Here is a 72,089-nt window from a genome sequence, read left to right on the forward strand (position 1 = left end):
CAGTTATGTGTTGTGATTTCCTGAAAGAAACACTTTTAGGGTGTGAAATCAGTTTTCAAATCTGTATTGTTGAAATGAGGAAAAGGGGAGCAGTAACAGGCCACAGGCCTACAAGCAAGGGCAGCAACCTGATGGCAGGCTCTTTCCTTGCTCTCTGTGATTTCAATGTGGCAAGAGGAGAGTCAGCAGGCGAGCTTTCAACCACTGTGTGAAAGGGATGACATTTGGGAAAGCAAACTGACAATTGCTTTTCAGATCCTTGGTGAGAAGCAGGCTGAAAGAGGATGGCTCCACATTTCCAAACACAGTCCTCTCACTTTTTTTCTTTTTATTTATTTATCTTGTTATTAATTAGTTTTGTACTCAGTGAATACAGTCAAGTTGGTACCATTGTTAGGCTTGTCCATGTCCTACCCCTCCCCCTGGCCCCTCCTTGTTGAGGCATATGGGTCGTGCATTGTGGAGTTAGCCCACAGTTATGGGTAGGATAAATGTCTCTGCATATCATGACCCAACGTGCGGTTCTGACATTCTTTCTGCCCCCTCTTCCACAAAATTTCCGAGCCATGTTGGGTTCATTTTGGGTCTGCTTCAGTGATGAGTCTTCTCACTTTTGACCTGTTCTGGGCTCTTCTGAAGATGGCTGCCCTTGACATAACAGACCAGATTAGGTTGTTGCCTTCCCTCATAGATTTTAACTTCCCATTGATTTTTCACTGCTATTTATCTTCCTCCCTCTTAGGAATGCTAGCTGTCCTTCGGTAAGATCACACGCATCCCCAACTGCAACACCTCCCCAAAATGAAACTTTTCTCATAATCCTTACTTGGTCCTACAGTATAAAAATTAATATAATATCATCCCTTAAATAACAATGGGATGTGTTTAAAATACTATTTGAAGAAATAACTGGGTCTCTTCATTCAGGTGTGAAAATATGTTCATGAAAATAGAATAAGCTAAACCATATTTGGTTTAGTAAGCAGTGGAGCTAAAAAAGTTTATCTAAACACTGTCTTAAATGCATCTCTGGGTGCTGACTGGATGTACATGGGAATCAGAATAAAAGGACAGCACTAAAATATTACATCTAAATCTAATGAGCAAACTCTGTGTGGCCTGTACTATCATGTGCTGAACCCTCTTGTGACATGCTAGGGAAATGCCCAGAACCACTAATTCTTTCCATGGCTCCCAGGTTTGCCTTGAACAGCAAAAGGCAACTGGATTTATTTTGTCCTGGCAGCAGCTCAGTGGGAACATAAACTAGCCATACTAGGGAACAGAAGTTCTACGAAGGAAGTGGAGCTCTACTCACATACAGCACTAAACACTCAAACACCAGCTGCACTAAAACCACAGGCAATCTGATTGGTAAACTAACATTTTCAAAGAATTGTCTACTTTTCATGGCAGAATCTATAAAAGGTGACTTTGAATAATTCCTTTCCAGAAAACCTGTAAAGGTTTTATAAAATATGCTGCAAAAATGACTCACAGTAGATGTAATTACTGGGCAACCTTGGAAGCTGATGTAAAAAATTCAGCTGCCAGCACGTTAGCGGCCACCTAATATATGGGTTGTTTGATTGGACTCTTTGGGCAAAACTGCAAAATTCCTAACCCATTGCTGCTATATATTTTATCAGGGCCAAATTTAGCTACTTTCATTTTTTAAAATGCCATTTTAGACACCACAGTGAATCAAGTCAGTGTTCTTAATTGCTTGCATCCATTACAATCTAATATGTTTCCCCAAACTCTCATTTAACTGGTTATTATTTACTTTTATTTTTTAGAACAATGGCAGAATTCTAATGCCTAAACAATGAAATCTGGCAAAATCATTGCTTTCTCAAAAAAAGAAAGAAAGAAAACCATGTAACTATCAGCAGTGAAATTCCTTTTATGCAGTCAGCAACTTTTTGAAGGTTTTAAATAATTATTTTCATCTTAAATTATCAGTATTGCCAGAAATCAGCTTACTGCCAATATTCTGTTTTTAATTATAGTATATTTTTGGGTAGAGAGAAAATGCAATTTTTAGAAGGGTCACATGCCACACTTTAACACTCTGCCTTTAGCCTTGGCTAGAGTGGTCAGGGATACTGTCAGTTTAGCAGCGAATGTCACCCAAATCTGTCAACTTTTGAAAGATGCCCTCTTATTATAAAATGCTTACTCTATAATCACCACCATTCTAGGCTTTGGTCTCATGGGCTGTCACCTTTGGGAAATTGAACATAAATTGAATTTTACACAATTTATTCTATGTTAATGTCACTACAGGTGTTTAGCTACTATATGACCTTAGCAATGAATCTTTGAGAAAAGACCACCTCCTGTATTTTGTAAGCAGACTAGGTAAGTTAGTAAAACCAGGAACATTAGTAAGGTTACATATATAACAATGTATTCAAGCAAGATCTATCTCAACAAGATGAGATGTAAAGAAAGGTTACATGGATGTCCTTCCAGATTGACACTTGGGATAATTAGGCTGAATACAATAGCTATACAAGGAAACTGAGCCCTTCATCTGATTCCTTTGTTGTGAGGCTCATTTTTTTTTAAACGCATATTTTTAAAAGTTTTTTACTTGAGATACAGTAGAGGGAGAGAGAGAGAGGGAATGAGCACACCAGAGCCTCTATCCACTATCCATTGCAAATGAACTCCAGACATATGCACCACTTTGTGCAGCTGGCTTACATGGGACCTGAGGAATCAAACCTGGGTCCTTAGTCTCTATGGGCAAGTGCCTTAACCGCTAAGCCATCTCTCCAGCCTGTGAGGCTCCTTTTTCTTCCATGACTCAAGTTGCAAACATGTGGGGATTTATTCTCATGCATACCCCAAAAGTTTGTCAATAGAATTTTCTGCAGTAAAAACAATGTCTCAGCTGAATACTGCTGAATACTTTTGATGAACTACAGAGAAGCAAAATTAATTTTGAAGAACAGTGATTTTAACAACTATATAAAATATGCCAAGCAGCAGGGTTAGTGGTGAAGCTTTCAAGCATATCAATAATAACAAAGTTTCTCTTAGTTTTTATAATTCTAAATTCCATAACCACAGCTATTGAAACTCCAGTTATTCTGCATAATTAATATCAGTTGTATATGTTTGAATATACTGATAGATACTATTTGAAATTGAATTTCCTAGTTCTGAGTTAAAGTAACTGAGTTAAATCATATTTTCAAAAATATTTTATTTAATTTATTTGAGAGAGGGGGCCATATGGAGAGAGAATGGGTGTTCCAGGGCCTACAGCCACTGCAAACTAACTCCAAATGCATGCACTCTCTTGTGCATCTTGACTACATGGGTCCTGGGGAATTGAACCTTAGTCCTTTGGTTTTGCAGGCAAGTGCCTTATTGTTAAGCCATCTCTCAAACCCCCTCCTGTCCTGAGTTGAATCTGTTATAAGGATTAGAACATTTTGCCTAGTATAGTGACACAGAGCAAATGCTGGAATTTAATTCAATTGTGGATACTTTTCAATCTTTTAATTAGTCTGTGTATGTTTTCTGAGGTCATTGTGATCAGTGATTAGAAGACCCAAGTCTATCAATACTGGCACATTATAGGGAATTTTATATATTGAATTTGCTAAGATAAATGCTAAAATTGATGTCAATACCAGTTTTTCTTCCCCTCTTTCCCTTCCTCTCTCTCCTCACTACTTTCTTTCTCCTTTGCTCATTCCCTCCCTCCTTCCCACCCTGTCTCTTCTTTGCAGAATGATCTATAAGTAAACTCTGTACTATTGATATATACCTCTTGATTATTTCACTTTTAAAAAGGATAGGGCTCAGGATAGAGAATTCTAAAACATGAGAACTTTTACTTGTGAAATGCCTTTCCCATATCTAGAAAAAAAGAGACTTTTCTTATAACTGGACATAGGCTGGGATTGGAGACAAATCTGAAAGGACAGACCTTACTAAGTTTAACATAGAATGACAGAGAAAAAATGTGTTTTCCTCTTATAAAATGAAGAAATAAGAATGAAGATTTTTTAAAAAATATTTTATTTATTTATTTGAGAGGACAGGGCACATAGGGAGAAAGGGCATGGAATGGCAGAAGGCCTCAGATATCCAAACATCCTCAGCAAAAAGTCCAAAACAAAACAAAAACAAAAAATCTAAAACTAAAAATTCTCTGGTGGTATCACCATACCTGATCTAATGCTATATTACAAAGCCATAGTGACAAAAACAGCATAGTACTGGAATAAAAACAGAAACATAGACCAGTGGAACATAATTGAAGACCCAGACCTTAGGTCAAGTAACTACAGCTGTTGGATCTTTGACAAAGGTGCCAATAATGTAGACTGGAGAAAAGGCAGAATCTTCAACAAGTGGTGTTGGACATCTACCCTAAAAACTCGACATCTCAGTTCAGATCATGTTTATAGCTGCTCAATTCACAATAGCTAGAAACTGGAATCAACCCAGGTGCCCATCACTGGATGAATGGATAACCAAGATGTGGTATATCTACACAATAGAATTCTACTCAGCAGTATGAAAAAATTGCACATTGAAATTTGTAGAAAAATGGTAGAACTTGGAACAAATTATTCTAAGTGAATGCAAAAAATCACAGAAACACAACCATTGCATGATCTCACTCATCTGCAGTTCCTAACCTGCATCAGCCTGAGTTGCTGACATCACTGAATAGTATCTTGAGGCTTGGACAATATGGAAGGTAGGGATTGGGGAGAGGAAAATGATGGGGGAGGCACAAAACTGAACCCACATTGAACTGGCACCATAAAATACTAAATCCTGGCAGTCAGACTAAAAGGTGGAGCCCTCAAGGGAACCTTAGGGGGAGCACCTGAATCGAAAGGCCCTGGAGAGGGTAAGATGAAACCTAACCTCAAATTTTTCCTATTTCTCTTTCTTCTCTGTCTTTTTCTTTTTCTTTTTCTTTTCCCTTGGATCTGGCTGGCTTGTCATTCCCTGTGCCAGGATGTAGTTCTACATCCACAATGAGCTGTTGCTCAGAGAGACCTACTAGATCTCCCAAAACAAACAAGGCAGACTTCTGTCAGAGGACTTGATTACCCACCAGAGGTTAATGATAGGACCCTATTGCTGAAGACACCATATGCTGTTGGCAGGGACCACGAAGAGTCCTGGTTGGAATCTGGAGGAGAGCCAGTCCCTAGACAGTTATTCCATCTAGTGCTGGAAGGCTACATGAGCTATGGGGGGGGGGGGACACATATCTGTCCAAGCAACTCAAACTCTAAGAGACTCAGAAGCAAAGAACCTGACGTGATGCTCACACAAGTGCAAAAGTGACACACAGCCATGGTGGGTAACCAACTACTCTTGGATTGGTTAACAGATCCACTTAGTGGAAAGGAAAGCGTATCTGTAACTGGGAAACAAGTTAGAATCACATCCAGATAATGATTCTGTTTTCCATTATCAAGCTCCCACTAACCTTAGACTATAAGAGGGTCTATACCCTTTTATTTCTCTCTAAAGTAATAATGGTTAATAATTAATAATGGCTACTTCTGTCTTTGCCCCACACAAAACTAGGGTGACAGTCATTTGTGGCCATGCCCAAGTTTTTATGTAGGTGCTAGTGATCAGAAATCAGATGACCTCAGGCACTCATGCTTGGGTAGCAAATTGCACTGCCTTTTGAGCCATTTCCCCAGCCCTTGGTTATATTTTCCGAACACATGCCTAAGTATTGGGACAAACTGTAATTTCAATTTATGACTCTCAAAATTTCATTCTGGTTTTATTGATATATTTGGTATTTTATTGACATTTGTAAATTAAGACTCATATTAGTATTTTTATTTGATGTGGATAATTTAATTTTGTACTTTATGAAGTCTAACTCATCATGTTCCAGATCCGTACAACAGATTTTTTATAAGATTTCTTATATGAAATTTCCTATCTCTGGCTCAAGAAAATTTTGGGGACAGTCATGCCATTGATACAGATGATCTGTGCTATAGATTACTTTCTGGTCTATAATCGCATATGATCATTCAGTTCTCTCTGCTTATCCTCATTCAGTCAAGTTTACACACCAAATCATGTGGTAGTTACTGCTGCTCTTCCTGGTCACCAAGAAGAGCCAGCTGCTTGCTCCAGGGTACCCATGCTGGCTTTGTTTGAAGTCAACTTGTCTTGGTCAATATATACCTTCTCATAAGTTTCATAGGAACGTATTGGCAGTTGGTTATTCCACAAGTGCAACTCAAGCCCCATTGATGGATAAGGTATATGCAACCCTTTGCTGTGGAAAGGGCTGACATCAGACAGACAAGCTCACCAGTCGGCATCAGATATAAACAACACACATCTGTCAAAATAGGAAGAACCAAAATTTTTCATTCCTGGTACTGGCTTAGTCTTAAAACAACACAGACTTGGGATTTTACCTAGAAGATCTCAGTGCAATTCCAAAATGTTGGCTACATTTCTAGATCCATCAGAAAGCTTTCAGAATATAACAATAGATTACCTGTGCTCCATCAAATTAGATGATTCTGATTCATGAAAATTAATCGATGAATATAAAATTAACCAACATTTCCCCAGATATTTGCAAGATTTAGCATGTTAATCACTTGGCAAAGTACCATCTCATACATTTCTTCCATCCCTTTTTCATAAAAACAGTACATGTCCCACTGGAAAGGAAAGCCCATGTGTGTATGAAAAGTAGCACACAAGTCACAGTGAAAAGATGACCAAAGGCTGCAAACACATTAACCTGATGCAAAGCAGACTTTTGTTACTAAAATAAGAACGTAACTAAACAAGAAAAACAAGAATATATTTAACACTAACATACTAAAACAAGAAAATAAGAGAATAATAAATATGTTGCTTACAGAGGGTTTATATCTTACTCTCAACTGGAATATGACAACCATCAATTTGCCAAAAAGGTATAATAACTGTATGAGGAAAATAAGACAGAAATGCAATTGGCTGCCCAGAAGACGTGTGTATCACTCTTTACAAATAAAAACTACTGCACTGTCTTTAATAATAGAAGTTCGGTTAGGAACAGGCATTTTTAATTACATCAGGAAAATATTTGAATATTGAATATAAAATACTTTATCTGTAGAGCATAAAAACACATGTACATGCTTGACAGATGTATAAAATTCCTTATTTTGTCAACTTATCCATGAACAATTTTCCATGCTTTACTATGAAACAGAGCATGCTCAGAATGTTATGCATTATGAATTATTACAAAAATTATTAACCGTTCATACATTATACTGATGTATACATGTGGGCATTTTCTTGTAATTGCATGGACAGGTTGCATTTTTGTGTACTAATAATCACCATAAGCACAGGAAAATCCTAATTGTGGTTTTCTTAAAGGAGTTTCAGTGAAATGAAACAAATTCAGTAAACTATGAAAAGAAATTATGTATTTATTTATTTGAGAGGTTAGGGCTCATAGGGAGAATGGGCATCCCAAGGGCCTTCAGCCACTGTAGATGAGTTCCAGACACATGTGCCACCTTACGTATCTGGTTTGCAAGGGCCCTGGGGAATCGAAGCTGGGTCCTTAGGCTTCAAAAAAAGCAAGTGCCTTGACTATAAAGCCATTTCTCCAGCCCAAGGATGAAGTTTTTTAGCTTATAAAACATAGCCACAGGAGTACAAGATTCTACATTAGCCTTAATTAACATTTTATAGACAGTGAAAAGATGACAATTTGCATGGGAAGATGGCTCAGCTGTTAGAGACTCTTGTTTGCATAGTCCGCCAGCCCAGGTTTAATTCCCCAGGACCCACATATCCAGACAGAAAAGTGGCACATGCATTTGGAGTTCATTTGTAGAGGGAAAAGGCTCCAGCCTGCCCATATTCTCTCTCTCTCTCTCTCTCTCTGTGCCTTTCTCTGTCTCTTTCATCTTTTTCTCTCTTTCTCAAATAAATAAGAATATTTTAAAAAGATAACAATAGGGCTAGAGAGATGGCTTAGCAGTTAAGCGCTTGCCTGTGAAGCCTAAGGACCCCGGTTCGAGGCTCGATTCCCCAGGACCCACGTTAGCCAGATGCACAAGGGGGCGCATGCGTCTGGAGTTCGTTTACAGTGGCTGGAGGCCCTGGCATGCCCATTCTCTCTCCCTCTCTCCACCTCTTTCTCTGTCTGTCGCTTTCAAATAAATAAATAAAAATAACCCCCCCCAATTTTTTTTTTAAAAAGATAACAATACTGTGACAAGTGTAAAAAGGATGATTATACAAAGAAACCATCCATTTCCTTAACACTTTTTAAAATGTGTGTGAGCTATTGTAATGGTAAGGGTTATAGCAAAAAGAATATTGAAAAATGTGAAAGTGCAGAGCTCTTTTACATTGTAACCCTGCTGCTGAAATGAAGCACTGGTCTGTGTGCAACAGTAAAAGAGGTGAGCTTCCCAACAAAACACCATCATCCTCAAGAAAGAGAAGAGCAGCTTGATGGCATACAGCATCACCTCAGAATTAATGAACATATGTCACCTTCAAAAAAGGCTCTAGGCTGGAGAGATTGCTTAGCAGTTAAGGAACTTGCCTGCAAAGCCAAAAGACCCAGGTTTGATTCCCCAGGACCCATGTAAGTCAGATGCACAAGGTGGTGGATGCACCTGGAGTTTGTTTGCAGTGCCTGGAGGCCCTGACATGCCCATTCTCTATTTGCTTCTCTCTCTCTCTCCCCCCCTCTCTCTCTCTCTCTCTCTCTGCTTCTTTTTCTTTCCTTCAAATAAATAAATAAAATTAAAATACTTTTAAAAGGGCTCTGATCAAGGAAGAAAACACTTAAAAAATTTTTTTTAGAAGTACCAAATAACCAGAAAAGTTAGGAGTGTCAATGAAAGGAATCTTTTCAACATCCTCTACTTGATATTGCTCAGCTTAGGGACATGTACTTGGAATGATCCACAATAAATCTGAACCCATTTTTAAAGAGTGCTTAAAATTGGGAGCAAACAGAAGTCTGCTTATTACAGAATGTTATTAAAATGTCAAGCAATGTTCATATCCTTTTAACAACCACTAGATGTCTTAGGAAAGCACACCAAACAGCAGCATCATGTATTGGTACAATACGTATCAGTGAAAAGAGACACTTTCACACACGTTTTCACCTGAGTACCACGACTTTCTTAAACACAGGACAGATGAAATAGCATCCACATTTTACAGAATGGACACTGAGATTTTGAAAAAAATTTTCCAGTTGTATTCACAAAGACATTCAAAACTCCTAATTTTTAAAAATTGACCAAATGTTTAAAGATCACAGATTAAAAAAAAAAAAAAGTCCACAATAACCTGTACTGTACCACCGGGTATGGTGGAGCAAGACTTTAATCCCAGCACTTGGGATGCACAGGTATGAGACTGTCTGTGAGTTTGAGGTCACCCTGAGACTACATAGTAAGTTCCAGGTCATCCTAGGCTAGAGTGAAACCCTACCTTGCAAAACAAACAAACAAACAAACAAGAAAGTTCTCCTGTTAGTACTGCCATGTTGTGCTGCAATTTTACACAATACCCTCACTAAAAGTTGTATTACACATCACTTAGTATTTCTGTCCTGTGCTATGATTTTACAGCTTTCTTTAAAACAAAAGAGAAATTTCAAATACCTAACTGTGTCCTTCAAAATCAGATGCCTGGCTCCCCTTTGTGTAGAGAATAGTCTTCACCTGGCCTTGTTCTCAATTCTGAAGACAGAACTAGCCTCAGGACTTCCATGAGGGAAAGAAGTGTCTGCTCCTCTCTGTTCCTGTAACTCTCAGAACTACATTGATGCCCAAATTGTGATGGAAGTGTGGGTAGGGGAAGGAAATGGGGATTGCCAAGTGTAATAACACTCTGGATTTTATCCCAAGGTACAAACTTTCCCATACTTTCAGAACTGACACTAAGTTTATCCCAATATGAGTGAAATTTGGCCCTGTGAGTCTAGCTCAAATTTTGTTTTGGAGATTGCACACAAAAGTAGAGTTTCTACTATGTACATCAAATGATACGGGGCTGTTTTCAATACTTCAGAGACAGAAAGGACTTAAGATTTTAGTTCAAGACTCTTTATTGATGTTTTTCACCTACGCATTGCACTGTGTTTGCTTGTTGTTTTAAATATATTTTATTTATTTATCTGAGAGGGAGACAGAGGGGGAGAGAAAGAGAGAGAGAGAAAGAAAGAGAGAGAGAAAGAGAGAATGGGTGCACCAGGGCTTCCAGCCATTGAAAATGAACTCCAGATGCATGGACCCCTTGAGCATCTGGCTTACGTGGGTCCTGGAGAGTTGAACCGAGATCATTTGGCTTTGTAGGCAAGCACCTTAACCGCTAAGCCATCTCTCCAATCCTGCTTGCTAAATGTAAGGAACTATATTAGATGAGGGAAGTGCCTGAAATAAAATTTTCATGCAGATAACTTTTAATAGCGTTTTATATAACTAAAAATCATTTTATACCTGGTATCCTTGATGGCCAGTGTTTAATAAGAAAAGGAATTGGCCTATCCTTTTTTTTTTTTTCCCTTTTCTGGTCCAAATGAAACCTTGTGAAAAGAGAACATCTTAATCAGAAACTTTTAGAAGATGGCCTGATGGCTTCTACATGAACATTCACTATATTGTGTCCAGGAATATGCATGCAGCACTATTTCAAAGCCTCTTTACTGATAATTTAATGTCTATTGCCTTTTCACCAGAAAGCAGTTTTCACTGATGATAATGATGATGGCCATTAGTGCCGGGGAGACTTTTAAAAGGATCCAAGGATGAATGGATAAATAAAAACCACAATGACTCATTCCATACCCAGTGCCATTAGTATAAGGCACAGATCAGCACTGTTCCAGGCCCTCACCGAGCTGTGTTATTTAAATGTATGTTAAGTTTCCTTTTTAAACAGAATGAGATAATTTATTCAGAGAATATTATGAGATTGCAGAATGTCAGTAATCAAGTAGGCAGTCTGCAAAAAAGGAAATATCTATTACCAAGCTGACATTTTTCTCTAAAATTAGACCTAGTGGGATGACAGTAAGGTTCTGTCAGGCTCCCTCTCATTCTTTCCTCCTCCAATAACAGAAACTGCTTCTCTGCCATATTTTCACTGGTTTCTTTATTTATGTTTTGAATGTATTAAGGAATTTCCAGTTGAATTTCCTTCTAATATTGCTTCAGGTTAAATGGGTGAAAACAGCAGAGTGGTTTAGAGCACCATCTTTTACGTTACTTCTATTAATATGGGTCGATAAATATTGCATATTCATACTCATAAATGTAAATGTACAAACCCTGCTCTTAAACACTGGCATGCAGGTATAAAGAGAAATGCCTGGAGTTATCTGTTATAAAGGCATATGTAGTATTTCCTGAGATGGAACTGTCACAAGATGGTGTGTCATAAACCATTAGGGTACATTCTGTTTCACAAAGTATTAAACTGAGGAAGATCCCAAGATGCAAAAAAGACTTAGTTATGCTCATTAGGCACTGCAGTTATTAGAGTAGTATCTGTTTCCTCCTTATGAGCTGATTTCAAAGCCAGGGCCTGGCTTCCTAATGATGTACATGGTTAGCAGCCATTTCTTTCTTTTTTTTTTTTTTCTTTTCCCAAAGGCCAATGTTCCCTTTCTTCTTGCAGCAGACATGGAGCAGTGACAAGGCCACTGAACCAGAACTCACGTAATGAAGATTTGATACTTCACATTCATGGAAGAGTCTGGTAACTGTTCTTGGAATGGTGACCAGATGCTCCTGTGACTTATTCTTGTCTCCGTAATACGAAGACAACAGCCCCACGGTACTGGCCTGGCACAGCTGCTATCATGCTGTTGAGTTTATAAAGGCATATTATCACTATTACCAAAAGACATAGATTGAGAATTAGCTATAGAAAAGTCCTTGTGTTAAACAGATTCAATGTAGTCCATCTAGGCATGGTGGCTCTTGCCTATGATCCCAGCACTCAGGAGGCTTAGGAGGAGGATGGCTGTGAGCTTAAATTACCCTGTGCTACAGAGTAAGTTCCAAGTAAGCCTGCACCAGAGTGAGACCTTGCCTCAAAAATTCAATACAAACATATATTTAAACACAAATTAGCAGGTAGTTAATTAACTGGTGGTTAAAGCTCCAATTAAGGATATCTATAGGGGTTGTAAAGATGGCTTAGTGGTTAAGGCACTTGCCAGTGAAGCCTAAGGACCCAGGTTCAATTCCCCCACACCCACGTAAGCCAGATGCACAAGATGGCACACACATCTGGAGTTCGTTTGCAGTGACTGGAAGCCCTGGCATGACCATTCTCTCTGTATCTACCTCTTCCTTTCTCTTAAATAAACAAACAAACAAGTAAATAAGATATCTCTAATAAGGGAAATAGTACATTTTAAAAACTAACTTCCATAAAATGTTCACCATACAAAACAATTAAAAATTAATCTGATAATACTTATAGAAAAATTATATATTAAAATCGCCTAAAAATCTTTTGTGAAATTTCAGATACTCTGCGACAAGAACATACATCAAATTGGACTTGATCATTCTCAACCAATGCAGTCAGTGCCACTTACAGGATGATCTCCAATGCACACCATAACTTTCTCAGGCCAAAAAGAGCTTCCCTCTGCTACTTAAATTATAAAGGAACCAATTAGATAATGTCCTGATTTTTTAGCTTGTTTTATATGAAAAAAAAATGAAATGTACCCTTTTGATCTCCCCCTCATTCTTTGTTAGCTGCACTGCAAAATAGTTCAAGGCTATGTTGGTATGCTTTCATCTGTTAGGTGGTCAGACAAATGTGTTCCATGTAAGAAAAGTTCCGTGGAAACATCATGGTATAACTGCCCTCTGAGTCAAGCAAGTTTGGCGGATGAGATTTTGCTCACATTTCTATGTGTGGAGCAGGGAGCCAGGTTTGTAGTGGGGTTGGTCTAGATCCCATAACTCACTTCTAAACTGTATTATTCATAATACAGTGTACACAAATCCTCTTACTAATAAAAGAATATGGTGTGTATACATGGTTTGGAATATAATAAGCATGGTTATATAGTAGAAAAAATTTTCCTTAAATAGTGAGATGTTTATATAAAAGGCATAAGAGAACTGAAACCAATACAGGGAATCATGAACACACATCCTCATCCTACACTCACATTAACTGAAGGATAAGGCAAAAATGTTCCACACTACTTACATCTGTCTGTCGGTCTCCCTTGCTCCTCAATGGCATGCCCCCCCATATCTCTTTCATCTTTTTGTAAATTATTTGTTTATTCATTTATTTTGGTTTTTCAAGGTAGAGTCTCACTCTGGCCCAGGCTGACCTGGAATTCACTCTGTATTCTCAGGGTGGCCTCGAACTCATGGAGATCCTCCTACCTCTGCCTCCCAAGTGCTGGGATTAAAGGCGTGCGCCACCACACCTGGATTTTTCTTTCATCATTTTGAATGTCCCCTTAGCAGCTTGCATGACTTTATATGTTATCTTTTTCAGAGTTGTCTAAAACCTAGCAGCGCAGCCTAGCTGTTCTTAGAGCATTGTCTTCTTGTACAAACACCCTTGTCAGGTCTTCCAGACTCCAGATTAAATGAGGGAAGGAAACAGAATGGAGGCAGATACACTGGAAACAACCGGGCCCGGGATGCCTCAGCTTCTCATTAGATTCGGGAACTCTCATATAACTTAAGAAAAAAATAAAAGACTTCGATGATATGTCACTCAGCTACAGTGTTTCTGGAGACACTGAACCATCAGCACCACCAGGTTGCTTAGTGCCATTGTGCCATGTGTCAACTCATGGACATGTGTGTTCTTCCTATAAATAAGAGCAAGTCATTATGCTGGTGTGAGACTGGCTGAGCTAGTATTCTGGGAAACCTTACTAAGTAAAAATTTATACAGTATCACTTGTATGAATGTTTGGTAAAGTAATAACTCTGTAATACACGCAAATAGGTAAATATACAGGTGACACGTAAGGATTTTCATTCATTAGTTCTTAATTTATAACTGTTGGCTACAATTGCCAATATATAAGCTAGAGGTCTTGTTATGTATGTTTGCGTACTGAAAACCTTTTTAATCCTTAAGTGAACATCTTTAGTAGAACCAAGCAAAATGAAAGGTAAAAATACTTTTACATACAGTCAAAGTGTATGTGAGCGTGTGCCATCAATTCAACATATTATTATCCCTGTATGTTACGTTGTATACTCTAAGTGCAAAGATAAATGTTTTACCTCAGCTGATATGCTCATCATTAATTCCTAGTAGGTTTAGCAATTCATTTACAGTGATTTTTCTATAGGGTTGTGCTTTTCATTGTATAACTATAATTAAAGATAACTTAAGATACAATAACTCAACTGTCACAAACACTTTACTCTTTGCCTATATTTGTGATTCATAAAAACTGTGATAAAAAATGATTATTTTATATTGAAAATTGCAACTTTATAGTGATTAAAAAAAAAAAAAAACATGCTCACAAGCCCTAAGATAGGTAGCAATGGATTCCTGCAAATCTGGTCTAGAATCCTAAAAAGGATGAGACAGATACAGAAACCCAGACCAAAACACAGCAATGTGATACTTCCAATAACCCAACAGGTCCAAAAATGTCCCTTCCAAACATGTCATCCTTATTTGGGAAAACATCACAAATGCACTTTGTCATTCGACACTGAAGGCCTGTGTCTCATCCTCATCTCTTGTCTCCCTTAGCTCCTTTGTCCTGCCATAAGTGTTTCGTTTCTCACTACATAAGGGCCTGTGACTATGCCTATAGTCTTCTACCACTTTACTTTTACTTAATTTAGCCCACTGTTATGTATATGTTGCTCACATTACTGTGACACTTTCTAATTAGGTCTCTCCTACACCAATCTTCTTCAATCCATTTGCCAGACTTCAAGCCACAGTGACATTTTCCTAAAATATTTCTATATTTTTCTTGTTAATCTCCTAATCTTTAAAAAAAAATCAGACAATAGATATTTTTCTAATTTCCAAACCTCTTAATATGACTTTCAAAGCCTTTTAGCATCTGTCTTCTACTTAGTTAGAATGACCCTGCATTTTCACCTATGCTTAAGGCTGGAGATATGTATAATTGGCAGCAACTTACTACTTACTGTATTCTCTCTAACCTCAGTTTTCTAATTCTTTATTCCTTTAACAAAGAAGGCCCTCTTCCAACTCTGCCAGTATTGCCAATCTGATAAGTTGGAGATATATGTACCCTTACTTAGTCTTTCTCTCCTGATCCTCTCAGTCTCCTAAACATGCACTGGGCATGCCCCAATCACATGCATTTAGCATTCAAGAAATACTGGTCAGTGATCTGTAACATAACAGATGCTGTTTGAAGTGCTTTGGATGTATACCTGAACAGAAGCAAAACCCACACTTCCGGGGAGCCTGCCTTTGACTGCTATCATTTAACTCACTGTTTCCCAACTGTCTTCATCATTGAATAAAGGTAGGGAACTCTCCTAAGTTATTCTATTTTATTTGACACATGCTTAAACAATACACATTTATTGAAAAAATGAATAAGCTAAAGCAATAGGAAGCAAGCAAATAATGATATTTTTATTTATTGCAAGTGATTACAATTACTTTGAAGCAGAAGGATCTTGTTTAGTAATAAAATAATCCAGATTTTTTCATCTCCTTTGAGAATTTGATGAAAAAAATGAATGGATATGCTTTAATATAGTATGTAACCTCTTTCCTACTTTTGATCTCAATCACTAGACTTTCTAGACTCAATTTAATTTATAGGCTTATCTGCCACTTTCTGAACACCAGAGAAAAATCCATATCAAGGATAGGATTACCACATAGCTTTCTGAATTGGAAGACAAGTTTGAACATTAGGGTTAGATGTATACTTCTGTGTATCCAAGATGGTTTGAAAGAGAGATGTTTTTCACATAAATTTAACACTTGCACACTATGATTCCTAAGCTGATCTCCAGCCTTAGCAACAAAAGTCTTGATGTCAAGGAAAGGCCTCATAATATATTGAAGCCACCTTTTCTCTAAGCAAAAGGAAGGCCACAACAAAATCATATTGGTGGAAAGAAAATATCAGATGAATATTGAAAATCAGCAGATAATTACATTCAAGATGATCTTAGAGAGAAAATGTAGTTTGAGGTTTTTAATAATATTCATTATGGTTCAACAATTTCTTTGTAAAACAAGTATGATTAGCATGTATATGCACTCTTAAACATGGTCATTAAAATGCATATTTTCCACCTACCTTCTATACACATGCAGGTTTAAACAGCTTTATACCTTTTCCCTCTTTGGAACTTTATATTTACATACCCACATAATTCAGTTTCAAAGTCTTGTTGGTTATTTTGTTTTTGTGGAGATCACGAGTCTACTGGATACCGATGACTTATATGTTCCTCTACTCTGTGAATGTGGGTAATAGCCTTTTTGTATACCAATTTGCTTACACTGCAGTCTGTATGGGTAATACTGTACATTGCCTGACCTCTGAATGGAAAAATAATAACAAGTTAAAACAGTCATTTTACCTGAAGTCGATAAGGCCATAACACTCACCCTGTTTTCAATTCACATGCTCAATTTTCATCCACTCACTCTCTACTTGCAGAGGAAGGAATAATGACAGGTTACAGGCACTTTATTTCAAAATTCACTCACAAAGTTATTGACAAGCATTTTTCACAGAAACGGCTCTTCTCTCTGACCCTTGTGAGCTGTTTACATGAAAAATGCTCTTCCTTGTAGATTAATGAGAGTGGAACCTAATTCCATAGCAAACATGTAGCGATTGCTTTAGCATCTCTGTGTTTGATATGGGAACAAAAATAGGGATAATTTGCCTCAAATTGCAGTCACTTCAGTCATAATAAAAATCTCAGGGAGTACTGTTTGCTTTCAACTTTCATTAGGTAAGCTGGGGCTGTTATTAAGGCACCAACACATAAATGTTATATTAGCACTTAACAGAAGCATAGCATTCTCCTCTAGAAGATAAATTCTACCCTTGTCAATATAATTCTGTGCTGAGTGCAGTAAGAGTTTGAAAAGATAAAATAGCAAAGCTTTGAACTTGAGGAAAAGAAATACCTTGTTCATTCAAGCTTAAAGGCCACTTTGTTGGTCCACTGTGCTAGACCTGTTGAGAAAATAAGTCCAAGAGAAACACTCTTAGGTCAAGTCAAACATCAAAGCAGACTTTCAGGCATGTTCCCTTTGTCTGAGGTTGTGAAATCTGTTGACTTTACATTTCTAAATGCCTTTCACTGGCATCACAACTGTGAAGAAGTAGTAGGTCTAGGATGGAGTTCACTTCGAGAGAGCAAATGATTATTATTCTGTATGTGCTACTGTACATATAGTTCCACATATTTTAAGTTTTTAGTATGGTGAGTACTTTTAAATATGTACAGTATTATACATAGCATCACAGAAGAGATGTTAAAATTAGATATGTGTTTGGGCTGGAGAGATGGCTTAGCAATTAAAACTGCTTGCTTGGGAAGCCTATTGGCCCAGGTTGAATTTCCCAGTACCCATGTAGGGCCAGATTCACAAAGTGCTACATGGCTATAGAGTTCATTTGCATGGTAGGAAGCCCTGGTATGCTCATTATCTCTCTCTTTTTAATAAATAATTTTTTCAAAATATTTGATGTGTTTATCCTTATTCTTATCACTTTATCTTTTACATGCATCTCTTGAAAGAACCATCTCTGATATATGTCTAAGAAAAAGCTGTCACACTTGGAGAAATGAATATTAAATCAAAAGTGTGAAGTGGGTAGGGAGGTGGGAGAAAGGGGAGGAGCATCTAAGAACTTGGCTACTGTCTATTCTGACTTTGTCATCTATCTTTTCTCCTAGTCTGTTGAAATCTTTATCATATTATCACTCAACAATCATATTGTCATTTGCATTACTTACTTATCACCATTGGTTATAAAAATGATCTGTTTTATTTACTGAACTCAGACCATAATAATGTTAGACTTAGGGGGCAATATTGTACCCTAATATTGCAACAATATCCCTCTGTGTTTCTAAGACGTGTTAGAAACAATAGTGTGCACTATACCATTCTGTCACAAGATACTGGCATGAGGGTGTCCTAGTTTAACTTTAAATTCATAGAATTGAATGTGTATGTATTTGTCACTTATGACTATTATTGCATCAACCTGAAGAGTTAGTTAGTGCCATTCAGCCTTCCCAAGTTTGCCCATTTCCAACCATCCTTCCTCACATCCTTTGTGATCTAGGCATCCTAATAATGCCCTGTCATTGATGACTATGGCCATTCTTACTTAGACAAAAAAAAAAAAAAAAAAAAAAAAAAAAGGTATGAAGGACTTTTCCACTGGAACTATGAAGAATTGGATAGTATATTTTTAAAGATCGCATTAAACTCACTTTCAATGCATAAACAAAATGGACCTTTCTATCTGCTGTCTTCAAGAAACCCCCTACACCACTAAAGACAGACCCCTCCTCAAGGATAAAGGATGGAAAATGATATTCCAAGCAAATGGAAATAAGAAACAAGCAGATGTTGCTATAGTAATATCTAATAAAATCAACTTCAAGCCAAAAGTAATCAAAAAGGACAGAGAAAGCCACTTTTTACTCATCAAGGGAATGATCCAACATGAGGATATAGCAATCATATATCTATGTTCACCAAACACACTTTTAAACAATGAATGGGTTGTAGAAGAAATTAAAAAAAGAAACTGTTAAATTTCTAGAACTGAATGATAATGAAAACACAACTGTGGTGGTTTGATTCAAGTGCCTTCATAAACTTAGGGGTTCTGAATGCTAGGTTCCCAGTTGATAGAGATTTGGGAATTAATAGTTCCTGGAGGCAGTGTATTATTGGGGGTAAGCTTATGGGTATTATAACCAGTTTCCCATTGCCAGTGTTTGGCATACTCTCCTGTTGCTATTGCCTACCTTATGTTGGCCAGGAGGTGATGTCCACCCTCTGCTCATGTCATTGTTTTCCCCTGCCATCATGGGGCTTTCTCTAGAGCCTGTAAGCCAAAATAAAACTATTTACACACAAGCTGCTCTTGGTCAGTGATTTCTGCCAGCAATGTGAGCCTGACCACAAGAACAACCTACCCAAACTTATGGGATGAAGTGAAGGGCAGTTCTAAGGGGAAAATTCATAGGAATAAATGCCTTCATAATGAAGTTAGAGAAATCCCAAATTAACAACCCAACCATCCCAAAAGAAGAAGCCAATCCTAAGAGCTCTACATGGAAAGAAATAATCAAGATCAGAGCAGAAATTGATGGATTAGAAACTTAAAAAAGCAATCAATAAATGAAGATCTGGTTCCTTGAAAAAACAAGATTGATGAACCCTTGGGCAATTTTATCAAATGAAAAAAGAAAAAGAGAAGTCTCAAATTAACAAAATCAAAAATGAAAAGGAAGAGGTCACAGCAGACAGCCATGAAATTGAAGACTCATCAGGACATACTTCCAAAACCTCTACTCCACAAAATTGAATAATTTTGAACAAATGGATGAATTCCTAGACACATATCACCTACAAAAACTAAACTCAGAACATATGAATCTCCTAAAACAAACCTATCACATTCATCAATATTAAAAATGTAATCAAAAACTCCCTAAAAGAAAAGTCCAGGACCAGTTGGTATCTCAGCCAAATTACATCAAACCTTTATTAAAGAACTGAAACCAGTCTTTATCAAACTGTTTCACATAATTGGAGAACAGGGAATGCTCCTTATCTCTGTTTATGAAGCTAGCATCACCCTAACACCAAAACCAGAGATCCAAAAAGAAAAGAAAACTATAGGCTTATATCTGTGATGAACTCAAATGCAAAGATCCTAGACAAAATCCTCACAAATTGAGTTCAACAATACATCAAAAGCATTATCCACCTTGATCATGCAGTATTCATCCCAGGGATGCTGGAATGGTTCAACATATAGAAATCGGTCAACACTGAGAGATCAGTCAACACAGTATACCACATAAACTTATCACAAAAACCACATGATCATTTCAATACATGCAGAGAAAGCCTTTGACAAAATACAATATCACCTCATGATCAAAATATTGAAGAGAATGGATATGGATGGTTTATATTGCAATAAAAGCTATATATAAAGCAACTAAAGCCAAAATAATATTTAATGGGGAAAGATTCTAGGAGTTCCCATTGAGATCAGGAACAAGAAAGGGGTGCCCACTCTCACCTCTGTTCTTCAGCATAATACTAGAAGTCCTAGGTCAAGCAATAAGATAGGAAAAAGAATTTTAAAAATATACAAATTAGAATGGAAGAAGTCAAATTAACCCTATTTGCAGATAACATGATCTTATAAATTAGTGACTCATATCAAAGCTTCTAAAGGTGATTAATTCCTTCAGCAAAGTGGTAGGAAACAAAATTAACTCATAAAAACCAGTAACCTTTCTATATGCAAAGGACAAATATACAGAGAAAGAAATCAGCCAGACTGATTTTCAATATCCACAAAAAATTCAATACCTTGGAATAACACTAACCAAGTATGTAAAAGGCCTATACATGAAAACATAAAACTACTCAAGGAATACACTGAGGAGGACTTGAGAAGATGAAATTCCTCTCATGTTCCTGGATAGATAGAATTAATATTGTAAAAAACCACAATTCTACCAAAAGCAATATACAGATTTAATGCAACACGAGTAAAAATTCCAGCATATTTATTCACAGACATAGAAAAAGTGAACTCAAAATTCATATGGAATGGCAGCAGACCTCAGATACCTAAACATATCCTCAGCAAAAGAAACACTTCTGGAGGTATCACCATACCCAATCCTAAGCTATCTAACAAAGCCACAGTAACAAAAATAGCATGGTACTGGCATAAAAACAGAAATATGGACTAATAGAATTGAAGACCCAGACTTTAGTGCAAGTAACTACAGATACTTGATCTTTGACAAAGGCTCCAATAATATAGACCGTAGAAAAGAGCATCTTCAACAAATAGTGCTGGGCAAACTGGATAAGCATATGCAGAAAAGTGAAACTAAACCCACACATCTCAGCACACACAAAAATCAAGTCCAAATGTACTTTGAAAACCTCAATATAAGACCTGAAATTCTTCTCTTACTGGAAGAAAAAAAAATAGGAGGAACTCTCCATGATGTAGAAGTTGGGAAAGACTTCCTAAACAAAACCCCACAAGAGATGAATATAGAAATACCTACAGACCCAGGCATTGCCTTTCTGTGCATTTACCCTAAATTTATCCTAAATGCTCCATGCTTTACTACAGAGATATTTGCTCAACCATGTTTATAGCTGCTCAATTCATAATAGCTATGACCTGGAATCAACGCAGGTGTCCATCATTGGATGAATGGATAACAAATTTGTGGTACATATATACAATGAAATTCTCCTCTGTAGTAAGAACAAAAAATACAACTGATTTGTAGGTAGATGGATGGACTTAGAACAGATCATGCTACATGTTCTCACTCATCTGTGATTTCTAACATAGATCAGCTTGAGTTGATGGCATACTGCATAGGCAACTTGAGTCCCAGACTGTAGGGATGGAAGGGATTGGGGTCAGGGGAATGAGCCACTGAGGGGAAATACACACAAAACTAAACCCAAAATGAACTGGTACCGCAGAATCCTTTCTCCTTGATGGTAGATTAAAAGATACAATGCTCAATAAGGGCATAGGCGGAACACACAAAAAGAAGGGCCCTGAAGAGGTTGGGATGGAGCTGAAACTTAAAAAGCTTTGGCTCTGACCTATGTTGGTGCTACCCACATTGAGTTGTTGATTGGAGAGAGCTACCAGGCCCCCAAAACAAGACAGACTTCTGTAAAAGCTCTTGATTACCTGTGAGAGCTAAAAGATAAGACCCCATTGCTGAAGACACTGTATGCTGCTTGCACAGAACACAGAGACCTGGCTGGAATCTGGAAGAGAGCCAGTCCCCAGACAGATAGGGTGTCTAGTGCTGGTAAGTACTACATGAGCTGCTGGGGGAAAGTGGCCCCCAAAAAGTGTGAGCAAGCAGGGGTCTAAGCTACTCAGAAAAGAACAAAAACCAAAAACCAAAAAAAAGCCTGACAAGCAGTACATACCAGTGCAATGGTGGCACTCAGTCTTGGTGGGTAACCAATGGCTTTCTGATTGGCTAAGAAATCTGGTCAGTGGAAAGGATCCCATATCTGGAACTGGGAACCAGGTTTGAATCCTATGGAGACAAAGATTATGCTTTCCAATGTCAAGCTCCCACTTGACTTTGGCTAAAAGAGAAGCTACACCAAAATTAACGATGCTGACTTTATTCTCTGTTGTTGAATCTGTTTTTCTTTTTCTGAAGATAATGAGACCTGAGGAGATAAACCACACCTTACATCTCAGTCAAGTCTTAGGTGAAACCACAGAGAAAGTGGGGAGACGAGCAAGAGTGCTGCTTGCATGGTGAGCCTGCCAATCAATGCCAGGGTGAAGGAGACAGATGCTGAGGATACTTAACACATACCAAACAGCAATCTAGAGTTTCCTGAGAGATCACTAGTGAAGTAGACTTAAAACACACCCAGCACAGCTCAGTAAATTTTTCAGAAGAGGGGTTGGAGAAGATTGTTAAGAGTCAAAGTTTGGAATGTCATGTCCAAGGCACTGCCTCCCTCCAATAACTGACTGCTGCTCCCACAAAGTATAATTCACAACCCCATGAGGAGTACCAGCAACCCCACTGAGGAGAGCCCTCTGCATAAGACGGCAGGGAGGAAGGAAAAGATGGTACTAATACATGATATATCCATACAAAATATGTTCTTAACAATAAAAAAAGGAAAAAAAGAAAGCAAAAGAAAAGTGAAAGCTAAAAAATTTCTTCAAAGACATATTTTGATGATACTATCAAAGCCATTTTATATACTTTCAGATAGTTTAAGATGTTGGCAAATATAGATGCTTTTGACCCTCTTTTTTTTTAAAATATTTTTTTGTTCATTATTTATTTATTTATTTGAAAGTGACAGAGAGAGAGGGAGAGAAAGAGACAGATAGAGAGGGAATGAGCAAGCCAGGGCTTCCAGCCACTGCAAACGAACTCCAGATGCATGCGCCCCCTTGTGCATCTGGGTAACATGGGTCCTGGGGAAACAATCCTCGAACCGGAGTCCTTAGGCTTCACAGGCAAGCACTTAACCGCTAAGCCATCTCTCCAGCCCTCTTTTGACCCTCTTAAGCATTACAGTTTGGTGTGGTACATGTAATTAAAAAGAAATTTACAACAAAAACAATCTGGGGTTGGAGAAGTGGCTCAGTGGTTACTGTACTTGCCTGTGAAGCCTAATGACCCATGTTCAATTCTCCAGTACACACGTACTGATGCACAAGAATGGCACATACATATGGAGTTTATTTTCAGTGGTTAGAGGCCTTGTTATTCTCATTCTCTCTATATATCTATTTCTCTCTTATATAAATAAATAAAACAATCTGGAGTCAGAGCTGGCAGTTTCTGAATCATATTATTAAAAGCATTTTTAAAAAGACTACAAAAGTAGTCTCAAAGTCTACCATTTAATTGCAACAAATGTCCAAGAATAAGCTTCTCACTAACAGAGAATAGATTTTATGTATCATTTAGTCCAATGCAGCTAGGTATGCCTGATTTCTAGTAGGTACTCAATGAATATTTCATGCGAGCATTTTTCTGGAGGGTAATTTATCTTAAATGCTCATTCAACTTGTGCCCAAAATTTCAAGCTTAAAAATCTATGCTAAAAAAGTAATTGGAAATATTCACATATGAAATAACTGGCAGCAAATGGGTTGTTTATCGTAGATATTAGTAAATATTTTTTGTGGCCAAGATATACAATAGAATATCAGTGAGATACATTATAATATTTCATATTGGTAAGGAGATGAGCTATGTAAATTTTATTTTGTAGTAGCTCATTATCAGCACATAGAAGTAAAAGTGTAACAAGAGCTACAGGACAGGGCTGGAGAGATGGCTTAGTGGTTAAGCGCTTGCCTGTGAAGCCTATGGACCCTGGTTGGAGGCTCGGTTCCCCAGGTTCCACATTAGCCAGATGCACAAGGGGGCACACACGTCTGGAGTTCGTTTGCAGAGGCTGTAAGCCCTTTCGCGCCCATTCTCTCTTTCTCTCCCTCTATCTGTCTTTCTCTCTGTGTCTGTCACTCTCAAATAAATAAATAAATAAATGAACAAAAAAAATGTAAAAGCTACAGGACAAGGTGCTAACAGCTAGGTTATAGTTTGGGGTGTACAAGTAACAATGCATGAGACAGTGGAGCCCAAATTGGACAGATAAGTGAATTTTTCTGGTTCTCAAGATAAGAAGTAGAAGAAATGCTGTACTAGGGCCCTCAGAATAGTGCTGCAGTATTTGAAGAAATGCTGTGCCAGTGGACTGGTTTTACTTTGCTGAATGTTCCCGACTATTCTTTCCAAAATAATGAGCATTTCAGCTGAAAATTTAATACATCTGGCTTCAAGAGCTGGGGTTGTGGGCTTATTATTGAGAAATGTAATGATGCTAATGGTGAGATGTTTTTGCTTATCCATAAATGATGCTCTTACTCCCCATCATAGAGTGTGCACTGGCTTATATTGTTCGATTGGGGATTTTTGCACTGTTATAATGTGACATTTCTTTGCAGCTCTTCATTTTCTGTTCCATAAAATGATAATTCTGTCAGATTATCTAGAATGATGAGGTGAGGTGTGAGGAATATGCAGAAATTAAAGTTTAAATTGAAGACTTTGCCTAGATGACCATCTTATGTTTAGGTATTTCCCAAAAAATATTTACATGTTTGGTGTTAAAAATGATGACATTTCAATAAGAATAATCTCAGGGTCTTTGTACTTGGAATGCTTCTTGGTTTTATGGAGGTGATCAGGTCTAGGTTGTATAAAGGCTAGAGAGATGACACAGCTGTTAAAGGCATGTGATTGCAAAGCCTGCTGGCCCAAGTTCAATTCCCAGTACCTACTTAAAACACAATGCAAAAAGTGGCAAATGCCATTGCAGTTTGTTTGCAGTGGCGTGGCAGGAGACCCTAGGATGCATATTCTGTCTCGCTCTTCTCCTCTATTTTCTCCTCTCTCTCTCTCTTACAAATAAACAAAGTATTTTAAAAAACAGAAAAAGAATTTGAACACAAGGTCATTGTTCTTGGGTTGTAAGATATTGTTGAAACTTGATTTCAGATCTTCCCATAATTAAAATTTTGAAGCTTCAGAGTACAAATTTTGCAAAACCTTTGAAATTATACGTGTGTTATACTTAATACATATGATATACATACATATTTATACATACTCTTTTAGGAACATATATACACTGTAGGACAAAGATGACAATTTCTACAGCTGCAGTCCAAGTCACAGAGAGAGGGAGTCGGGTAGCTTTGTTAGGAAGTTTAGGATGATTGGGCTCTGAATGTAAAAAGCAGAAATGTCATTAAGTCTGCCACTTGTAATCTCTATCAGAGTTCAGAGAAGGATCTTTCCTCTTCTTATCTCTTGACCAAAGGAATACCTTAGATCTATTTTCCCATAAACAACCTCCTGTGAGAAAGTTCTGCTTCCCTAGAATTTAAATCTGATCCTGGCATTGTGTTTGGATAAGCTTAGCCCCAAAACTTGGCTGAATTCATGGTTGGCCTCTTCTTGAGCCAGCCCCCTAGCCCAGAACAATCAGCCCTCACTTTGATTCACCTGAGCCTGTAAGATTCTAACTAGCCCCTTACCAGGTGGGCAGGGCTATTGTTGGTGGCAGTTCATCTCTCCTGCTCTTCCAGATTCCTGTTGAGGTAAGGTTCCTGTTCTAGTAAGAGTCCTGTTCTGGCTGAGATGAGGGGAGACCTCTACTCTCCCATGGACTTTCCACTCCTTCCTGCCTCCCAAGTGGTAGGAGCTCTCTCCAGGTTTTGTTTTCCTCTCTGAATCACTTTTCTTGTCCCAAGGCTGGTGTTTGTTCTCCCACATGGGCTCACCCACCACGTGGGAGTACCCATTTTCCCATCCTCTATTCATAGAGCCTTTCTATCTCTTGTGTATTTCTGATTAAAAATCTGGTGTTTCATAAGTTATTTGGTCTTGTTTTATCTAATTCATTGGTTAAAAGTAGACATGAACTTAGGTTTGGGGGTTCAAACTCTATTCCTGAACATTACAAGAGGAAGAAGGGAAACAGGAAAAACTTCAGCTTAACCACCTGAGATTGCACCCCCTGAATTGATAGTAACCACATCACTAATATCTCTTAATCTCCCTTGCTGATACCTTTTAATTTTTAAACAGCCCTATTTTACGAATCATGTCCTCATTCATATGTTTTCTCAGCTAAAGAATTAATTTTGCAAGCAAAATATCTAAACAGTAAGCATAATAAGAATGAAACAGGTTAAAGCTCATTAGCAGCAGGAAGCAGATGTAGTAAAACTCTTCCAGTTCCCCTACATTTCCTTCCCAGCAGGGATGGCCCCCAAGCTGTGAGTTCTTTCCATAGCATAAAGCTTGGCTGCTGTTTCAGCAATTGCACCTCTATTGCTCCAAGTGTAATACTAAGAATTTACTTTGATTTTTGACTTTCTTTGTAATAATAACATCTGAAAGGATCCTGCAGAGCTAAACCATGAAGTCAAGCACCAAGTGCCAGCTAATCAACAGACTAAAAATGTAATTGATAAGAAAATAATTATAGATCATAAAGTCATTTTATCTTAAAGAAATGCTTCTTGACAAATAGAGGCTCCAGAGTCTAATGAAATCAGTAATTGCTACTTGATATATCATGAACTACTTAACATTCAAAAGAGTTTTATATAATGATAAAAGAGAACTGTATAAGAATCAAAGCAATGCAGCTATTATAATAAAAACTATACAATACATTCTGTTGTAAAAAAAATGTAATTTGAAATTATCAAATAAGGATCTCCTCCTTTATGTAGAATGTAAAAATAGAACCATGCTTCTGGAAATATAATATTTTCAATTAAATCAAGGTATGTAAAGAGTTTTATTAAAACTCTTTCCTTAATACTATAATCCTTTCCTGGACTAAATATTAGTACTTTCATGTTTCACAATATTATTAGAAGATGATATCAGTATGAACTCAACTGCTAAACTAGAGATCCAGAACAGATTGTGAGGCCATAATTCATTCTCAAAAATGAACATATACCACAGAATGTACTTCACGGGTTTTCCATTAAACAGACTGCTACAGGTGTAAATGTAAGAATGAATACATTTATCCCCTGAGTCTTACAACTTGTTAGTTATTCTCTGAGCTGATGCTATATGTTTCTGTGTTTATTGAGTCAGTGTAGATTTAGCTTTTCAATAGATCCATTCTTCCAAGTCTGAGAGACAGAACATGTTTAGAAAAATGATAGTAATAGTGATCCAGGAAAACCACTGTTAACTACTCAACAAAAGAAAAATAAAATTCTTAGAAATGCACTGAGTAGGAGCAGGGGCAGTCATATTCCAGCTGTTCTGGGCTTCTTATGAAAGTCGTTCCCAGAAAGGCAACAGGATTGACCTTAAAGGCAGGCCAGAGCTAAACCTTCCAGAAGGGGTTGTGCTGTCTCATTTAATAAAAATTTCAATGGCAGGGTCAAGAGGATCATTACATTATGGATAAATTGATCTCAAACAAGTTCATCCATATATTAAGGTTGTTGTGTTTGCCTTGAAATGCTTAATCTATTTTCTATTGAAAAAGGAGAACTAGATTTTACAACATCTATAATGCAAATGCTTGTATGTACCTTGAGATGCAACAAGGGTTCAGACCTCATATCAACTAGATAGTGCCTTTGCAAACCTGGGCTAAGTCTTCACATTGCACTGAGAGCCATGACAGTGGCCAGCTAAGACTCATTTTCTCCTTGAAGTACACAGAGACAGGGTGATCAGTCAGGGCATAAACTTTAGCATTTCACTATGCAGTTTCAAGAACTCCACACACAGTGCTTTCCTCCAGCAATTTCTAGCGGAGAAGCTGTGGCCACATAGGTTTCCCAAGGCTTGTGTACAGGAAGTATAGAAGCAAAACCTTGCAGTGAGTTCTGCCTTTAAAAAAAATTATTAAGTAGAAACTTTGCATGGACGCATCATATGTTGGTACCTCTATTTCCCACCTCCCTATCCCCACTCTGGCGAGGGCCCTCCTTAATGGGATTCCTGGTGTTCACCATGGAGTTATTGGTTATGAGTTGTGAAAGTAGCATTTGGTCATTGTGTGAACAGGCAGCAATGTCTCTGGATATTTCTTTCTCCCCTGTGACTCTTACAATCTTTTTTGCCCCTCTTCCACAAAATTCCCTGAGCCTTGGTGGGTGTTCTTTAAGTCTACATTAGTGTTGAGCTCTCAGCAGCTTCTGTATTTCTGCTTTGGAGCATTTTGAGTTTCCTCAGTGTCAGTCTTCGTTACCACGGCCCAAGTTGTCCGGCTCACAGTGGAAGTAGCACCTCGCTCATCTCATCAGTTCCTCTGCGGTTTCACCTGGGCCCTCACTGTTGTGCCAGGGATGGTTCATCTCCTGCCAGGGAGTTAGATATCCTTGTATTGTTGATAGGTTTTTATTGTCTTCTGTTCTTACTGATTTCTGAAAAAGAAAACCAGATTCTCTAACAGAGAGTGAGATCAGGACAGGTTAAATGGGATAATTATTGTTAATTTTGAGGTATCACCATACCTGATCTAAAGCTATACTACAAAGCAGTACTAACAATAATGTTAGTGGTATACAAGTAGACATATAGACCAATGGAACAAAATTGAAGACCCAGCCCTTAGTTCAAATAACTACAGCCCCTTCATCTTTGACAAAGAAGCCAACAACATACAATGGAAAAAAAAAATTAAAAAAAGACAGCATCTTCAAGAAATGTTCCTGGACAAATTCTATAACCTCATGTAGAAAAGTGAAACTAGACCCACTCCTCTATCACAATGCATAAAAATCATGCCCAAATGGATTGATGACCTCAATATAAGAGCAAAAGCTCTCAAACCACTGGATGAAAAAATATGAGGAATTCCTCATTATATAGGAGTGGGGAAAGACTTCTTGAACAATACACCAATAGCCCAGGAAATCAAACAATTACTCAACCACTGGAATCTCATGAAGCTGAAAACCTTTTGTATAAATAAGCATACCATAAATATAGCCAACAGACTACCCACAGAATGTAAGCGAATCTTCTCCAGCTATGCCACTACCAGAGACCTAATATCTAGCATCTACAAATAACTCAAAAGCCTAAGTAGTAAAAACAAAACAAAACAAAACACTCAAAAATGGGGAAGAGAATTGAATAGAGAATCCCCAAAAGAAGAAATACAAATGGGCAATATCTTCCTAACAAAATGTTCAACATCCTTAACCATTAGGGGAATACAAATTAAAACAACTATGAGATTTGCTCCAGAAAGGACAGCAATCATTAAAAAAATCAAATAACAATAAATGTTGGTAAGGTTGTGGAGAAAGAGGAACCCTCATTCTCTGCTGGTGGGAGTGTAAACTTATACAGCCACCATGGAAATCAATATGGAGACTACTGAAAAGATGAAAATAGAGCTACCAATTGACTCAGCCATTCATCTACTGGGCATGTACCGTAAAGAATCTATTCTTCACTGAGATATTTACTCAAACATGGTCATAGCTGCTCAATTCACAATAACTAAGAATGAGAATCAACTCAGATGTTCATTGTTTGAGGAATGGATAGTGAATATGTGATACATATACACAATGGAATTCCACTCAGCACTAAGGAAAAATGATATAATGAAATTTGTTAGGAAAATAGATGGACCTGGAACTTGTGAACTCATACAAACACACAAAAGACAACCCCTGCATGTTCAGCCTCATCTGTGGTTCATAATCTGGAATAGTTTGAGTTGCAGGCATACCTGACAGACAACTCGAGTGACAGAAAAAAGAGGTGGAAGGGTTTGAGGGGAGGGGAATGGAAGGAAGGGGAAGATATACACAAAACTAAATCCAAAGTGAATTGGTACCGTAGAAATATTCCTCCTGGATAGCCGACTAAAAGATACAACATTCAATGGAAGCATGGAGGGATTGCATGGTAAGGAGAGCCCTGGGAAGGGTGGGATGAAGCCTAACCATAAAACATTTGGCTCTGGCTTGTAACTTCTAGTACCAGAAATTGGTTAATATCCTTGTTGAGCTGTTAATTAGAGTGACATATTAGTTTCCCCAAATAAGACAAGCTTCTGTCAAAGCACTTGATAACCCACCTGAGGTAAAAGGTAAAAAACCCTATTGCTAAAGTTACCACATGCTGCCGACACAGAACATCAAGATATCCAACTGAATCTGGAAGGAAGCTAATGCCCAGATGGTTGACCTGTATAGTGCTGAAAAGAAAAGGCCAACAGCATTGTGAGCAAGCAGGGGACACTACAATATGAAAGCAACCAGCCTGACAAAATGTACACACCTGTGCAATAGTAGTACCCAGCCTAACTGGGTAACCCATGGCTCTCTGATTGGCTATGAGATCCATTCAGTGGAAAGAAACCTATAGCTGGAAATTGGAACCAAGTCAGAACCTTATGTAGAACAATATTTTGGACTCCATTGAGAAGCATCCATTCATCTTTGTCCAAATGTGAGGATACGGCCATCAAAATTTCTCTGAATAATGCTTTTTGATTTTACTATAACTTGCCCAAGAATGATAGAACTGATTTAGAATTAAATTACATATATAGGTAATGTCAGAAAGTATAGTTACAATGTAGAAGAAAACCTCAGTCCATAACCAATAACTTAAAGGCAAGTAGTCATCAGTGTTCTATGGTTATATAAATAAATTCCAGAGGTATTTAAAACTTCTGAAGTTACATCTCTCTCTTTGTATAATTTCATTTTGGATACTGTCAGGTCAACTGAGACCATCAGGTGAAAAGAGCAGTGTAATCCCATACAGTCATTGTAAGGTGCTCAGCCACCAGGTTTGAAGGATTGTTCATTATAACACAACACTGCTGACTGATCATGTAAGAGACAGAGATAGCAGCAGAGCCTCACTGAAATGCAGTGTGACATTTTCAAGCAGGGAGGCCAGAGAGACACCTTAAATTAGTACTGTAGCAGAGACTGGCGCAATCTGGAATTAGCTATGGATGATGAGGACTTGAGGTGACAGGGCTGCCTGGTATGTACCTGCATACCAGAAACAAAACAACCATGACTATTATGATTATTGCATAGAGAGTGAAGATGAAATTTTCAGGTCTTAGCTGCTATCAAATGACAAATTTCACACATAAAAAGAATGAGTGCACAAAATACTAAAAATCCTAGGCTCATAAGAAAATGCAGGACCAGACAAAACCATAAATGTCACCATTCAATCTACTCATTTTACAAAAGAGAACTGAGTTCCAGAAAGGTATGTTCTGCTCACCAGTGAAAAGTACTTAAAATTTGAATCTGTGTTTCCAGATCCTGATACAGCCATAAAGCTCATCAGTTATGCATTTTAGAGCATCATGTTTGAAATAGGGGTGCACGCACTTAGGCTACATAAAAGGTGGTGTCAACTTTTTTACATCTTCAGAGAATATCTTGTGGAAAGACAATGCACAAAGAGTGACATCTGCACACTTAAAACCTTTGAGGGACTATTAAACATATCGTCCTGATGATTTATTTAAATTTCTATTCCAGTTACATGTTTAAATTTATGGTATGTTTCACCAGGAATGTTATGATCATTTTTTTTCCAAATTCTTAATTAAAACTTGCAGTTAAAGAACTTGTCATTTCAAAACATTTGAGCCAGGCATGGCGGTGTATGCCATTAGTCCCAGCACTTAGGAGGCAGAGGTAGGAGGATATCTGTCAGTTCAAGGCCAGCCTGAGACTACATAGTGAATTATGGATCAGCCTGGGTTTATGAGATCCTACCTTGAAAAAAAAAATAGAAAGTTTAGGGGCTGGAGAAATGGCTTGTTGGCGAAGGTGCTTGCCTCCGATGCCAAAGGATCCATGTTTGTTTCCCTAGTACCTATATAAAGCCAGACACACCAAGTGGAGCATGCATTTGGACTTCATTTACGGTGGCCAGAGGCCCTGGTATATCCATTCTCTCTCTCTCTCAGATAAATAAATAAACAAAATATTTTTGAAATTTGAGCATTTTCACCAGCTTTAGTTTAGACTGTGCTTTAATTTTTCCATCACTGTTCTGATGTTTGTATCACTGATATCTTCATTTTGCTTTGTCGTATCTTTCTCACATTACTTTTCTTCTAAGAGATTATCTAACTTAGACAAAATCAAGTTAGTAGCTTGTCAAATAATTTGCTTGTAAGCCCCTAGTCATGTAATTCATGTCTTCTAAACTTTGTCTCAATCAAGGGCTCTGTCTTTTCTCCTCCTACTTTCTTCTAACTCAGACTCCATAGCAGAGAGTCCTTCTGTGGCCGTTATCTTCTTATTGCTGGGACAAAACGCCTGAAGAGAAGCAGCTCGCCAAAGGAAAGGGTTTATTTCCAGTTTAGAGTTTCAATGGGAAGTTTAGTCATGCCAGGACAAGCAAGGTAGCGGCAGACAGCTGGCATGACATCATCAAGGAAGAAGCTGAGTCAGCTTATTTATTGTAGCAAACGGGGCTGGGCTGTGACACCCCGAGGCCTTTCCCCAGTGGCACACCTCTTGCAATGAGTTCCCACCTCCTAAAGGCTCCACAAGCTGGCAGTTAATCATGAGGCTAAAGCACAAACACATGAGACTATGGGGAACGTTTTTTCATTAAACCACCACACCTCGGCAGAAGTAATCCACTTTTATCTTTTACTTTTGATTAATAAAGAGCCATTCTATGATTTAAGACCATAGACTGTTTTATGAGTCAGGTTCTTATTATGTAGTCCAGTCTGCCCTCGAACCTAAAATCTTTTGGCTCAAGTCTCCCCAGTGCTGGAATAATAGGTGCTTACCACCACAACAGGCTTGGACTTATTTCCTAAACTTGAAATTTGGACTTATTTTCTAAATTTGAAATTATTTTTCCATCATACTTTTTCCTTTCATTTATTGTGGTCTTGATTATAATTTACAACATATATATTTGCAAATTCTTTGATGCCCATTTTGTATTCTCCCTACTAAAATAAGTTTATCTGAAGTATGGATGAATTTCAAGATGCACCATTAGTCTATGTCCAAAGAAGTAAGTAATAAGCAAAACCAAATAAAATACAATATTTCATTATGTGTGAAAGGCATTTCATAGACAACGGACCCATATCTTTGCTAGATTCCCATTCTTTATTTTTATTTTTATTTTTGTTCATTTTTATTTATTTATTTATTTGAGAGTAACAGAGAGAGAAAGAAGCAGATAGAGAGAGAGAGAATGGGTGTGTCAGGGCTTCCAGACACTGCAAATGAACTCCAGGCGTGTGTGCCCCCTTGTGCATCTGGCTAACGTGGGTCCTGGAGAACTGAGCCTCGAACCAGGGTCCTTAGACTTCACAGGCAAGCGCTTAACTGCTAAGCCATCTCTCCAACCTCTATATTCCCATTCTTATGAAATCATCCAAAGCCTGCTTAGAGACAAAATTCTGTTGTAATGTTCTTTAAGGCATGTCTCCACAGTGAATAAACATTATCTCAATAGTGATAAAAATGTAATTAGTTTTAAAAGATTATAACTTGGGTAGTCTATGACTATAATCATGTCACAATCTAATTAAAGACTAGAATGGTTGATTAACTTGCACAGAATCCCTAACTGTAGAACAGAGGTATGGAGTGATGCTCATCTCAGTCAGTCTGTACCCTTCCTCTAGGAACACTTTTCCTGATGCTCCCACCCCATGCTGCCACAAATGCCATTCTAATAAAACCGGTGGAAATAATCTGTGTAATTGACACATGCCTTGTTTTATCCTAGAAAGGACCTAAGAAGAAGATAAAACATCGTAATATTTTCAGTTGTATAAAAGGATGGGTTTTGGATTGCAAATCCCCAGTTTAAAACCTTGACTCCTACTTGATAGCTGTGGGAATCCAACCTTCTCATGCAAGGAAACAAGTAAGAAATGATGCTCTTGAACTGCTGGAGAAAACACCAGGAAGCAGCAGGCAGAGCTCCTGGTCAGTGGCTGGAGCAATGGAGCTGGCTCTCATGAACATTTGTTCCCTCTTCATTCTATCTTATCTTTAACACAGACTTTTATCTTTTCCAATTTGAAGGCAAAATATCCCTATTTCCCCAACTGACAGGTATTTTCATGTGTAATCATCATTTCTCCCATGTGAGAATATTCTAGGGGTTAGAAGAGATCTTCAGTGGTCACATCTTCCTTGCTACTAGTATGAGACCATGCAATCAGCATGATATTTGATGTACATATTGATTTCTATGGCATTTATTGCTCTTTCTTCATGAATAGTAGGATTCAGATAATTAATTGCCCCTATTTAAGACTATTAAATATGGAAATTCAAAGCAATACCACACAATTTGTGTGCTTCTCCAATGTCAGCATTTCTTATTTATTTATGCAGTGTTTATCGAGCACCAATATTTTCCAATATACCATGTTTAAAAAAAAAAAAAAACACACAAACCTATGTGATAATAAAGAAGGAGCATAGGCCTGACAGGGTTGTTTTATGGAAACTTCTCATCTTGAAGGTAAAAAGGAAGTTGATATAGAAGAGAAGAAGAGATAGATATAAACTGAAGCTTCAAACCCAGTATGTGTGCCACATTGGATGGTAGTCATTCTTGTATAAATCCAAAAGAAGGTGTTACAAAAATATTTTTTATTCATATTCATTAATATTTAATCATATATATATCTAAAATCAAACACTAATAACAACAGAAAGTATAATTTGCATTAAAATATTGTTATAATCTCTATAATGTCTGAATAGAAAAAATGTTGCCTTAAATAGTATGAGCAAAACAATGGGCTAGAGAGATGACTCAGCACTAAAGGTGTTTTCTTTCAAGGCCCATTAGCCCAGGTTCAGTTCCCCTGCACTCACCTAAAGCTGGATGGGTGTTCATTAGCAGTGGCAGAAAGAGAGTTTGGTGTACACCCACAAATAAATAAATAGAAAGATATTTGTTGAATTACGAAGAATAGTGTTTTCAGAATACTTCTACTGTAAGGACACTGCACAGACATACTGGACACTGGTTTTGCTGTTATCTCAACTTTCTAAGAAGCGGTAGGAATTTTTCCTAGACAAAGAAGATCGCATCAGCAGACAGCCATGCAAATCAAAGGTGAAGTAAGAGCACGGGCATTGTGTAACTTCCGCAATTACTATCAGACAATTCGTCATATCCAAACCCAGCTTTATATTTTCTATCCCTTCTGTTTTGTCTTCCACATATATAAATGTCCATGGTTCTTCTTCATTAACAGTAATAAAAATATTTGTAGAAAACTAACAAGAGGAACTGTTTTCAACAAGACTCCTTCAAAGAAGGACAATAAATCTATTTATATCTATACGTATATGCATGTGTGTGCATATGTGACACACACAAACACACACATATTTATACTGTATTTATGAGGCAAAGAAACTCCAGGGTTAGAGTACTAGTCTAAATTTAGCAACCACAATTAGAGAATTAGGTAAAAGTTTTCTAAATGCATCTTAGGAATTTGTTCTACCTCTCAAATGATGAAGAAACTATGAAAAATAATTAGTCCATAAACCAAGATGTAAATAGGGCAGTGATACCTAGCCTTTAGGAAGGGAGGGAGAGCACACAGAAGCCCACTGTGACTATGATCCATCACCAAGCACGGAAGAAACAAATGGATGTGGCTCACCCAAGCTCTCAGAACATGGTGCACCGCGGTGCTTTCTTCAAACTCTTATTTTGATGTTCAGTCTTCATCAGTAGTCTATTCTAAAATGTCTGCTGCTCAGACAGAGCATCTAACAGGGCAAGGTTCACATGAAGACTCTAATGCCAATGAGAAGATGACAAGAAAGCCTTGTTAAAAAATAATAATTTTCTTGTTAACTGGGTTTTTCTGTGTACTTTCTAATGCTGTCCTCTAGGATTCATTTTTATTTATTTCCTCCTAAGATTCCGTGTTGTTTTTTTTTTTATGACAGTCTTCTCATTCATGTTGCCCAGAAATGAAAAACCCTGCGGTTCCCTGACATTGGTGCTTTTAAGATATTCCCTTATTCCTCAGTTTTGAACCAAAGACAAAGCAAAGTATAATATAAGAGCATAAGGAGACCTGAAGCTCAACCAAGAGTCTCCCTTCCTCCTGAGAAAGAGAATGTCTCTTCCTCATTAAAAATAAAAGCCAGAAGCCACTAGCTGACACCAGCTGCTTAAAACCTCAGCTTTTTGAGTCATCACAACATAAAATAGGTCCACAGTATATAAAGCAAAAATCCATATTTATGCCCCACAATAAACAGTTTTGTCATGTTTTTTGTTCAAATGCAATGCACTGTATACATTTTTTTGTAGTCAAAGATACCAAACTGGCTATGTAATTGCTTATAGTATTAAGAAAAACATTATTTTCAGATTATGCTAAAAACAGGTAATGTGTAGCACAAACTTTATTTTTGGCACTGTACTAAGGTTTTCACTTGCACTACCTTATTTAAATGCCAGGGCAACAATATATTGAAACAAACATTACCATTATACAGGACATTAAACTGAAGTTATACATTTGGATAAATATATACTGACAATCTTGATGGTACTGAACCCCTCCAAGGGGAGGAGGTCAGGTTCTAGTATGAAGAACAGAGAGACTTGCAGAGAGGTTAAGATACCTATTTATGTCCAGTTAACTGCTTGGAACTCAACTTCTTAACATGGGTTATAAGCAGATCTGAGATTCAGCTGGTACTTATGGGTAAGTCCCTGCTCTTGAGATTATTTGAGATACTTAAAAAATATCCAACTAGCTTGTACAAGTGCCCATGTTATGCTGTTTGCTCACTGGACTTCTTTGGAATGGCAACTTAAGGGTTAATACCTAGTGTGGTTTTTTTTTTTTGTTTGTTTGTTTGTTTGTTTTTTGTTTTTCTCTCCTAACCTTGTTCTAACTGAGTGGTTAATACTGGGGCTGGTCAGCCTCTTGGAGTCCTGTCTCCTGGTCTACACAGGAGGCCCCACAGGCTGGCTGGCCATTGTCCCTATTTTGGTATTTGAAGAGCTTCAGCTCCTGTGGGAATCTGGCACTCACTGAGAGAGCCAGGAAGAGGCAGAAGAAGCTGAAGTGTGGGCTGGCAGGCAGCTGTTTATAGGATAATGTTAAATATTTTAGATGTGACAGCAGGAAAGAAATGCGAGGCTTGGTGAGTATTGATCAATTGTGAAAAAAACAAACTGATGTTCAGATACAAATGTGAAATTTAAAATAACACAATAAAAATAATTTTAAAAGTACTAAAAAATGGCCTGGCATGGTAGGGTATGTCTTTAATCACAGCACTTGGGAGGCAGAGGTAGGAGGATCACTGTGAGTACAAGGCCATCCTGAGACTATACATTGAATTCCTGGTCAGCCTGGGCTAGAGTGAAACATTACCTCAAAACACCCCCCCCAAAAAAAAACCCTAAAAATCTAAAAATAAAAAGTCTTTCACTATGTTTAGATCACTGAGTATAATAGTCACAAGTAAAAATAGATTATAGTGTCAGAAACTCTGCCACATCTAGTGAAGAGTCCCCCTTTTTAAGATTCTTTAAGCTTTGGCAATTTAGCATTTTTGAATCCATATTAACCATTAGTATAATTGACAAAGGAATTGTTGGTACAGATTATAAACCTAATAAGAATATATTGCCTAATCTAGCAAAATATTAGCTAAAATCATGCTGTATTCCTATGTCCTTCTTTGTAAGAGAAGGTAGATGAAAAGGAAATGACAAGGAGTTCACCTCCCAAGTTCTAGGTCATTGATATATTTTAGCATAGTCTTCTAACAATGTGTTAATTACCTGACTCTGAAATTCAATGGTAGCTTTCTGCAATGTTTGAGCATGTTTCATAAGGCACTTGACAATATATTTACAGAAGAATTTCCGGGTCTGAGGAGATGGCTTAGTGGGTAAGAGGACCTAGTGGGTAAGCATGAGGGTCTGAGACCACCTGAGTTTGATTTCCCAGAACTGGTATAAATAACTGGGGATGGTTACTGCACATGTCTGTAACACCAGTTGTGTGGGGAGTTGATATGGGAGAGTTTCTAGGGCTCAGTGTTGAGCCCGCCTGAGCAAAATAATGACTGCTCCTGGAGCAGTGAGAGACTTGTCTCAAGGAAACATACAGATGGGTGATAAAAGAGGACACCTGAGGTGCTCTGGCCTCTGCACATATCTACATGAACAACATGCATTTCACCCATGTGTGCATATAACACACATACTACACACACACACACACAGAAGAAAAGGAGTTTGCCAAATTCTTTATGTCCTTTTCATTCTTTCTATACCGCCAGTGAGTTCCTTAAGGATAGGGACAGTATTAACAGTGAAGGGATTTGGATTTATAACATTGTCTTTTAAAAAATGGTATTTTGAGGCTGGGCATGGTGGTGCACATCTTTAATACCAGCACTCAGGAGGCACAGGTAGAAGGATCGCCATGAGTTTGAGGCCATCCTGAGACTCCATAGTGAATTCCAGGTCTGCCTGGGCTAGAGTGAGACCCTACCTTGAAAAACCTCAAAAAAAAAAAAAAGGTATTTTGACTAGTGACTAGAAAGTTCTGGAATGCTACTTTCAGGTAAATTAGTGTTTACTTGCAAGGTTTACCATATTCAAATGGGTACATATCCCTTTAAATCAATTACTTCTTTGGGATTCTCAAATGACTTGTCCATTTTTTCTTTACTTACTGTAATTATAGAATGAACCTATAGCATCATTCCTAAGGCAAGTTGAAATATACTAGACTTTTTACTTCGAAGGCTCAAACAAAGTCTCACTCATAATTCTTGTGAACACAGACCTCTGAAGTACAAGGAATAATAATGCAGTAATTCACAGCAGAGCTCTGCAAGCTTCAGTGCAATAAAATGCAACCCCAAACTCCTATGACTGAAAGAATATTGCTGTCTAGTGTTGAAATGGATCATTTAAAAAATTGGAACTAAGTACTGAACAGGGAAATGCACAATAAAAATGGCTGTGGTAAAGGGAAAGGCTGATTTCATAAAGAACGTCAACATTCTCTTCATGTGGGTGCTCCTCCTAACACATGCTAATCTGATCATCTTGATTTACTGGTTTTGCTTAATATTTACAAAAGGCCAATCATGTAGACTTTTATATCTTATAGTAGACATTACATGGAATTTTAATATATCCTTTCTTCTGCAAAGGAAAAAAAAAACTGATTCATGACAATGGCCAGGTATATGAATGCTGTAAAAATGAGTCAAGATGATGACATACTCTGTTTGTAAAGTGTGACTAAAAGTTAGAAAGATAGCAATGAATCTTATTTTAGCTCAAAAATGTAGACATGCCTGATGAGGTTTATCTACTGCTTCAGAATTTCTAAGATATTTTAAAAAATCTCTAAATTAAGGGATACCATGGATAGTTGTGGTATTTCACTGCCACAAAGACTCTGTGATTACTCTTAGACATTAGTTTGAGAGAATCAAATGATACCCTGGTCTGTTTGCTGTAAAGAATGTGAAGAGTCAAGGTGGTTCCTAATTTTTTTTTCTCACATTTTAGCATCATTCATTTTATTCAATAATAGCAATTAAGTCCCTAGAAATAGCCAGGCTTCTACTAAGAAGTCAGTTTGTTTTCGTCTCATGGACAGTGCGGATTCTGTTGCTCACTACACTTCCCTTTACAACGACTGCTAAAAAGCCAAATCTGACAAGGACATCAGACCTCATATAGATGTGGATGTATGTGACAGCATACATATGACAATAACTTCAGTTGGCATCATTTCATCATTTTATTGCAAGCTTACAGACATTTGATGAATATGAAATATGAACCAGGTACCTTAGGTCTTTTTTTCTCTTTCTAGTCTCTTCATTGAATAAAGCAGAACTTGCATATGTCATATACTTTTTCTAAACTGTTGCATATAGAATGCTAGGCTCCTAATTTTTAAGGCTACAGATTGCAGACATTAAACCACATTTCTGCAAACCAGAGAATTAACTCACTACAATTTCTGGCAAGAAAGATGGTTTTCTATAAATTCCAATTGCATCATATGGTTTGGTGTAAAATGAACTATCTATATGCATGAAGCTAATTGCTTAATAGCCCTACTAACATATGCTTCCTGAAAAAATGTACACACATACACACACAACAAATATAATTGGTTGAATCCTTTGCTGAAAAGTCTTTTCAGAAAGTTGGAAGCAAATCAAGAAACTTTCATAGAAAATTATTCTTTTATTCTTCCCTTTGAGTCAAGAGTGTGGTAGCATTGTTCATCTTTGAATTTTACCCAGTGACCAGATATAAAATGAGTTGTTTCTATGAGAGAATGCAATGGTACATGAAAGACTCAGAAGTCTTTATCTGAAAAGTCATCATGGAAGACAGCTGATCTCATCAAAAATCATCCTTGGAAATTGAATATAGAATGCACAGTAAATGAACACATCCACGTTGTCATTATGCATCTCCACAAAGTAACACTCTTAAATACTTTGACTACAGAAATTATTTTAAGCAGAATTTGTTGTCTTGTTAGCTAAATGATATAATAGATTTTATAAGTTAAAAAACTAAGAAGCTCAACTAGTATCCAGATTACAAATCTCACTGTAGACCAATTATCTCCTTCACAGCCACATGAAGTAAACAAGGACTCTTCTATCACAGAAGTAAGAACATCTTACTCATTTCTGAATTCCAAATAAATACTTTACACAGTTCTGGGAACTTAATGAGATGTCAACGAATGGCATTTGGTTGAATAAATAAATGAATGAGGATATCAAAGACTGTCATGAATACAGGATAATATTTAACTATTTCTTAAGGAAAAAAATTTAGGGCACAATTGATTTAAATGCCATTCATTTCCACTTCTGACTGGGGGAAAAATAGTAAGGACTGGAGCCAAATTTCTTGATTCCAGACCAATTATTTTCTTGTCATTGTACTATTTTTTTATGTAAATCCAGGCTGACAAGTTACTAAGCTTTTATTCAAAATGTCTGTGTCATAGAAAAGAACAGGCTATTTACAACACAAAAGAAACTGACTTTGTGTAAGAGACACCTCTCCATACAGAGCAGGACAACTATCTCTGGAAGCAAGAGTAGACATAATGGAAGAGTAAACATGATCTTTTTCCAACTTGTAGGAAGGGTAATCGCCAACACTGCCCTGTCACTGCCCCTAGACTCCAGGGAATTGTTCACCATGGGATGGTTACTATGAATCAAAAGCCAGGAGCCAGGCATGATGGTGCAGGCCTTTAATCCCAGCACTTGGGAGGCAGATGTAGGAGGATTACCATGAGTTCCAGGCCACCCTGAGACTCCATAGTGAATTCCAGGTCAGCCTGGGCTAGAGTGAGACCCTACCTTGAAAAAAAAAAAAAAAAAGCCAAGTTGCTCAGTACAGGGGAACAATACTAGGGTGACTTCTGTTTTTTCATGGCAGTAGTCATGGCCTCCCCAGAAAGACAGGAGCTAGGTCCCCCAAAAGTAACACCTGTAATAAGGCCCACAGATTGAAGGATTGAAGAAAACTTTGAAAGCCAACCCTCTTTTCCTTCTCTCTGATAAAAAACATGATCACCTGCAGGCAGCCAAACCTTTCTTCTTTTCCCACATCAATATTTGGCACACATCTAGTGCTAAAAGGCACTACCTGAGCTACCAGGGGAAAATGGCCAGCATCTGTTCAAGCAACTCAAAGTCTAATTGACTCAGCAACAAACAATCTGACCTGATGCTCACACCAGTGCAATAGTGGCACATAGCCATGGTGGGTAACCAGCTGCTCTTGGATTGGCTAACAGATCTGCTCTCTGGAACTGGGAAACAAGTCAGAATCATATTCAGATAATGATTCTACTTTCCATTGTCAAGCTCCCACTACCCTTAGACTATAAAACTATTTAAACCCTTGCAATTCTATCCAAATTACTAATGGTTATCCCATTTAACTGGTGCTGACTTCACTCTATGTTGGAGAATCTGCTTCTCTTTTTCAAATGGGAACTGGACTTGAGGAAATAAACAACCCAGCACCCTCCACTCAGGCACTAGCTGAAACCACAGATCTGGGGAAATGAGCATGATGAAGGCCTTAAGGGGATGGTATTGTATATATGTAAGAAGAACATATTACAGGGAGGGGAAAAGCCTAAGTGAGGTCAGGGGAAGAGATTGTATAAATGAAAGGTGGGGAAGGGTCAATCAAAATTCAAGATATTCTGAGTAAGACATATGAAAATCTACTTTCTTAAGTAATGGCACATCCAGAAGCCTTAGAACATTATAGGGTATTGCCAAGGCTCTTGGTTTCCTGTGAGAAAGAGATGGTAAGACCCTATTGCTGAAGAATTCACATGCCTGTGCAACAAAGTCACTGAGAAATCAAGCTGGTGCTGAGAAGAAAACCTTCTCCTGGTAGGCCCACTGAAAGCTGGAAAAAGCTGCACTATATGCAGTCCTTTGGGAGACAGAAGTCATCAGCAGTGAAAACAGTGGACAATGGAAAACTCAAGTTTGGCCAGACAGGCCAAATGACTGAATGAGTGCAATACTGGCATGTCTGCTCTGGGGGAAACCAACGACTCTCTAATTGGACTGAAGGACCACTCTATGGGAGGGAATACATGCCTGGTACTGAAAACCTAATCAAAAGCCTATGGCAGGGGAGGTCATGAGCCTTAGGGGTATAAAGCCTACTCTTGTTTGGATAAATGCATATATTACTTTCACCAAATTGCCTTGAATGCACTACATTTTATGTTCATACTCATATATTAATGCTACTCTCACTTCTGGTTATAGAGGCTTCTCTTTTCAGATGGCGATGACCAAAAAGACAACATAGTGCTGAGAAGTAGGGATGGAGGAATGTTCAGCACCAAAACATCTCAGACCCTCCAAGGCTCAGGATCCATTGTGGAAGAGGTGGTGGAAAGAATGTAAGAGCCAAAGGAAGGGCATCACTCCTTACATACAACTGTCTGGACAGAATTTAGCCTCGATATCCAAGACCTCAGAGTGCCTAGCAATACCCATACAAGACCCTCATAGTAGGAGAGAAAAGATGATGACATCAAATTAAAAGAGGGACTGAGGGAGAGAGGGAGTGGATATGACGGAGAGGAGAGTTATGAAAGGGAAAGTGGGGGAGAGTAGGGGAATACTATGGTTTGTTGTCTGTAAGTATAGAAGTTGTGTGTCTACACACACACACACACACACACACACACACACACACACATAGAGAGAATGGTGCTCTCTTAGTTAAGCTTATATCAGTACAAGGGTGATGGAGAAAGATACTGAGGACACTCAGCACCTACCAACCCAGATATCTAGATGCTCCTAAGTGCCCATCAATGAAGTAAACTTAAAATGCTCCCAGAATGGCTCAGGGAATTTTTCAGAACAGGGGGCAGAAAAACTGTTAGAGCCACAAGTTGGGACATTTTGCACAGAGACATTACCTCTCTCCCATAACTGACTGCTGCCCCCATAATGCATGACCCACAATCCCCATGGAGTTAACCTGCATCCCCAATGAGGAAAAGGGCCAGAAAGGAGGGAAAGGATAGTACCAACAGGTGATATTTACATACAAAATATGTCCATATCTAATAAAAATCAATTAATTAATTAAAAAGAACATCAGAATCAAGAATATGTTAGCGATTCTAGATTAATAAATAGCAGTATGTTAAGTGTTAAAAATAATTTGGGCAAAATTGGTGTTAGTTTGTCTTTCATGTGTATGTATACATGCAAAATATACTTACCTAGGTTCAAACTAGAAAATTATTTTTGTATCTTTTTTTCCTTTTATAAGATTTTCTATGTAATTGAAAATTTTCAAAATTATATTAATTAGTCCCATCTTTCAATCTTTTTTCCCCTTCTACATTCTGGCTAACTTTCATATATCTTTCACTGAATAATATGGATCTTGTCATTGGGATCTTCTTTGGTTCTGTTAGCTCCATAAAAGTGAAATATTTTTCTCCGGGTGCTAACTTACTCTCCGTTGGAGAATCTGCTTCTCTTTTCCAGATAGATGCAGATCCTAAGAAGAGAGCTGCCCCAACATACCTCAAAAGGGGCCCAACTGAAACTAAGTACAACTGGCGAAACAAGCAAGGGTGATGTTTTCCTGTGAACCGGATACCAGCACAAAGGGGACGGAGACCAACACAGAGAAAAATCAACTCCTACCAAATCAGAGAGCCAGAGCCTCAGAGGCCCCCAACACCTCAGCACTGAAGCAGACCAAAAATGAACCCAACATGGCTCAGGGAAATTTTGTGGAAGAGGGGGGCGGAAAGAATGTCAGAGTCACATGTTGGGTCATGATTTGCAGAGACATTTATCATACCAATAACTGGGGGCTAACTCCACAATGCACGACCCATTTTCATCAACAAGGAGGGTCCAATGGGAGGGGGTAGATCACAGATGAGCCTAAACAATGGTACCAAACTGCCTGTATTTACTGAAAAGAAAACTAATAAATTAAGTTAAAAAAAAATGAAATATTTAATTTGGACGTTTACTTGTTCTGTTCTATTGATCTAAGTATGGATTCTGGCTACACTGCTGTCATAGCACTGTGAACATTGTAATGCAGAGTGTATGGTCCATGTTTAATAGATCATATTTCCTCTCTTGATATTCAAAAGATTATCCTTTACTATTCTGAACCCAACTACTTACTATCTATCTTTTCATCTATCTGTCTATTTATTTTCATGGTCCTATGGAATGAACTCCAGACCTTAATCTTGTCACTCTAACACTGAACTACCTTACTAGCCTTGATGTTCACCATTTTAAAATAGTTTTCTCATGTTCATAAAATAACCCTAATAGAATTTTGACTGATATAATAAAATTACACATGTACATTAATTGCCATCTTTATTGTCATTCAGAAGCTTATGTGTGACATACATTTGTCTTCTAATATTTTGCTCAAAAACTTTATAATTTCCTCTAAATAAGGGTTTTATGTAGTTTGCATATTACCAAATATTTTTAAATTGGGGTTATTCCCATGAATTTATTTTCCCACCCCTCATATCCAGATCCATATATTATTCATGGACTTTTCAGTTAATTAACCCTGCTTATTATGTTGGGATCTAATCATAAATAAGTATACTTTTATTTAGTGTAGAAATATGAAACTATTTAAGAAGTCCATTGTAGTGTAAACCCATTTCTATTAGTGGAATTTAGTATATTCTTCTGAAATTGGCAAGTAAGCCCTGGGAATTTTTATATTCCTTGAGTTATATATACATTTGAAGTTAATGAAGACTTACTCTCCTGTTTTTTAGTTTTAGTTTTTGAGGATAGCCAACTGACTGGCCCTTTTTTATGAGAGGGAGAAAGAGCGATAATGAGAGAGAGAGAGAGAGAAAGAATTGGCAAGACAGGGTCTTCAGCCACTATAATCAGACTCCAGATGTGTGAGCCATCTTATGCACATGTGCAACCTTGCTGCATGTGTTACCTTGTGCGTCTGTGCGTCTAGCTCATGTAAGACCTGGAAAGTTGTATACGGGTCCTCAGGCTTTGCAGGCAAGCACCTTAACTGCTAAGCCATTTCTCTAGCCCTTTCTTATTTTTTAAAAATATATCTTTTACGATTACATTGCTCTACTAAATCATCTAGAACTCCCAGAATAATCTTAAATTCTAGCACTATTGCCAGGCACTTTTGCTTTATTTAATTTTTTTTTATTAATTAGTTTTGTGCTCAGCGAATATAGTCAATTTGGTACCATTGTTAGGCTCATCCATGTCCTACGCCCTCCCCCTGACCCCTCCTTGTTGAGGTATATGGGTCATACATCCTGGAGTTAGCCCAGAGTTATGGGTAGGATAAATGTCTCTGCATATCATTACCTAAGGTGTGGCTCTGACATTCTTTCTGCCCCCTCTTCCGCAAAATTTCCCTTAGCCATGTTGGGTTCATTTTTGTTCTGCTTCAGTGATGAGGTCTTGGGAGCCTCTGTGTCTCTGGATATCTGATTTGGTAGGAGTTGATTGTTCTATTTGTAGTTCTCCTTCACCCTTGTGCTTGTACCCGGTTCCCAAGAAAACAGAACCCTTGCTTGTTGCAGCTGTGGCCCTTTTGAGGTATGATGGGGTGGCTCTTTCCTTAGGATCTATGTCTATCTGAAAAAGAGAAACAGATTCTCCAACAGAGAGTAAAGTTAGCACCAGATACATGAGATACCCCTTACTTTTTTTTTTTTTTTTTTTTTTTTGGTTTTTCGAGGTAGGGTCTCACTCTGGCTCAGGCTGACCTGGAATTCACTATGTAGTCTCAGGGTGGCCTCAAACTCTCCGCGATCCTCCTACCTCTGCCTCCCGAGTGCTGGGATTAAAGGCGTGTGCCACCATGCCCGGCTCCCCTTACTTTTTAATAGAGAATTTAATAGGTGCAGGCCCTCTAAATTTTGATGAGGACCATCTCTGCTATTTACACATAGTGGCTGTCTTTGAAGCATGTGTGACTGTCCGTAAGTTTGAACAGTGAATATAGTTACCATAGTGATACATCCCCAATGGTATTTGGAAGAGAAGCACCTCCATGTTACTATCAGGACTTTTTACCCAGAGGAAGACTAAGACTTCCCTGCCATTCATAATTCTCAGGGTTGGCAACTCTTCTTTCTCAAGTAATTGCTGGATTGATTGGAACACTGCAAACAAGCTTCCATGCTAGAATGCGCTCAACACAAATACAGTCCAGCTCAGGGCAGAAGCCCATTAGAAAATGTATTATTTTAGCCTGTTACATCCACCTAACTTATATTCTTCTGAGGCAGTGTGACCTAGCCTGGAGCAATCGCTGGGTAAGTTTTAGCTCCAAAACACCTTCTGAACATCATTTAGAACTCAAAGGATTTTATTAGCACTTACATTCTCTTCTCTTCTACAAAACGTCTCAGATCAGGTGATACTGCCCAATCTAATATAGTTTTTAGTGGATTTTGAGTAGCTGGTCATTCAGCAGTGGGCCAGTTTTCACACACACAGCCTGGTCTAGTTTACCAATTATTATTATTTTTGAAGTGTAAGAGAGGAGACACAAACAGCCAGCACACACACACACACACACACACACACACACAAAAGATTTATTTCCCCTTGGCTTTAACAAAGTCAGTGTCCTGAGAGGGAAAGTGGAGCTAATATACCTGAGCCCTTCGGGGGAGAAAGAAGGAAAAATCACTTAGAGTTCTCAAATAAAAAGACAGCTTCAGGGGAAAACAGAGTCTGGAAAAATCTGCACACATATCTCTGCTGGGCCATGCTTTCTCATGTCTAATGGGCAAAGAAATACAATTCCTCCCACTTTCCATAATGGGAATAAAAAAAAATATTAAAAGTTTTCAATAAAATATCTATTTCTGATTTTCTAGATTGTTGAAATCATCTTATGTTTCAAATATCTAATTATTTGATCCAGATGAATTCTTGCTTTCCAAATTCATTTGTGCAATTTGTGATTTCTTTTCTGCTAGAGATTTCATTACATTTACAAATAGAACAATATAATATCTTTAAGCAAGGCATGTTGATCTTTTCAATCCCACTGTGGAACAATGTATAAAAAGGCAAATTATTTCTAAGCCTTTCCAGGGCACCACTATTCTCCATTTGACCCATGTTAAATATTCTCATTACAATTACTTCAAATGAATACAAAAATCTCAATTTAATCCCAACCCTAGGGAAATGGAATACACTGCTCTGAGATGAAAGGCCCAGTGATGCCTCATCATCTGAATGCAGTGCATGTTCTTAACATGGATCATAAGTGAGCTGTATTTTAATAACTGTAATCATTGCATAGCCAAAGCAATAGATAGCTATGAAAAAATGGCATAAACCCAATCCATAAGAAGAAATAAACAGAAACCAGAATATTTCAGCTTTGATATTTATGGGGAAGTTCTACTTGGCTCATGCCATTTTTTAGCATTTTATTTATTTCTTTGCAAGCATAGAAAGGGAGGAAGAAAGGGAGGGGGGAGAGACATAGAGAGAATGTGGGTGCACCAGGGTATCTATCCACTGCAAACAAACTCCAGATACATGCACCACTTTGTACATCCATGCCATTATTTTTTAAAAGCCTTAGTTTTCTCTTAGTAATATAATTGATCACTTTAATTAATCAGTAGTAGACATTGACACTGAATCTAGGGAATAGGTTTTTGATAATATGACATCACATTTTTAATGTCAGCTATCATCACTTATTTTACTAAATATATTTTATTTATTTATTTATTTGAGAGAGAGAAATAGCAGAGAGAGAGAGAGAGAGAGAGAGAGAGAGAGAGAATGGGTGCATCAGGGCCTCCAGCCATTGCAAATGAACTCCAGATGCATGCACCCCCTTGTTCATCTGGCTTATGTGGGCCCTGGAGAATTGAACTGGGATCCTTTTGCTTTGCAGGCAAACACCTAAACTGCTAAGCCATCTCTCCAGCCCCTGCTATCGTCATTTTTACCTTTAGAATTCTACTTCTTCATTAATGTCATACTGTTGAGGAGTCTTGGTGGAAATCATGCACATGTTTTTTAAAAAGGGAGACTAACTTTAACCTTTTCCTTTCAAGGTATAATAATATTGTAAATTTAAATTTTAATTTATTTTTTTTCTTTCATTGTTGGCAATTCCTAACGTTTAAAAACACATTTTCGCCGGGTGTGGTGGCGCATGCCTTTAATCCCAGCACTCGGGAGGCAGAGGTAGGAGGATCGCCAAGAGTTCCAGGCCACCCTGAGACTACATAGTGAATTCCAGGTCAGCCTGAGCCAGAGTGAGGCCCTACCTCGAAAAACAAAAAAACAAACAAACAAAAAAAAAAACCACGTTTTCTACCCAATTGATTGAACATTTGGCAAACATCGTCATTTTCTCCTGTATTAAATCCATCACAGCTGACAAGTTTCTTTTGTTCAAAAACTTCAGCATACACACTGTTCTACAAAGTCAAAATTTCTTCCTTCACTGGAACAATCAATTACTATCATCCTGTCTATAAAAACTGGGTCCTAGGAACTTTCTTCAGTTAAATTTTGTTATATCACTTCATGGATGGAAAGAAGAAACATCTATAATAGAGCAATCTTGTTGTATTATAGCCAAAGCACAATTATTCTTTATTCACTTTTTTGAGAATTTTAATATATAAACATATTACACATATTTACAGCAGGTTATACTCTTATAACTCTATTGTTAATCACTGTTGGATCATGAATGCACCAGTAACTTTTTGTGGTGCGGGGCAATACCTCACAATGCATCATCAATGAACAGTTATTTTCACTGTATCTTGCTACAGTGAAAATGCTTTTTTCCCTCAAAGATTTTTTTACAGACTTGAAATATTACTCTGCTCCTCCCAATCTAAAAGGACCATGCAGCCCTGAAAATAAAACATAAAGGCATGTTATTTAACTTATCATTTATTTTTTTTTCCAAGGATTTTATATTATTCAGAATTTTGAAGATAAATTAGTAAAAATTAAAATTATTGATTAAATTATTAAAATTGTGTCTTAGATAATTGTGCTTTAGGATAAAATTTATGTGGTAGCAAATTTTCCTTATCCAGCTGATTTTCCTTGGAGGTTCTATATTCCTACAAAAGAAATAACATAAAGGCACTCAACAAATTTCTATAATCCCTAAGATGAGAGACTTTAATTAAGTCAAACATTGTAAAAACATATACAGTAAAAAAAAAAAAAAAACGTGAAGCCCTTTTGCCAATGAATGTTGCTTATTTCTATGAGTGTTAACACAATTTGGGAATGATGCCAGACATTTCATTAAGAATATTCAGCCAGCAGTAACCCTTTCTCAATTGACTTAATTTCAAATTGAGAAAATAAGACATAATTAGAACCTGAACCACACCATTATGTCCTTATGGTAACAGTAATATTATAACATTATTTGGGAAACCTGCTGGAATAGAAAGGAATGCAACAGGAAAATATAGAATCTGTATGACTGCCCTTTTCCCTTCTGATTCCCACAGGACAATTTGATTATGGGAGAATGTTTGCTCCTTCCCCCATGTGGGATTCTATCTTTAACACACTGCCTGCTCCAGATATTGTTTTAGCTTTAAAATCTGAAGACCATAGTAGTACCTTGGCCAGAAGTCAGATAAGTAAACATGATGCCTTTGAAGAGGAAGTACCTGTCACACAACATGTTCATGATAATACACAAGTTGAAATGATTAAATGGATAGATGGCTACTCAATACAGTATTTAACTTGCCACTTTCTTCAACTTAAGGTATAAAACCTAGCAGCCAGAGTCTCTGTGATATCATCATACAATAAATTTTGGGATATGTCCATCAATCAATATTGCCATCTGTCCAATCCAATACAAATGTACTGCCACCCATATTGCTGCATTCCCCATTGGTCACTCTGGTGAGAGAATAGAGAAAACATTTTATATGACACTGTCACTTACAAGATATGGAGAAAGATAGAGAAACACAAGATGAAACTTAATTTGAAATTGTCAACCAACATTATGATCCTAAAATGTATCAGTGTACTAAGTAATACTGTCAGTCTTCTAGTCTTTTAGCACTTTTTATAGAAAAATGAATCAAAAAATATCTGGAAAGAGAATAATAGCTTATTATGATATTTTCTGGTTACTAATTATCTCACTAAGAATGTTCTCAAATATCCTTTTAGACATAAGTAACTGAATTAAAAATGCATTTTTACTTTATAGAAGATTATAAAATGATGATTTAATTTTTAATATCAAATCATATTAAAAGCAAAATTAGATGAACTCCTTATATTTATAATACAAGTTATAAGTTACAACTTGGCAGAATGATATTTCTAAAGCAATTTTTTAGCTATAAATGCATATTCTTAAAACAAAGTAATGACCTATGATGATTTTGAGGCAAACTGCTGTAAAAAAAAAAATCCAAGTTGACATTTATGAAAAAGGAAACTAAGTACTGCTAGTCAGAATTCTCAGGTTTTCTGGTCAATGTGGCAATTTACAATACATTTAGTTATGGGATGAGTGAGCTTGGCATGCCTAGTTTCATCTTTATTTTCCAAGCTGTATTAAGATGAGTGGCATTTATTTTGCCTCCTAGTCACATTGAAAATGTTCTATAACTTGTTCCGATGGTGAAACTTGTTCTAAACTGGGATCCATTTTTGTGAATTAGTGAGAAGGCATGCATTATGAAGAGGTATGTTTACTCTGCATTAAAAGTTAAGATTATGGACTGGAGAGATGGCTTAGTGGTTAAGTGCTTGCCTGTGAAGCCTAAGGACCCATGTTCGAGGCTCGATTCCCCAGGACCCATGTTAGCCAGATACACAAGGGGACGCATGCATCTGGAGTTCATTTGCAATGGCTGGAAGCCCTGGCCTGCCCATTCTCTCTCTCTATCTGCCTCTTTCTCTCTCTGTCACTTTCAAATAAATAAATAAAAATGAATAAATTTTTTTTAAAGTTAAGATTATATTAATTTAAATTTGATAGTATTTTGCTTTCAGCCTACAATGAATACCAAATAAAGCTGCTGAGGGATGTGGATTTGTGCAATAAATCACAGCATAAGTAAATTTAAATAAAGAACAAATCCAGGAAATATTTTCTACATAGATTGAAGCATCTTTCTCATAGATATTTTTATTTATTTGTGAGCAGAGATAAGAGAGAGGGAGAGAGAGAGAGAAAGAGAGAGAGAGAGAGAGAGAGAGAGAGAGAATAAATAAGAACGGGCATGCCACAGCCTTCTGCCACTGCAATTGAACTCCAGACACATGAGCTGCTTTGTGTGTCTGACTTTATGTGGTTCTTAGAGAATTGAGCATGGGTTCTCGGGCTTTCTGTGCAAGTGCCTTTACTGCTATACTATCTCTCCAGCCCCAAATCTGTTATAACAGGCCCTAGGAGTCACTGGAGGGAAAAAGATACCGAACATTATAACATTCAGAAAACCCTCAAGAACCATAAATAAAGAAAGAGGCAGCTCAAGCAGACTGCATGCCAACTGACCCTTCGCTGCCAGGTGCAGCATGAGGAAGGCTCACTGATGGGAAACAAGGATCTCCCAGAAAGCTTGTCTCATTACACCGCAGATAGCATGACTTTGTGTTTCTGTCTGATCACAGAAATGCTAACATCTCTATGTCTATGAGTACACATAATTTCAAGGAAAACCTCAAGGATGAACTAATGACTCTTGTCTGCACTTTGCCAATTGAAAGTGGTTTTAATTCTGTCCTTAAAATACATTTTAATATTAGGCAATGTAGTATTTTATCTCTTTTTTAGTTTTTTTTTTTTTTTGCTTGTTTGTGTACATATGCCCCCCCCCATATGTATGGGTTCATATGGAGGTCAAATGTGGGTGTCTTCCTTCATTGCTGTCCGACCATATTAACTGAGGCAGAGTCTCTCACATAAACGCAGAGGTCACTGATTCAGCTGGTCTAGCTAGCCTGGTAGCCCTGGATCCCCTGTCTTTGCCTCCAGAAAGCTGGGATTACAGATGGGCTGCCATGCTTGCCTAGCGTTTACTTAGGTTCTAGGGATCCAAATTCAAAATCTCATGCCGACTTGGCACACACTTTATCCACTGAGCAATTTCCCAGCTCCAATGCAAGATTTTCCTATCCTTACTTCTCTCTTTCTACGTCCTTCTCGCGCCTCCTCTGTAAGTACCTGTCACCCTGAGAACAAATGAGTAAGGAACATCTGTGGGAAGCATCCTGAAACAGGGAGCTTCATGTAAGTCATCATCTATGCAGAGATGACACCTTGAGGTTATGGTTGGCTGGGGCCTCATTGCTCTTGTAAGTAACCCATCATCCTGCTCTGTAAGTAAACTCAATTGGTTCACCAAGACTGATTCTGATTCAATCATGTTTTCTTCTGTTGTCTATGCCCTGTCAGAGGTGGATAGACATGTGTTTGTTTCTCCCTAGGGAAAAAGTTCCAACAACAATGGCTAAGAGCAGAAATGATCTGTCTGTGGATACAAAGATAAATATTTAGAATCCAGTTTGATGACATACCCACTTGGAAATACAGCAATAAAAAGTTTTTCTTTTTTTGTTCAGGCCCATACTATCCAAGCCATGGGCTTTTGCCCTGTTTAGTTCTGAGCATTTATTTCCTGGGAGTGAGCCTCAAATCTAATCATAGAGCTTCTGGTTACCCCTGTAACCTTCATGCCACTATTGCACTGGAGGGCACATCTTGCCTAAATGGTCAATATTGTAGAGTGCAGGATTCATCATTGTATGGTATTGTTATGACTTTTCTCTGCCAGAAGCCTGTGTATCACCTTTTGGCATCATGAGAAACTAACAGAAAGGAAGCTTACACCTTAGCTCCAGCTTGATGTCTCCATGTCCTGTGCCCGTAAGGTATGGTGTCTCCAGCAATAGGATAATAACTTTCAGTTGTGTAGAATAACCTAGAGCCATGGAAATAGCCTGTTTGAAGAAATGTTAAGTAATTATTTTTATAAAAATGCAAAGGATTGAATGTGGGGCCATAAAACTAGAACCCAGCATGCATGCACGCATGCACATACGTATGTATGTATGTATGCATGTATTTGAAATTAAATTTGAAATTCACTCTGCAGCTCAGTCAGACCTTGCATTTCTTGCATTGCTGGCAGAAATCACTCGACCAAGAGCAGCTTGTGGGGAAAAACAGGTTTATTTTGGCTTAGAGACTCTAGGGAAAGCTCCACAATGGCAGGAAAAAATGATGGCATGAGCAGAGGGTGGACATCACCTCCTGGCCAACATCAGGTGGACAATAGGAATAGGAGAGTGTGCCAAACACTGGCAAAGGGAAACTGGCTATAATACCCATAAGCCTACCCCCAATAATACACTGCCTCCAGGAGGTGTTAATTCCTGAGTTTCTATGAGCTGGGAACCTAGCATTCAGAACACCTAAATTTATGGGGGATACCAGAATCAAACCACCACAAATCCTGAACTTACAATATTCCTGCCTCATATTCCCCAGTAGCTGGGATTATAGGTCTAAGCCATCAGGACCTACTTCTTGATCCAAAATGATTTAAAGATACCTGTTTCCTAAAATTCTGTTTATTGGGCTGGGGAGATGGATCAGTTGTTAAAGGTGCTTATTTATAAAGCCTGCCAGCCCAAGTTCAATACCCCCGAACCCACATAAAGCAAGATGCACAAAGTGTTGAGTGTATCTGCAGTTTATTTGCAGTGGCAGGAAGCCCTGAAAGGCCCATTGTCATATTATCTTCCCCCTTTCTCTCTCTACTTATAAATAAATAAAGGAAAACAAAATACTCTTTAAAATATAAATTGGGCTTCATGAGACTCAAACTTTAAAGGGAATGAACTTGACATAATGGGCCTGTAATAGATTTGGAAGGAATAGAGCAGGCATGAAATAGCCTAGAAATTTGCAAGTTTAGGCTTAGAGCAGGAATCAATTGAGGATAGCCATAATTATTAGTGATAAATCAAGAATTTTATCCCCATTATTAAGAGAGTTGATTGAGTTTACTTATGGACCAGCTCTGAATAATTAATGAATGCATATATATTTAAGAATAGTTGAAATTTTTGGCTCCTATGGATAGGTATAGATTGCATTTTGCTGCAGTCACTCTCTATAAGTACATATGTGAGATGTTTTTAAAAAATATTTGCTTTTTGTTCTACTGTGACATTTGCAATATCTTGCTCCTAAATAACAAGAAGGATAGTAAATACTCTTAACTACCTTCTGATTTTGACAAAAGTTCTGTGATAAAACTGTGAATATTTTTCATTATTAGAAAGCATAAAAATATGAACAATTCAGTCTGGATAGATACAAAATGCAATGATGGTCACTAAGAACATTTTCCTTTTCCCATTACCATAGTGTGTCTGGGTACATGAGCCATGGTGCATGAGTGGAGGTCAGAAGACAACCTTAAAGTGCGTCTGTGCTCTATCTTCTGTGAGAAAGTGCCTCTTTCGGCTGCAAATAAACTGCCACACGCAGAAGAAATTTTAGATTAATTGGCCTCAGAGCTTTGGATTCTCTTGGCTCCACCTAGGCACATTGTGGTCACATATGCGTGAATTAGGCTTTACATGGATGCTGGGGAATTGAACCCAGGCCATCAGTCTTTGCAAGGAAGTGCCTTCAACCTCTGAGCCATCTCCTCAGCTTGTGTGCAGATACTTTTACAGAGACTTCGCTGAACTTTTACCATAATTAAAAATTCCTTCATATTAAACCTCTCAAAAGAAATCTCAGTGCCTGGAAGACAAGGCAATCAAACCATGTGACAGTCCCATATGCAACTCCAAATCTGTCCCCATAACTGTGTGTAGAGCTCACAAAGAGTCACACATGCAGCTACTGGAAGAATATCTTGCACAATTTGGCACACGAGTTTTAAGATTAGCAGCTGAAGGAGTGGGGGAGAGAAGAAAGGAACATAATAGATCAACTGACACTCATCTTAAATTGTTTGAATGTTAAAAATATTGTTTTGATCAATCTATATATACATGCTCGATTTTAAGAGAAATTCAAAGCATGTTGTGGTTGATAGAACAAATGGTATAAAAAAAAAAAAAAAAACCACAACGAAATGTATGTCACTGAACAAGGGAGTCCAGCCAGCTCCCAAGTGGCATGTTAACACGATGAAAAGCAATTCCAGGGTGCTGAGAATCAAAGAGGCATGGCTCTATTTTTAAAGAGGCCTGTGTCTCCCCATCCTGTTTGCCAAGTATAATTTTTGTGTATGTCGGGTGGGGTGGGGGGGAGATGCTTGGCCTGTCAAAGTAGGTATGCATTTAAATGTTCTGGGAGTTACCTAACCAACACTTGACCACCTCCTCCCCTTGTAAGGCCTTCATTTTTCCAGGCAACATCCATGTTAATTACCAAACAAACAGAGGAGCTGTTCAACTAGTTCACGTCCTGATTCTTGGACAGATTGTTTGAGACATATTATGAATACTAATTAATGATAAAATATCTGAGGGTTTTGAAATATGAACAAAATAGCACTTTTAGATAAAAGCCCAACAGACCTTGGGTAGCAAGACCCACTGGTCTGAAAGTCAAGATACAGCTCAGAGACATGAGGACAAAATTCAGTCTTTGACATCAATTCAGTAGGAATCTGTGAACCACTTATTTATTTATTTATTTGTTTATTATTGAAAGGGGTTTGACTTTATTTTCAACTATTTCTGTGTGTCACATTAGAAGAATTCTCAACAAAATAAATAAATAAAATAACACTTATTATGCACATGGCAAGAAAAGGTAGTTAGAATTTCGTTAAAAGTCAGCTTGAGGTCATGGAGAAGAGAAACTCGAGCAATTTGATCCAGGACAATGTGTTTGCTCTTTGCAGCAAAAAAGCAAGAGAGGTTGAGTCTGACCCAATGCTCAGTGCCCATAGCTGATTTCCGATGTGAGATGCAGGGGAAAGGTTATTTCAAAGAACATGACCCTTGGTGGGAATTTGCCTAGCATGTACCTACCTGGCTCTGAGCTTGACACAAACACTGGGAAAAAATAAAAATAAAAATCCCTTCTATTCAGCTCCTCTTTGAAAAATATCCACTGTCATAGCAAAGTAAGTTTACAAAAGAAGATGGAGTAACATGACAATAACTCCTCACGGATGTGGACTCTTGTTGCACCACAGGTCTTTACACTTGCATGCAGTCCCTCCCATTTCTCCTATAGGCATTGGCCTCCGCCTCCCCATTAGACGTGTGTTAGTAGTTGAAGACTATAGCTAGGCTTTTCCTAAATAAAAATGAATGAATATCAGTTCAATGAAAAAACTATATATACACGTTCTTCCAGGGCGGGCCTTTATCTCCTGATTGATTGTTAGGCTTGGCCTGGCTCTGACTTCAGATGTATTTCTCACTATCAATTTCTTCCTTAATGTCCATCTCACCCAGACTTCTTCCATATATCAGGGCAATGGAAAGCATTCCCGTTCACACCTAGGTCCTGTGCTTAAGGGCCATGTCTTGACAGAACTTTGGACAGGTAGTAAAGCGTAAGCAGAGTCCTGTCTTCCAATTCTGATACATTTCCCAGGTTTCCTTGTGCTTTTATGTTGTCCGCTAAATACGAGAGCTGGTGTTGCTCCCAGAAGCGATAACTGCTGCAACGATTTACTCCTCTGAATTTATGAAGAACGTTCTGTGTTAGAATTGGGTTGGTTTGAGAATTTCTATAAGGTAGAATAGTAGTGCAATTTTATAAGCAAAATCATTAAGAGATCAAAGTATATAGGAAATGTTTTCAGTCAATGCTTTTTTTTTTTTCTGTTGCTCAGGCCACACTCTTGGAATCTTCCTCAAATCCATTCTTTCTCTTGGCCCCTATGTTTTGTTATTGTTTGCTAATTAGTCTTGAGATAGGTTCTTGCTATGTAGCCCAGGCTGGCCTCAAACTCAATCTTCCTGCCTCGGCATAATCCCTGGTGCTCTCTTACTTCTCTGACCTCATTTTCTACTATAAATCAACTTTGGCTGTTTTATAGAGTAAAATGCATGTTTTAGGTATGTTTACTTGCTACTGTGACCAGAATTCCAGACAGAAACAACTTAAGTAATTTAGACCACCATCTCAGTAGCTTGCAGTCCATCACTGCAAGGAAGACATGGTGATAGGAAGAGCTCACATCATGGCTGAGCAGAAAGCAGAAAAAGCAGGTCAAGAGCAGGGGCAGGTATAACTTCCAAAGGCTGTCACTTACTTTAACCAGACAGACCTCATCTCCTGCAAGCTGCATGGCCTCCTAAACAGTGTCATAAACTGTGACAAAGCATTCAAACATTTCATATTGAACTTATAACACCCTGTCCATGGCCCAAAGGCTTATGGCTATCTCATAATAATAATAAAAAGAAATGCATTTAACCTAATTTTAAGTTTCCCTAAACTTTTAACAGTACCAATACTTAAAAAGCCCAAAGTCTCTAATGCTACATAAGACAATCTCTTAGCTATTGGCTTCTATAGAATCAAAAGAGGTGTTAGGTTTTTCCAATATACAGTGGCTACAAGTAAACATTCTGATACCAAACTATCTCTTATTCCTGGGAAAGAAAGTCCTATTTTATAATAACCCCCTCCCACTTCCAAGACATCCCTTCCTAGAGGATTAAGATTTCTGGGAATGATACTGTCTAAGAGTGGTGGATTTGTTTTCTCTGCTGATTAAAGAAATAAACAGTAGGAAGTATAAGAATAAAATTTATTTCAGAGTATTTCGGAATAAAAGAGTAAGAAAGCATAAGGAGAATCCTCCTCTGGGAGAAGATAGTTTCCAGACTTCAAGAACTACACAGGCTCAACCTGGGACTGGGGAGATGAGTTAGCAGTATAGGTGCTTACCTGTGAAGCTTAAGCACCCATGTTTGACTCCCCAGATACCAAGTAAGCCAGGTGCACAAAATGACATATTTGCAAGGTTGCACATGCATGCAAGGTGGAACACGTGTCTGGAGTTTGATTATATTGTGTTCCAATTATCTCTCTCTCACACTCTCATTCTTGCTCTCTCTTTCTCATAAAAAAAAAAAAGTCAGTTTGTTGGGCTTGTCTAAAAAGAAAGCCAAATACCCCAACCTGGTTCTCTAGGTGGCCTTCTCATTTTCTGTGAATGCCCTCTTGCCCACGTCTTGGTCAAAGAGCTCTTAATTCTTTCCTTCTCTTAAGCTATCATTACTTAAAGCTCTCCCTCTAAGCCACAATAAAACTAATATATAATAAAATCTTTCTAAATGTTATCCTGTTTTCTGTGAATTTTATTTATAGAATTCATAAGGCAAGAACCTGGAGACCTTTGAATCTGAAATCTATGTGTAAACATTGATCGTCTGGTACCCTTGCTCCTGAGTTATTGTCCACATAAGAACCTGGATAACTTTCCAATGCTCTCAGAGACACCCCAAATTCCTGTATCAGTTTGAGCTCCAGCAGGCTTGGGTAGTGCCGCTGCTACCAAACCTGCCAAATGCAGCCTGTGTGGTCTTTGGTCACACCAACTCAATGTTTGTAACTTTCCTCAACAGACAGTCTAACCTTAGGGAGGTCTCCACTACAACTGAGGCTTCCCCTTCATGGCTTTATTTATAGCCCTTTCATAAGGTCATCGCTTCTGCATTCTGCATGCCTGCACAGCCAGTACTATGGATATGATGCCAAGTTTTGGTACCAAGTTGAGAAGTACCTGGGCTCCCTTTTACCATAACTGCAGAAGACTCTGAGGTCTTGGGCAGCTCACTGAGAATAATATTTCCCAGGTATTTCGTTTCAAGTAGGAAACTTGCTTTGTCTGCAGCTTTAACTCATTCGTGCTCTTCTTCTTGCCAAACTGCACACATTGCAAATCTTTCTCCTCCACTTTTTCCTCCCATTTCTCACAGTGACTTGGCTATGAGCAGGAAGGAATAGCCATGCCATACCTGAATGTATTCTGTTTTGAAATTTCCTCCAATAAATTCTATAATTTGGCCTCAAATTGTCAGAATACAGGGTAAATGCAGTCAGATTCTTTGCCCAGGTAACACAAGTGGTTTCTAATCAATTCCTGGTAGAATCCCTGCTCTCATCTGAACCACATTAGCATAGTCTTTTTCTAACCTCCCATCAGAGTAAACCCTTAGGCTCTGCTTACATCATCCTAGGATTTCTCTAGTCAGCATTTACAACCTCTTCCTCACCTAATTCATGAGGTCATGTTTATCACAGCAAACGAATCTGTTCCTTGAACCACTTCTCTGTATTAGTAGTATTTCTCACTCTGTGGGGGACAAATGGCAGAATCACTGGGATTCAATGACTAAAGCCAGCAGCTCCAGTTTGAGGGAGAGATTTCATCTCAAGTAAATACACTGATGAGTAATAAAGGGAGCACCTGACATTCTCCTCTGGCCTCTGCATGCATGCAGGCTGGGCATATGTATCTGCCCACACACGTGCATATACCCCGCACACATTACATCAAATACCACACCATACATACTGTAAAAAAGATAAACAAAACAAAACGAGATAGCTTTTCTAAGATTGCAAAGAGTCATATTAGTTTGAGGGTCAGATTATTGTGGTATATAGGGCTTGAGGTTTGATGCCGATACCTGGGTTTACACACTTTTGGACAACTTATCATAGCAAATCATTAACTTTTTAAATGTAGCAAACAATGGAATGGGTTTTGTCGTGATGTCATCAGTATATTCTGTTATTTGTCCTCCTTCCCCCATTTCCCTCTTTGATAGCTCTTCTCTGGTTTACTTCCTACCCTCAGAGTCTCCTCTTCTGATATCATTTCATATGTATCCCATAACCCTCTCTCTCACACTTACTTAAGATCACGTCTTCCATGGTACCCTTTCCAGTTCCATAATCTATACACACATGAGCACACACACGATTTAAATCTAGATTCTGCATATGAGATAAAGTATAGGATTTGTCTTTTATAGTTAAAGTTAGTTTTTATCTACTAAATTATTTTTATGATACTACATTATGTAGCCTTCAGGAGTATTATAAAATACATAGAATACATGGCATCAGTAGATATTGGATAAATATTAGCTAATCTCTAATGTTGAGGCATATGATTTCCATATAATTTCCAAATTAAGCAACTCGTTTGATAGTATCTATTTTCTTGATACACTTGAGAGCTTATTTAAGAATTACAATGGCAATGTTTTTCCTCCATTCTATTTTCATAGTCAGGGCTGTTGGTTTAGCTACGCAGCTGGCTGCTTGTTACAAGTCTGAGAAAGTATAAATCGACAATCTAATAGTAGTGAAAAGTTAATTCAATCAGTTCTTAAGTCATATACATTACCAATATATGAAAGCATATATTTAAAGGTAGTGGAAACCTAATTATGGTCATTAATTTATTTACTCAGTAATTTTTTTCCGAGTGCTTATATGTGCCAACCCCTGAAGTGGAGACCCTGTGTCAACAGATGGCATTCATTCAGTAGAATTAATGGATATGACTTTTGATAGGCTGAATGTTCAGTGAGGTCAGAGTGAGAAGGGAGAGATCTCAACTAACTCGTGCTTTCTAGTTTGATCTAGAGGCATATCTTGGAAAAATGATGTGCTAAACAAAACTATTTTCTCCTTAAAATCTAAAACTATGTAATCATCAGTGATATTTAATAATAAAAATGAAAAGGATCGTGATGCTAAATTTAAGTAGAAGAGGATTCCTAGAAGGAAACAAAATGCTAATAGATGCAGCAAGTTAAGTTACTACCATTTAAATTAGGGTGATGTTTTATGATGATAAAAAATCACTTGGAAAATAGGTAGAAAATTTAAGTTAGTAGTTCATGAATAAGCTTGAGTGTTTACCTCCCCTTTGTTCTGTGGAAAATATCCAATCTCCCATGCCAGTAGAATGCATTTAAAAGATAAAACAATAACCTCATTCAGGTGAAACTCCAATGTAGTCCTACCCCTCCACTTTGAGACTGGTGTCCCAGAGCCATCTCTGCACCTAGCTGCCCAATTTACTGCAGTGACAGCAGCCACACAGCAGGAGGCACAGACTACATTACAGAAGGATATAGTCACTGCATCCGCTCTTTAAAAAGCTATTTAGAGTTTCAAGAGCAAGCTACTTGCTGTACAGAAATCCTGACACAATCAACCCCGGATTTCAATTGAAGCTCAAGTATTTCACAAAGGAATGGCACATTTGTCCAAAGAGAATGAAACCTGTTTGAAGAGTGATTGAAGTCAATAAGTAATAAGCTAAATCTTTGTTATGAATGCGTTCTGGTGCCTGAATCACTGCTGCCCTTTCGGAGGGTAAAGTGCAAAAAAGATCCAGTGACCTTCTGACTTCACAGTCAAATAAAGACCATTATGTGCAGTCAGTGTAAATAAGCATATGGCTGACAATTTGCTAATTGGCAGCCTCTGGTCAGCCAAGTGTACTTTTGACCTTAACAAGAACCCAATCAATTAGTACTCAAGGCAATAAAGACTTCTTGGTAAGTTCGACAAAAATCATCCTTTTCTAACAGGATTAATGCTTCAAAGTGGCAAACTTTTAATTTAATATAGGGTAACTCTCTTTTAGAACCCTCTTATTGTGAAATAGAACTATGAAATACCACACCCATGCTTTAGCTATGTTTAAAAACAAAACAGCAACAACAACGAATAAAAACCTAAAGGGATGTAGAGATGGCTTCGTGGTTAAGGCACTTGCCGATGAAGCCTCAGGACTCAGGTTCAATTTCACAGAACCCACAAAAGCCAAATGCACATGGTGGTGCATGGGTCTGGAGTTTACTTGTAGTGGCTACAGGCCCTAGCATGCCCATTATTTCTTTCTTTCTCTCCCAACCTCATAAACAAATGAATAAATAAAAATCAACAGCATAATTCAGATGCTAAACGAGAACGTCTGGTGCTCATTTGAATTATATTATTGTCAATTGAACATGATATGATCATTGAGTTAAAATTAACATAATAGTTGTCTTTGCATTTTTTTTTTTTTTTTTTAGTTTAGGTCTCTTTCATGGCAATTACTAACATGAATTACTAAGATCATAGCTAGCAGACTGGAGGCATGAAGGTTGCTTCTTGATTAAAAAGAAAGATACTACTATTAGCAGAAATGAAGATATGAAAAATGCCTTAAAAGAAAAGGTTCATTACAAGAGAAGCTGGCAGGTGCAGTGGCAAAGCAGGCTGCTCTGCAACATGGCTGATATAAAGCAGCCCTTCTTTATGTGCCCTGTAGAGGAGGTAACAATTCTCTATGCTGACATGCAGGCATAATTTGTAGGCACTTCCAGAATTACTTTCTGTTTACAGTGTATATTATCTGACTTGGCAAAGGAACAAGTTTATCATTTTAGGCTAAAAAAAATTATCATTTGGACACAATGACTAAAAATTTTACGCTTCTCTTCCTCTGAGAGTACACTTGAAACTCCTTTGGCTTTGACTGAAAAATGTATGTTTTATATAGGAGAGGAGATATGGCATATTTAAAAATAGTGAAAAAGCAACAGCTGTGTATCTACATTAACTGTATCATGAGGCTGTTAATAGATAAATAGGCAAATATGACACACTATTTTTAATAACCCATTTTACTACACTGCAGTGACAAAAGCAGCAAATATTCTATGTACTTAGATTCATAACGAGAAAGATGCCCCATTCAACATCTAAATTATTGTCATTGTTGTAGCAAGTAATAGAAACTATGTTAGAGGTGGGTAAATAAGGCAGTGCTAAATCATATTGAGCACGCTGGCAGGGTTCACGGTCAGAGATGCTCAGATTCTACTCCCCTGCTATCAGTAGTATCATATGAAAAACCACAAAGCAGCTCACTCATGCTTCTCTGATGAGACCACACATCTATTATCTGGTGGGATTTCTCAAGCAAGCTGGAAATTTTATCTAGACTTCAGGTTGTAAAGATAGGGCCCATAAGTTTCATAATTTAAATTAGCATTTGAGATAGCATAATTGACTTACATATTCCTTTACATAATCTTAAAAGAAATCCACAACAGAAAAGAATTAAACCCCATACATTGATGTGGTAAGCTTTCTACAAATACTACCAACAATGACATTTTCCATATCTGTTAGGAAGAATGTCTAAACACAAACTAAATTAGAAAGTTTTATATTGACTTTCCATATGCAATAACCAAAAACATTTACTATATTTGCTATATCATATATCTGTCTACCACAATTTTCTTTTACATTTAAGTTCTTTAACAAAATTCTTTATTTCTGTGCATGTGTGTCAGGGAGGGAAGTATACTTTTATAGTTTTTGAAAGTAAAATGAAAAATGCAGAATTGTCATATCCTGCCTTAAACACTACACCTAATTTTGACCAGTTAATATATTAGATTAGTGTGGGGAATTTTTTTATAATAGTTAAGGAACTATCACTGAACTATTAATTACTTAAGTCTGTGGTTTCTTAGACATAACTTTGTGTTGAACAGCATATGAATTTTGATAAATGTATAATGATACACACCTATCATTAGAATACCTTGCAGAAAAAGTTTTATCACTTCAGAAACCTTCTGTGCTCTTCCTACTTATTCTTCCCTTCCTCCTTGAGAACTCCTGGCAACTACTCACATTTTTACTACCTCTCTAGTTTTGCTTTCTCTCAACTATCATATTGTTGGAATCATACAGCAGACAGTGTTTTCATATTGACTTCTGTTTACTGAGAAATATGTATTTTATGCATATCTTTACATGGCTTGATTGCTCAAGTCCATGTTGAAATATATCTCATTGGACAGATGAAGTATTTTGTTTGTCCATCATCTATTAAAGGATATTTTAATTTTTCCAGCATTGTTAGCAATTTTTAATAAAGCTGCTATGAATAAGTATTTTTTTCAATTGATGGTTTGTGGATTTTTTCAATTTATTTGTTAATTAGCAAGGAGTCTAATTTCTAGGCCAAATCGTAAGAGTATACTCAGTTTTGGAAGAGAGTGCTAAGGTGTCTTCCAAAGTGGCTGGAATACTTGGCATTGAATGACTGCCCTCTTTTTTGGCAACTTTGAAAAGCTTAGTGTTGTCAGCATTTTGGATTTGAGCTATTCCAAAAAGTATGTAATGGATCTAATTTATTTTAAATCCTTTTAAGAGATATTTTAATATAGATTTTTGGGCACAGGGGTTAAGTGAAAGAGAGGCTCTTGGGAAGAAAGATACATCTGAGAATATGAGTGAGGGCTTCTCAAAGAGAGAGATGCCAAAGATTTTTTTTTGGAATAATTTTAGGTATACTGAAAAGTAATAAAGAATATGTGCAGCTATCTTGCTATTCTTAATCAGTTTCTCCCAATGTTAACTGATGGCTTGAATGTAAAATGTCTCCAGTAGCTTCCTGTGTTTATGATTAAGGCTTATACTTAATCCCCAGCTGGTCAAGCCTTGCTGGAGAAGGTGTGTTTCTGGGGGAGGGCCTTGGGGTACTACTCCCCAGACCAACGTGCTGCACTTATTTTCTCAACTTCTCTACTGTGTTGTACTCGCTCCTTGCTGCTGAGGAGATGTGATGCCACTTGTCTTCTCCGGCCATGTTTTCCCTGCCATGATGAAACTTCCCCTCAAAACCATATGCCCAAAATAAACCCTTTCTTTCTATAAGCTGCTTCTAGTTGAGTGTTTTGTCCCAGCAATGAAAAAGTAGCTATTATTATTATTATTATAGTCAACATCTTAAAATTTTCATGGTGCTTTTGCCAAGTATCATGCTAGAAAATAAACTCCAGACAGTATTCATATTTTATCGGTGTCTCCACTGAGTTCCCCTTTTTGTTCCAGGATCCCATCTACAGTATCAATCACATTGTATTCAATTATTGTATGCCCTTAGTATTCACTACTTTGTAAAAATTAGAAAAAAATATAGCAAGAAAAGTCAAAGATCTCTAAAAATCCCAATATTGGGCTGGAGAGATGGCTTAGCGGTTAAGCACTTGCCTGTGAAGCCTAAGGACCCCTGTTTGAGGCTCAATTCTCCAGGACCCATGTATTAGCCAGATGCACAAGGGTGCACATGCATCTGGAGTTTGTTTGCAGTGGCTGGAAGCCCTGGCACTCCCATTCTCTCTCTCTCTCTCTCTCTCTCTATCTGCCTCTTTCTCTCTCTGTTACTCTCAAATAAATAAATAAAAATGAAAAAAAAATTTAAAAATCCCAATATCTCGTGATAACTACCTTAAATCTTTTAGACCATTCCAAAACCCTTTTGGATTTGTTTTTTGTTCATGTGCCATAACACTGGATAATATAACAAGAGAATTTAACATAAACAGAAATACATACTACAAGTTTACATGAATGGACCAATGTGATCTATTCTACTATGTGCTTTACTAATTAACAAATTGGCTACTGAAATCTCTCCTTGTCAACACACACACACACACACACACACACACACACATATATATGTATAATAGTTCTCTTATGCTATATAATATCCAAAGATACTATTGAGTTATTACTTATTATGTTCCTGTTACTCAATTGTTAGATTATATGCAAAGTATCATCATAAATTAAACTAAAATCAAAATCCTTCTTATCAGACAATTGTCTCCTTAGAATTCACTACTAAGAGTAGGATCACAAGTTAAAAAGATAGTCATTTAAATCAGGATAAATATTGCAAAATTGTCCTTTGGAAAAGTTCATCATTGTTTAGACTCTTCAGGAATATCTTCTGGATTTAAAACATGATATCTCTAAGTATAATTTTCTTACTTACTTTACATGAGAATTATTTTCATAGATCGTAAAATGGTCTATTTAAATTCTGCTTTGACTTCATTTCTTTAGTCTTCTTCCACAACTCTATGGGACATACGCCACAGATACATCTTTCAAACTTTTGACCTGTCAGTCTTATATTGTTCATGACATTTTCTTGCAATGCTTCATTCTGGATAATAACTTCAACTCTATACTCCAGTTTTTAAATTTTTTTTTCTTTCAACTATGTCTAATCTTTTGTTCGGCCCTTGGAATTCTCTTTGTAGTACTAAGAACTGAATTTTGAGAAAATGTTTTGCTAAGTTGCCCAGGTGCCCTCAAACTTGTGATGTTCTGCATTGGATACCCAAGATCTGGGATTACAGGCACATACCACCATAATGGTCATTCTTAGAATTTTTATTTTTTCCTAATATTTTAAGAAGTTATGTAATTTTCAGAGCAGTGGATACAATTGGTGATAGGAAGCAAAATAACTCACATCTCAAAAGACAAATATCACATACTTTCTCTCATTTGTGGATCCTGAATTTTGTACAGAAAATAATCAATGCACAGGACATGAAAGTAGAAATGAGTTTGGAGAAAGAAATAGATGAGCAGAGGGAAGAAGGGGAAGAAAAAGAATGGTTTGAGGGGTGAATATGGTCAAAGTTCAGGATACACTTGAATGAGAATTTTTTTAATAAACAATGAATATATACCAATAAATTTTGTAGGTTTAGAATAGAATTTACTGGACTTCAAGCTTTGCTCCTTTGCTTTTTTATTTTGTATTTGCCCATTTCCAACTCTCATCCGTAATGACTCTTGGGTTACTGGCTCATTTCCCTGCATGTTTTGGTGTTTTGTGTAATGAACTAATGGCTGGCATGGCTGTCTGTGGAACTTCTTTCAGGCCATGATCCAGTGTGCTTTTCTTCGGAGAGAATTTGTCTTGAGCCTGCTGGGCATTTCACATTACCAGTTTACTTGGTTGGAGTTAAACTAGCCTTAGAGTTTCAAGGATCACAGGTTCAAATTTGTTTGTGGGAAAACCTGTGTGATAGAATACCCAGGAGCAATTGTCTTGTTTTGTTTCTTGGGCTTGGGCTTGGGCTCTAGGAGAAGTTTCTGATCTACTTGTATTGGTGAGCCTAATTTTTTAGTCTATCTTTTCATGGATGATGTAGTCTTTCAAGGTTCCTGACTTACAGAGGGACCTCTGAGCCTCACCTGCAGTATGTTATCAACAAAGCTTTACTTTCTTACCTTACGTGACTAAATACCTTTGTCCTAATTGCCATAGTCAGAAGTTAATTTCTGTTGTGTAAACTGCAATTTACTAATTACTTCTCTGTTTGATCTAGATACTTCTTTTATTTACTTTATGAGCTCAGTCAACCACTATAACTATCAATCTTTTTTGTGTGTTTGTGATATGTGTGGTGCAGACCATGTATGCAGGCAGATGTGCACATCCTATGTGTTAGAGGCCACAGGACAACTTCAAGCATCTCTTATATGGTTCGTCACATATTTCCTTGAGACTGAGTTGCTCTCTGAACCCAGAGATACCATGTTTATGAGCTCCAACAATTTTCTGGTCTGCAGTCCCCCATAGGACTGGAGTTCTAAGCAAGTGTTGTGGTGCTGAGGAGTTGAAGTTGGGCAGTACTGTACCCTCATGCTTGTATCGCAAGTATTCTTACCCACTGAGCTACTTCCCCAACCCAGTGATTGATACTCTTGATTGACAACTTGATTTAGAATCATCTAGGAGACAAACCTGTGGGCATGTCAGTCAGGGTGTTTCCAGGGAAATCTAACTGGAGGTATAACTGAGAGGGAAGAGTTACCCTACATACGGGTCACACCATCCCATGAACTGGATTCCTGCACCAAATCTAAAGGAGAATGTGAGTGAAGCACCCCTATTCCTGCCTTTGTGCTTCCGGACTGCAGCACAGTGTGGCCATGGTTTCCCTGTCATGATGGACTATGCCTTGGGCCAAAATAAATCCTTCCTTTTTCAAGTGGCTTTTATTGAGAATTTTGTCATAGAAATGAGAAAAGTATCCAATAGTTAGAGATTTAAAAAAATAAGTTTTTTTTTTCAGTTTCTTTCTTCGTTTTTGTTCTTTTAAATTTTATTCCTCATACAATATCATTTTTACTTACATATTCTATACATGCATTGCTTTATGTCTTAGATATCCAAGAAACACTTAAAATCTACTTTTAATAACTCATCCTTCACTTACCTGCTACATCAGAAACATTTGTGGGTGGAAATGGTATTTCCCATTCATTTCCCTATTTCCGAAAAGTATAGATATTTTCTTTCATAGCCCCTATGGTTTGACCACATATGTGTGTCAATGTTGCTGGCTGCCTATGATCAAGCCAATCACACATGCAGACCAATCTCAACTGCTCTCCTTCATTCTTTCTGAGACCAGAATAGAAATGACCAAGATGGAAATTCTTTATTCCAGAGCTTCAGGTTATACTGAAACCATAAAGGGCAGGTATTTGTAAAAGAAATAATTAACATATTCTATTTTGCCCTACTTTTAGCCCAATTTATATAACTCCAAATTGAGGGTAAAACTGGGACTATTTCAGTGAATTTTTAAGACTCATTTAAAAATATACTTTCTAAAAATAACTTTCTTCACTTTCAAAAAATAGAATTTCTATGTGAATTCCCTCCATCTTATTTCAATTTAGTTTAAATGGTTATGTATTTAGATAATGTCTTTGATCTGTGGCTAATGACAACATGAGTAACACTTTTTAAACTTCTTTTTGTTAATTTTTATGAAATTATATGGAAAAAATCCTGTAAAGTTTGAAGCTACTATTAAATTGTCTGCAATTTTCATTTAATTGCCAATGTTTTCATAAGTTATGCATATATCTTTGGAAAAGCCAGTTTCCTTCTTGAGGTCTCAACTTACAAAATGAGTGATAGAGTCTTGTGTACCTCCATGGTGACACGAGCCATTAGATCCTGCTCCTTTGTTGTCAATAGGCAAGAATCGATGGCAGACCTGGCACTCGGTACCTTGCCCATCCTATGTGCAAAGATTCACTTACCCTAAAGTCAGCATCCCTATTTATGACTCCAAGTTATGATGACTAGAAATTGGCCTTATATCAGTGAAGAAACAGCTCATCTGCAGCAACAGGAGGACAGAGAATATCAAATGTGGGCGAGAAGCAAGTAGAACTTTCTCTTTGTGATATGCATTATCTTAATGGATTAGGTCATCATGAGAGACCAAAAAGAAGAAAAGGACAATGCATATCAAGGCAGTTAAGAAAAACTAAAGTACTTACTAAGGCGGGTCAGAGAGTGTATACACCTGGGCAAATGATAAGATTAGTGGAGCAGAACAAAGTGTTTAGTTTTGGTAAGTGTTCAAAAATTTACAGTGAGGCCACTCAGCATGAGTGAATTTCTTTTTTTGTTTCCTTGGATTTTTTTAAAAATCATTTATTTATTTATTTATTTGCTATTTGTGGCTATCCAGATACAGTGGACTGCTTTTAACTTGGGTTGGGGCTTTGTTGGTGAGTGTTAAAGGTAGAGAAGAAATGGAATGTGCTGATGCACCTTGGGCATGCCAGAGAAGGATGAGAAGAACAAGGTCTCCCTGTTAGCACCTGTAGGGAGTGAAGAAGTAGGGCACGACTCTCAGGTGGGGTACTTGATGGATGCTTACAGTTATTGCAATGACAAGTTTCAATATATTACCAGGAGAGTCAGTGTTTTCAGATGAAGAACAGTTGGTTAGGATGGCATTGGAAAGACTACCTTGTCTACTTTGGAAGGATATTGTAATCACCAGGAATTGGCAGAGAATCTAGAGTTAAAGCATTCAAGGAATGAGGAGAAAAATTTCAAGCCTGTAGTTGAATAAAATAAGAAATTCCGTGACATGTTTCTTCCATCAGATTTGCAAATATGAGAAAAGATTGACAGGTTCCAGCCACTGGCCAAGTGTGGGAGGAGAATGGCACAACATTTTCGTAGGCAGTCTAGCAATATTTATCCAACTCTCGTACTTCCTCTCAGCAGTTTCGTTATGGAGAGTTTATCCTACATAAATTATTGAACACGAGTGTAACGACATTTGTTTTAGCTGGGCTTGGAATTTTGTTGGTGAGTGGGATGGATGGAGGAAGCAAGGAAAGAAATATGGGAAATGCTGCAGAAACAGTTACAATACTTAGAAACTCTAAGTAACCCACATATCTATCAGTAAACAATTGCTGAAATGAATTATCATAATCCACTAATAAAAAGTCATGCAACCATTACAAAGAATGAAGAGGTATTACATGCATGGACATGGATATGTGTCCATACTAAGAGGCAGTCATGTAGCTTTGTTAGGTAGTTTAGGGTGACTGGGCCCCAATAATATAGGCAAGAATGAATGCCATTGCAGTCTCCACTTTGCTAGAGGTCAGAAAAACTGAAATCTCCTTGTCGCTTGCCTGAAGGAGTTCCCTAGATCTTTTTTTTTTTTCCCACAAATAACCCAAGCCTCTCCTGGGGGGGGGGGGTCCCTGTTCCTAGATTTAAGTCTAATTCTGACATTGTGATTGGTCTAGTTCAGGCCCCAGAACTTGGCGTCATGGCTGGCCTCTTCCTGTGCCAGCCCCTAGCCCAGACCTATCAGCTGTCTCTCTGGCTCACTGGTCCTTTTCTCTCTAAATCTCTTTTCACATTTCTTTCAGGCCTACCACATGAGCTTTCAGATCACGGGGGCTGGGGTGGGGTATCAATTTCCCTTTCCTAGGTTTTGTACTTCCCTAAATAAATTTAGTAATTTAGTAATTATTCTTATCAATTTGATTTGCCCATTTTTTAAATTCTTTTGTTCGCCGGGTGTAGTGGCACACACCTTTAATCCCAGTACTCAGAAGACAGAGGTAGGAGGATTGCAGTGAGTTGGAGGCCACCCTTAGACTCCATCATGAATTTCAGGTCAGCCTGGGCTAGAGTGAAACCCAACCTTGAAAAACCAAAAAGAAAAAAAGAGAGAGAGAGAGAGAGAGAGAGAGGGAATATTTTGTTCATTTTTTAATTTATTTCTTTGAGAGCAACAGAGAGAGAGAGAGAGAGAATGGGTACACCAGGGCCTTCATCCAGTGCAAACGAACTCCAGACACATGTACCAACTTGTGCACTGGCTAACATGGGTCCTGGGGAATCGAGTCTCGAACTGGGGTCCTTAGGTTAGGTTTCACAGGCAAGTGCTTAATCACTAAGCC

The sequence above is a fragment of the Jaculus jaculus genome, chromosome 8 (genome assembly GCF_020740685.1).
Source record: "Jaculus jaculus isolate mJacJac1 chromosome 8, mJacJac1.mat.Y.cur, whole genome shotgun sequence".
NCBI lineage: Eukaryota > Metazoa > Chordata > Mammalia > Rodentia > Dipodidae > Jaculus > Jaculus jaculus.